General features: G+C 36.6%; 4 protein-coding genes across 6 annotated transcripts; 2 read left to right on the top strand and 2 right to left on the bottom strand.

The window, feature by feature from the left end:
* Positions 1 to 21111: 21111 nt before the first annotated feature.
* On the top strand, positions 21112 to 29296 carry LOC149069197 (uncharacterized). The gene is made up of 4 exons (XM_089250693.1): positions 21112 to 21484; positions 25987 to 26217; positions 26332 to 27133; positions 28381 to 29296. Exons 1-4 carry the CDS (start codon positions 21434 to 21436, stop codon positions 28683 to 28685), a joined length of 1389 nt encoding a protein of 462 aa, XP_089106819.1. The 5' UTR covers positions 21112 to 21433; the 3' UTR covers positions 28686 to 29296.
* A 938-nt stretch (positions 29297 to 30234) lies between these two features.
* LOC149069196 (STING ER exit protein) lies at positions 30235 to 40565 on the bottom strand. Its single transcript, XM_089250694.1, has 7 exons — positions 40362 to 40565; positions 38304 to 38418; positions 37758 to 37799; positions 34807 to 34942; positions 33465 to 33554; positions 30832 to 30924; positions 30235 to 30418 (listed from the first exon to the last, which is right to left on the bottom strand). The coding sequence occupies exons 1-7, from the start codon at positions 40480 to 40482 to the stop codon at positions 30359 to 30361; spliced, it is 657 nt and encodes a 218-aa protein (XP_089106820.1). The 5' UTR covers positions 40483 to 40565; the 3' UTR covers positions 30235 to 30358.
* Positions 40566 to 40757: 192 nt separating this feature from the next.
* LOC149069195 (centrosomal protein of 41 kDa B-like) lies at positions 40758 to 60730 on the top strand. Of its 2 annotated transcripts, XM_089250500.1 has the most exons (12): positions 40761 to 40912; positions 42397 to 42460; positions 43157 to 43204; positions 44768 to 44829; positions 45642 to 45684; positions 47767 to 47836; positions 48342 to 48505; positions 49344 to 49411; positions 49835 to 49949; positions 51787 to 51952; positions 57035 to 57081; positions 60346 to 60730. In XM_089250500.1, the coding sequence occupies exons 1-12, from the start codon at positions 40859 to 40861 to the stop codon at positions 60453 to 60455; spliced, it is 1011 nt and encodes a 336-aa protein (XP_089106626.1). In that variant the 5' UTR covers positions 40761 to 40858; the 3' UTR covers positions 60456 to 60730. The 2 variants fall into 2 exon arrangements, with proteins under 2 accessions (XP_089106627.1, XP_089106626.1); XM_089250501.1 differs by lacking the exons at positions 57035 to 57081; positions 60346 to 60730 and having other exon boundaries at positions 40758 to 40912; positions 49835 to 49920; positions 51787 to 51946.
* Positions 60731 to 60863: 133 nt separating this feature from the next.
* On the bottom strand, positions 60864 to 69713 carry Pngl (N-glycanase Pngl). 2 transcript variants are annotated; one of them, XM_089250499.1, is made up of 4 exons: positions 69645 to 69713; positions 66713 to 66863; positions 63136 to 64426; positions 60864 to 61247 (listed from the first exon to the last, which is right to left on the bottom strand). In XM_089250499.1, exons 2-4 carry the CDS (start codon positions 66725 to 66727, stop codon positions 61051 to 61053), a joined length of 1503 nt encoding a protein of 500 aa, XP_089106625.1. In that variant the 5' UTR covers positions 66728 to 66863; positions 69645 to 69713; the 3' UTR covers positions 60864 to 61050. The 2 variants fall into 2 exon arrangements, with proteins under 2 accessions (XP_089106625.1, XP_089106624.1); XM_089250498.1 differs by having other exon boundaries at positions 69457 to 69686.
* Positions 69714 to 72089: the final 2376 nt, after the last annotated feature.

The following is a 72089-nucleotide window of genomic DNA, read 5'->3' as shown; positions in this document are numbered from 1 at the left end:
AAACATCTCCGTTGGTTGAGGGCCTGGGGATTAGCGGCCGTCAAAAGTGGAAAATATACAACTGTCGGGAATATTATTACATGGGCAAATATTGCCACAAACAAATATTTGCTTGGAAATTCCATCACAGTAAAAAAAAAAACAAGGCTATTTAGCTTCCATCTTGGAAAAAAGAAAAGGAGATAAGGCCGAGAGTTTTTTTATTCAACATCCATCTTCTCGACTAAAAGAGAAATCTTTATCGTTTCTCTTTCAGACCAATTTCCATTCCGCCATTTTGGAAATTTTCGTGGTTATTTATTATATTTTTCATTTCCCATGGTAAATATTGCAGTGTGGTTCCGGACCTTTTTTTCCCATCCCGCAACCCCCAGTTGATCGTTTTGATCATTGATTCAGTTTTGTCGCATCACGGTCATTTTCTGCACGCGAGCGTTAGTTAGACTGGGAACTGCAATTTATTGCCGATTCCGTGCGGCAGCCTTTTTTTTTTATGCTCATCGAGAGGTTTTGGTGCGCTTGACCCCATCTCCCCCCCCCCCCCTTCCTGATGTGGGATTCCCAGCGGTAGTTATCTTTTTCTGTGGTCATTCATGTGGTCTTACCACTTAAGCCGGGATTTCCTAGGAATAGGTTTCTTGCGCCGCGTCAACCGAATTAGACCATTTCGCGCTGGCAGAAACGTGTTACATAATCACGCTAAGCGTTTGTGTTTTCCTAGCGTGGCGCATCAGATCAGGACAGCTATATTATAGCATACGGCCTTGGCATCGGCTACTCTGTCGTAGTGCTCCGGTTTGAAGGGAAGGGAAAGAAAACACACAGGAGAGTGAAGAGAACATCGGCACAAAACGCGCGGCGCACGACGCATTTGACTCCTCCAGAAGCAGTTGTCTAATCACGCCCGACGTAAAGCGCCGTCGTGAGGCGTATTGCGCTCTGTAGAAAAACAGTCATGATGTTTTTCTTATTGGGGAGTGGACGACGTGTCGCGATGTGCGATTCACGTTGCACAAGTCACAGGAAACCTGCTTCCTAGGAAAAACCCGGCTTTAAGCCGTGTTTTCCAAGGAGCAGGTTCTTGTGTGGCAATGTGAACCGAATAGGGACATTTCGCGTCGGCAAGAACGCGTTGCACGATAAAGCTACGTAGCTATTTACGTAGCTTTATCATGTCACGCGTTTGTGTTTTCCTAGCTTGGCCCTGGCGTATCATCTGTATCATCGTCTGCATGTTTCGACATCCACGTATTTTTAACATTCAAAAATACGTGAAAAGTCCAAAAATTCATTTGTCATTGATCAATAAATAAAAAAAGCGGGGCTAGTCCAAAAAGAAATGGGAAAGCAAACACAACAAAAGTGAACAGAAGATCGGCAAAACGCGCGCATTTGACTCTCCTGGAAGCATCAATCCAGTCACGCCCGACGTAAAGCTCTGGCGTGAGGAGTGTTGCGCTCTGCAGGAAAGATTCTGAAAAATTGTTTTTTTACGCTTGATACTTTCTTCAATTCTGAAAGCATTTTTTACATGATTTTTTCATCAATTCTCAATCGTTATAAATTATGAAACATTATTCTATGAATTTTATATAATTTTTCTTTAAATAATTTCCATTAATAATTGTTCATTCTCCATATTTTTGATTTTTTTGTACTTTTCAGCATTTCCGTAAATTCTGTAACTATTCCAGGTCTTATTAAATGCCGACCCCCCCATTCCATTCCTTCGGGGTCATTCAAGTATTACGTCAGCATCGGGGGGGGGGGGAGTTCCGGATTTGCTGACTTATGATGACAAGGGGGGAGGGGGGTTTGAAGGTTGCTTACGTCATCAACCCCCCCTTTTTGAAGATATGAAATATTCTAAGCTGCTGACGAAATTTTGCTGACGGGGGGGTCAAAAATTGCTGAAAATCAGCTTACGTAATACTTGAATGGCCCCTTCCACAAATATTCAAGGAAGACACCCCCCCCCCCCCTCGAAAAATGTTCGGGCCTTGTGGGCTTCCGGATTCATTAAAAGACGGCCCTTGCACCGGAGTTATACAGTCGAATCCCGTTTTAACGAATACCGTTATAGCGAAAATGTCGTTTTAGCGAACACTTTTCTAGTCCCCCAAATACGTTTACATAGGAACAGTGCTAGGTAACCTGGAATTCCTTTATAACGAAATTTCGTTTTAATGAAGTGATTCCTCCGGTCTCTTGGTGTTCGTTATAACGGGATTCGACTGTATTGGTTTCTCTGGTAACTCCTTGAACGTTCTTTTTTCATTCATAATCCTTGGCTCACAGACAAGAACGAAAACAACAATTTTTTTTTTCCTTGTCACAGCTCTCGTCATAATCAATGACGATTATTTTTCTTTTCCTGTTCATAATATGGGATCTGATGAAGGTTGTCGGCCTTCGGCTTGAACATTCATTACAGCGAATTCCGCGATGTTTGTAAACACCATTAAATGTGACATCATGCATAATTGAATCAATCCATTTATGGAATCGGGAAAACGATCAATGACACAATCTTATAAAAATAATCCGTAAACAGAGCTGTGTACGACGATCAAATCAAATGGCATTTTAATTGAGCTTGCTGCGAGACCATCTTGGGAAATGTATACAGTACATTACATTCGAGTGAATGCAACCAATTGGCTCATTTTGATTATTTTATTTCTAATTTTATAACAGATATTTTATCAAAGTTTTACAAGTGTAATCTCGGCATTACACTATGAAATTTTGATAAAAGTTCTTTTATAAAACTCGAAAAATTCAACCAATAAGCGCATCGGTTACATTATAGCAAACGCAACTAATAATCTTATTGGCTGCATTTTTCGAGTTTTATAAAAGAACTTTTATCAAAATTTTATAGTGTAATACAGGCCTTAGATAGGAATTTCAAGGGGAGTTCGTAAAAGTTCGAATTATTGAAAATTCTACTTGACGAAGTTCTACTGTATGAATTATGAATTTTCAGTGATTCTGAAATTTTCGGTCATATTAATATTAAATTTGTTCTCACGTTAAAATTGTCAACTTTCGTTAACTCTGAAATTTTTTTCTCTAGTTAATTGGGAAATAGCATCCATTCTGAAAACTTTTTATACATTAATTGTATGTGATTTTTCATCAATACTAAACTTTTGTTCGGACGGGCGTCAAGTTGTGGATTCTCATCAATATTCTGAACGTTTTCTTTCTGTTTGATACTTCTTCATATACAGTGAAACACCGATATAACGATACTCGGTGGACCAAGAAAAAAAATCCTTAGATTATCGTTATATCGAAAGTTCAACATCAGGGTATGGAAATTTTCAAACAAGACCTGACAAAATATCGTTCTAGAGAGATTTATCATTATATCGAGTACCATTGTCGCGAGGTTTCGCTGTATACAGGGTGGCCTGTAAGTGCTAATTCTGCCTCTATCTCATCAACCAGCCGTCGTAGAGGTATGATTTCAATTTAAAAATGTTCAAAAGGAGTTCAAAAATTACCCTGTACCAGTTTTGAGGGTGAGCATAAATTTTCGTACAGTCCCCCTGTCCTTGTTGTTGTTGCCTTGTCTCTCAGGAGGCCAACAGAAAAAATTCCAATTTTCTTAAATGCAACATTCGCTGAGATGTTCGAATTCAAAAAAAATCGCAGGAAAGTTATGGTAGAACTGCAAAAATTAACGGAAGACACTCCTTTCCCAACATTCCTGCGTCTTTTGAATACGAACATCTCAGCGAATAGTGCACTTAGAAACATGGAATTTTTTTTCTGTTGGCCCCGGGAGAGATACAGGGCAACAACATTCTAACTGGAAGATAGTGTTCAGGGGGCACCGTATAAAAAAATTTAGATTTTTTTTTTAATTTGCTGCACCCCGTATTTTCACTCTAAAAACTGCTGCAGGGTAATTTTTGAGCATTTTTTTTTAATTGAAGCCATACCTCTACGACGACCGGTTGATGAGATAAACGCCGCATTTTACCACTTAAGGGGACACCCTGTATAAACGAGGCAGTTGAGAAAAAAGAAATCTCGGAATGTGTCGCAATGACACAACACGCACACATACCGACCGAGACTCATCTCTCTTTTTGGAGAAGAGAAGAAATAGGCAACGGTGATGACCCAATTAAGCAGCTCGTTTGCTATCACGATAAAAGAATTTAGGCTACCATGAGTTAATGCGTCGGTCGTTGCGTTCGAGCGTATCCCAGACCTCGCCGACAACGAGAACAAAAGGCTTTCCTATCACCAGCGACAACTACAACTAGTGTCATTCATTCCCGAGGGGCGAAATGGGAGCGACTTTAAGATTAGGCACACACACACACCTTACAGTAACGAGTAACCAACTTACTTTTGAGTAATCGTTATTTCCAATCGGAAATCGAAACTAGACAGTTTTATATTCTATTCTGTCTTTTCTTGCTTGAAAAATGCCGGTTATCATGACACATTGGACACATAACGTCAGTAGTAAAGCGCTAATCCTAGCCGATTCCCATACAAGCATGGGTGCTCAACCTTTAGGAGAGTGCGGGCCACATCACTAGTTTGAAAACGTGTCGCGGGCCACTTAAGTAATCCGGAACATCGCTGCAGATCTATTAAATGATCTTTAAATGTGCCGCGGGCCATTCAAGTGATCGGGGAACGTGCTACGGCCGTTAAAGTGCTCTAGGACTGTGCCACGAGTCACTCAGATGATCCGTAAATATGGGTCACTTAAGTCATGTGGAGCAGTGCCGAAGGTCACTTGAGTGACCAAGAAATGTGTCGCGGGTCACTTAAGTAAACTGGAAATGCATCGTGGACCCCCCCCCCTTTATTGCTTTGGAACTGTGCCGCACATTACTCAAGTGATATGCAAATGTGCCACGGGCCATTTCTAAGATTTGGGAATGAGCCGCGGGCTACTCAAGTGATGTGGAACTGCACAGCGAGGCATTTTTTGTGATTTCTTTATATGCGACTTGATTCATTCTTACAAAATTAAGTTTGAGGTCGCGAGGCACATCAGATGGCTCCTAGAACCAAATTTACCCCGCGGGCTATCGGCTGAGCATATATGACATAGACAAACCGTAGAATTCCAACCGATGTTCCGCTGAACCCCAATTTGCCGGAATGAACTTTCAGGGGTTCCACGGTATCAACCATCAAGTGGCACCGTCTCTCAACACTCTATGGTGCGGTTCATATTTGAATATACATGGTAAAAAATACGGTTATATAAGTACCATACTTTTCCATCTGGAAACAGTTGATTCCTTGTCGGTGTCTTTTTTGAGAGCTGCTGAAATTTTACGCCTTCAGATATCTCTAAAATCACAAAAATTTTGGCAATTGGAAACGAAATTCAAGGTAAAAATTCAACTTTACTAAATCTGGCATTACACTATAAAAGTTTTCGAAAAATTCTTTTTTAAAACTTGAAAAATGCATCCAATAAACGTATCGGTTACATTCGAGCGAATGTAACCAATATCCTTATTGGTTGATTTTTTTTTTCAAGTTTTGTAAAACATCTTTTATTAAACTTTTATAGCATAATCGTGGCCCAAGCAAGATTTCATCTGCTTACGAATAACGGTAAAATAAAGAACAACTTTATATTCCACTCCAAATTAGTTGAATTGCTGTGTTCATGCATTCTTCCAATTAAAAGCATTCTAACAGCACCTATTTACATCCATATGTATAAAAAAAATACAAAATTTTCAACATATTTTTATGTCGGTGAACTAATCAAGGGTTCCGCATGTACCAAAGCGTTTGAAATCTCTGCCATAGAGCAAGGCTGGACAAATCCCAGGTCACCATGGCGACTAAAAAAATTGGTATTGGCACCTAAATTTTCTTTGTGTAGTTACTAAATGCCCAGAAAAAACCAAAAGAGACATTATTTTGGACTTTTTTCAGGTAAAGAAAAACTTTTGGAGCCTAAAAAATTGTCAAGGAAGTCTTTATTGCCAAGATTTTGTCCAGCCCTGCCATACAGAGAACAATTTTATTGAACGTCGAGGGACTCTGATTACGTCAACGGAATGCCATATCTCGGATATAATGGCACTTCCCGAGACTTTTACAAGTTTTTAAGAAAGCCATAGAACTTGAGCTCAACATTTCGATGGCATACTTGCATATTTATTTTATATTGATAAGTACGGCAATAAAAACGCGATTGTCGATCATTATTCTGTTTCCTATCAATAATAAAATTCGGATTCCCAGAAATCCACGGATTTTTATATTGATATATTTTTGCCCGAAATATCTCTCCAGAGATCTGGATCCGCAATTCTGTTTAAATCCGCTTATTTTTTGTCTTTTAGCAGAACAAACTTTCACGTTCGCGGAAATCTGGGAGTGGGGCTAGAATGTGTGTGTGTGTGTGACTCTATATCATAGTACCATTTATAAAATTTTGGACTTACAAAAATTACCGGACTAACAAATATCTATGAAGCTCAAAGTTTGATAATAAAATAAAACTAAACAAAAGAAATAATTCGGCCTGATTTTCTAAGCATGAGGCTGCTATGAATTATCTGTATGAATGATATATAATTATATGAAAACAAGAAACAAGAAGTTATGGGCATCTTTTCTCAGCCAACTCGTTGGGCATTTTACCTATTGTGTCCTTGTATTTGTATTTATAAATTACAATGAAAACACATGCGCCTAAAAATACACAATCACTCATTCTCAAGATAGTGGTGAATTCTGTTGCCAAGAAATAGTAAATGTATTTGAGTATAATTATATCTGGGTATATATAAAAAAAAACCACAATATGACCTTAAATGGAACTCGCACTGCGATATTTTAATACAAAAGATAGGAAAATATGCAATAATTATTAATAAAATGAAAAACTTGATTGATGGAAAATTTTTAGAAAGATTTATTTTAAGCATGGATTTATTCAATTAATAATTACGAAATTAGTGTCCGGATAGGAGCATATATTATGAAAATATATATATATGAAATCATAAATTCACATGAACAAATGTACAATAAGGTGTTTCTAGTCTTTATATAAGCTGTTGCTTGAAACATATTAGAAATTCCAACCCTATAGACCTGCGGGAAGGACTTTCAAGTCCTTTGAAGTCACAAAGTGTATGTTTTTTTACGTTTATAGGTTTGTATCTATGCACAGAGTGATTATAATTGAAGTTCCCGTTCACTCTTGAGTAGTCATTTGAATACAGCCAAATTTTCAGGATATCTCAATGAGACCGTGAGAAAGATTTATGCAATAAAAAAATACTTCAATTTTTGACCACCTGATGAAAAATTGGTGCTTTATCCCCAATGGTCCATATATGTTTATATGTTATATATGCCAAGTTTCAATGGAATACGTCCACCAAAACGGACACTATATAGGTCAGTGTAGTTTGAATATTCTGACATTGCGCAGACCCGTCAGTATACTGACACGGATCAGACCCATGTAGCGCCCGTTCTGGTGGACGTATTCCATTCAAACTTGGTATATGTATAAGATATATAGACCATGGGAAAAAAAGCGCCAACTTTTTTATTTAACCGCCATTTTTCATCCGGCCTGTTTTTCCACCACTGTATGTAACAACAGATTAATCTCCATTAAAATATAAATTTTAAAAAAAAAATTAAATTTCAAATTACAAACTGGAAAAGAAAATTATGCGATACACGGTAAATATGAATTATTTTAATTTTAGTCATTCCATGATTAATCACGTGTACGTCAAGCCTTCCCACTATTTCTCCATTATTTCAATATCCTGGGTGTGTGAGTGGGTATATTTAAAAAACCGACCTACGTCACGGCCCACGCCCGGATGAAGTCCTCCAAGAGCGCACAAAAAAAAAAAAAAAAAAATGGCGGGACTGAGAATGACGTTTTCTATACACGGAATAACATCCGTTTCAGTCATTACTTTGAGTGATTTCATATTTATTTTATTTTATTATTCTCCACCTTCTTATTTTTGAAACGTCGATGGCTTGCTTTCCTTTATGCGTATGTGTGTGTGTGTGAATATAATATTATATGCCAGTCATTGGCCTCGGTTTACAGTCATTTCAGCTCTTTTTCTCCAACAAATCCATGGCTTATTATAGTTACAACGGCGACGTTATAACTGTTATTGAAAAAAATATCTTTGTAAGGAGAAGAAAAAATATATAATATAATCCACTCGGATCGACCTTGAGAGGTTCTGACGTCACTGAAATGACGTAAAAGACTGTCATTGTAACACCACCACACACCTCGTATAATACATAATTTTTTTTTATACTTCCCGTATCATGATAATAATAATAAAAAAACCCCAAGGAAGAGAAATATGGTTGTTTTATATTGAAGAAAGGTTTAAACTGACACAAGATGGAAGATTTAAGTCTATTAAAAAATACTTGTGAAAGCACTTCATGAAGAATCTACGACAAATGCAAATGTCTTTTCGAAACTGAACTTTGAATACGGAATCTTCTTTGGAAGTGTTAATGTTTGTTGATTTAATTGTGAGTTTGAATTGGAATGAATTCAGTAGGTGTCAGGGATTGCGTGAGAATTCACCGAAGAATTTATGTATTTTTCCTTTTTTAAATATTGTAAAATTTTCTGTGTCTAAACCGTGTTCGAGTTTTTGTTCCACCTGCTGTGGCGTATTCATGGTTCTGCCGCCTGTGGGCAGCACCTCCTATGGATAGATACACCTCTATCCCTAGGAGGTGTTGCTGTGGGCTTGGCTGCATGGATTTTGCTGTCCATCTCCCATTCTAGTCTAATTTCCTTGATTACTCTTTACTCGAATTCGCCACCGTGTGCTATAATAATCACTTGATCTTCTTCTCGCCCGCTCCCCACTCCTGCAACTGTGTCGCTAAAAGTCACACTTTTAGTGATTCACATGCTTGCGCACTGCTCTGGTCCCTCCCGCACTCGCATGCCGGCACATTGTTTTGATCACTAAACTGCTTCCAAAATGTCACTCACATATTTGCACATGCTCTAAGGTAGTGATTCCCAACGTGGGGCCGTTAAAGCACCCTGGGGGGGGGGGGCGATGGAATGATCCAGTAGAGCGGTGGAAGCTACGTATATAACATAGGATTCTATGGGTTAGATTGCGTTGGGGGCGATGAGAGAAAAAAGGTTGGGAAAGTATGCTCTAAGGTCTCCTTGACTTGATCCCTCTCACTACAGGTCACTCGTTTGGTCATTCACATGCTTGCTTAAGTTTCGAGTCACTCTTTTGCTCACTCACGTGCTTGCACACCATGGGCGGAGATACGGGGGAAGGGGGTATAGGAGGAAATGCCCCCCCCCCCCTGCTTCAAAGTTTAAGCCGACTGATCTAATGTATTTGCGTATATATAAATTGATCATGCTCCCCCCCCCCAGCAATCATCGTGGCACCCCCAGACTTTCATGTCTATCTCCGCCTATGTTGCACACTGTTTTGGTCATTCACATGCTTGCGCACTTTCTGGGTCGCTCACTGACCTGGACTGAATTTTTTTTTTTGAATTTTCCTTACAGGCAGGGCACTTTTCTTATAGGAAAACATGGGAAGCCAAGATCGTGTTGAGTGAAAATTGCCCTATAAAAATAAACATTTCCAAGATATTTTCTCCATCGAAAGAAATCTCGATTAAAATTCAATGATTCCTGTCATTGTAATACGAACAACTCAAATAACATATACAATTTTTTTTTCAGATTTCTCTTGCATCATGATAAAACAAAGGAAGAAAAATATGGTTGCTTTATTAAAGAAAGATTTTTAAGCTGATACAAGCGAGAAGATAAAAGTTAATTCTCAAGTACTTGTGAAAGAGCTCTTAATTGACCAATTTCTTGTATGAAGAGTCTACGACAAATGTCGGAAGTCTTTTCGCGAAACTGAACTTTCAATACTTCTCTGAAAGTACGAATATTGTTAATTTAATTGTGAATTAGCATTTTGAATTAATATTTTAATGTGTTTATGTGATGAGTGAAAATTTCCTCGCAAAAACAAATACAAGATGAGCGAGAAGTCCTGGACACATTTTAAAAATTAGTAACAAATCAACCAATTGATATAAAAAGATGCGGTTCCGCAATAAAATACTTCATGGAATAGTTTTTTTTTTTTTAAATAAATTAAAAAAATAAAAGAAGTTCGAATTTTACTCACAGGTGGCGCTGCGAAATGAAAAACTCGACACAACACAGAAAATGCAACACAAACAGTGAATAATTAATGTTCATGACACAATTTGCGTTACATAAAACTACATGAGCACCCTTCCACCCGTTCAGACGGAAACTGAAAAAGACGCTCTTATTGAAGTGTGATATAGTTTTATGAAAAGCAAGTTTTCTCTCATAAATACAAATACAAATACAAATACAACGCCACAACAGGCAAATTGCCCAACGAGGTGACTGACTTAAGAACATCATGGATCCCCGAGCCCCTACCTACTACTGCTACACCACACATGCACCCCCCACCCCGCGGAACCCCCCAACGAATCGGTACATGCGGGAATGTGCGTGTACGTGTAGTGAAACCTGACGTGAAGCTTGTTTCTGTGTGATGCTTGTTATGTGTAGTGCTGCCATCTGTCCCCAGTTTTTTACTAACTATGAGTGAAGTGTTATGGTTGAATGATTTACCGTTGTAGGACTGTTGCTCTCTGTGGCGAGACTTTTTAACGGGGAGATCGGCTCGCATTTGCGCCTTGAAGTTGGGAACCACAGAAAACCAACTTCAGCCGACCACCACTGTGGGGTTCGAACCCGGATCCTCGCATCACGAGTCCGGCACTATAACCACTAGACCACCACAACATAATTTATACACGGTTTGTTTTGAATTTTGTGTGTTATGTCAAATTTTCCGTTTTATAGTGCCACCTGCGAGTGAAATTTGAACTTTTTTTTTTTAATTCATCAAAAAAAATAAAATTCTAGGCCATGATAAGTATTTTAGTGCAAAAAAACCGCACTCTTTTCAAGTCATTTGATTGATTTGTTATTAATTTTTAAAATGTGTCCAGGAGTTACTTACCCTGGAATTTGAATGCACTCTCTTATTTGGATTTAAAACTACATTTTTCATTTCGAAAAAATAACGTGAATTTGAACTTAAATAAAGTGAGTTATATAAATTTATCGATAATGATAGCAAATAAATTAGATCCGTGAAATGGCAACAACCTTTTCTTGTAGGTGTGTTAATTTCCAGCACGAGCGCACAGAGTCATTAACCTCAAATCTGATTTTAGAACTAAGGAAAAAGTTCATTGAGGGATTATACGTGTATAAAAAGCGAAGAACAACACTATTAATCTAATCCGCTCTTTCCTTACTTTGATTTAGATCTTGACAGATGGAAGGTTCGTGTCTCGACATTGATGCCAACGTTGCTCTTTTATCATTATAAAGACAGTAATTTTTTCAACCAGTGTTCCGTGGTACACTAGTGTGTGTGTGCCACCGCCGCAAAAAAAAATAGCACAAAAATAATGACAAAACGACTAATGCAGCAGTCTCGTATGAATGTCTTACCATGCCATTCATGAATGCAGGACAGGAGTCATATATATATAAATGAATGGCCCGCGCGCCACATTTGGCCCTCAGAGTTTTTGTCGTGTCCCGGTTATCATTATCAGAGAATGGTTGAAAAAATTGAAAAATTATTAATTCTAGAACTGAATAGAGAGATAATTCTAGAATAAATGAAAGAAATAATTTCGGAATTAATGAAAGAAATAATTTCGGAATTAATGAAAGAAATAATTTCGGAATTAATGAAAGAAATAATTTCGGAATTAATGAAAGACGTAATTCTGGAATAAATGAAAGAAGTAATTCTGGAATAAATGAAGGAATTATAGAATAAATGAAAGAAGTAATTCTGGAATAAATGAAGGAATTATAGAATAAATGAAAGAAGTAATTCTGGAATAAATGAAGGAATTATAGAATAAATGAAAGAAGTAATTCTGGAATAAATGAAGGAATTATAGAATAAATGAAGGAATTATAGAATAAATGAAGGAATTATAGAATAAATGAATGAATTATAGAATAAATGAATGAATTATAGAATAAATGAAGGAATTATAGAATAAATGAAAGAAGTAATTCTGGAATAAATGAAAGAAGTAATTCTGGAATAAATGAAGGAAGTAATTGTGGAATAAATGAAGGAAATAGTTTTAGAATAAATGAAGGAAATAGTTTTAGAATAAATGAAAGAGAAATAATTGCGGAACAAATTGATGAAAACTCAGAATTAATGAAAGAAACAATTCCCATAATTGCTGAAAGAAATAATTCCAGAATTTGTGAAAAAAATAATTTATAAATCAATTTCGTAATTTCTGATAGAAACAATTTCACAATCAATAAAATAATAATTGCATGGTTATTGAAACAAATGATTTCAAGATATATCGAGAAGGAAAATAATTTCAGAACTACCGCAATAAATAATTACAGAATCATTTAAATTTATTTCAGATTGAAATTAATCTTAGCATTAATTAATCTAATCAGTAATTAATCAGAAACTTTTTCAGAATTAGTGGAAATTTTTTTTTTCAGAACTTATCAAAATTAATAATTAATAAAAAGAAATAATTTCATAACAAAATTAAAAGTCTCCAACTATTTTTGTCCGATTCCATTTGCCCCTTCTATCAAGTTGTAACTAGATTACGTGTGTTGGTGGCCCGTGGGTTTCGTAGAAAATTTGGCCCGCCGTGTCTGAGAGGTTGAAGACCCCTGATGTAGGAGGACGGAATAGCTCGACAACTGGCACTCATGGGACCGAACATTTTGTCCGCTAACAGGAAATGTCTGTAAATACGTAAAGTAGTAAAATACTTCGTCCCTTCCCCCTCACGCCAGAAGCATGAATGTGCATATTTCCAAACTTTGGAAATGACGTTTGAATGTTTACTCTGCCAAAATGTTACTCTAAGAGTGTCATTTTCCTAAAATGCTTAGTAACATGCGTTTCAATAGCGGTTAAGCATTCACGTTTCTGTCAAAACTTAGATGGCAAAGAGAGTAAAGGATGCAACCATCTGATAAACAAAAAAAAGTGAAATTTTGCACGTTCATGCGTCTGACATGAGGTGTCTGTCCCCTACGAGAAATTCCAATGTAATTGGTAATTTCTGTAAAAGGGATTAGAGCCGTGTTTTTCAACCTTTTTTCTACTTGCGGACAGGCATGACCCACATAAGGGTGCGGCTGACAGGGCCCGGGACGATTTTCATCATTTGTTTTTGTTTTTTTACGCTATAAATTCAACATAAAGGTCCGTATAAAAACAAGGGGCCCGTAAAAAATCTCAGCCTAGGGGCCCCTGTTCTAGGATGGGGGGCATGAGGACAGGTGAAATAAACTGGAAATTTTCTCGAACGGACCGGCATAATTGGAAAAATAATTTGAGAAATTATTTTAATTATTATTTTATAATTGAGAACCGGTGAAAAAATTATAATAATAAGGGAAAATTTCCTAACCATCTACTATATATATACAGGGTGATTATAAAAAAACTATCCCGACATATGGGCCCCTAACTATCATACCATTCACAGAAACTGAATGAAATTTTGGCATAAGGTATTTTGATGTATGCGCTCAAGAATGATATGGAGAACAACAGTGTCACTCTAACAGTTACGGTTACAGTGAGAAAATTTCGAAAATATCAAATGGCAACACCAAGTTTTTTGTATTGGAATGTGATCTCCATTGTGAAAACCCCTAAATAGCGTTCGAACGGCAACTGTAGCGTGAAAATCACCGGCGGTAGATAGGCTAAAAGTGAGGACAACCAATAAGGACAGAGAAGCAGCATAAAATAAAGCATTTTATTGTGTTTTCCACATGACCTTGTGGAGGACTAATCAGGCTGGGATCTCAGCCGAAGAAACGGTGTGACGAATGAAACGAACATTAATGCTCTGGTGCACGGCAAAGTCCTTTTTCCTTGCCTAGCTCCGGGGATTTTCGTGCTACAGGTGCCATTCTAACGCTATTTAGTGTTTTTCAGTATAGAGATCGCATTCCAATACAAAAAACTTGGTGTTGCCATTTGGTATTTTCGAAATTTTCTCACTGTAACCGTAACTGTTAGAGTGACACTGTTGTTTTCCATATCATTCTTGAGCGCATACCTCAAAATACCTTATACCAAAATTTCATTCAGTTTCTGTGAATGGTATGATAGTTAGGGGCCCATATGTCGGGATAGTTTTTTTTATAATCACCCCGTATAGTGCAAAATCTACTATTATACATTCGAGAAATATCATTGAGCCAGTGCTCTTGCTGTCACCTATCGAGTGAAATCAGAATTGTCTGTTAAAATTCTTCGAATGAAATTAGCTGTTCATTTTTAACTGGTTTGCAAAAAACAGAACAAATTTGCAGAACAAATTTTTAGCAAACCGCATCCCCAATACGTTCAATTTTCATGAATTTTTAAATTATTCAAGTATTTATCAGACATAATCCTGCATATCGACCATTTCTGAAAGTTTTAGTGGTTTGTTGTATCTGATTTAATGAGAGAGCATTGTATGTGACTGAACCCAAAATTGTATTTGTTATATCCGGAAGATATATTGGAGCGTCGGACGTGTTTGAGTCACGTGGATGTTCGTCTTGAGCGTTATATAGGAGATTTAGATTGCTGAATATAAATTCTGGAGTGTTCCACCCCAGGACCGTCCTAAGAGCATCATGGACCCCCGGGCCAATTGGTTTTCCTGAGGCTCTACCTCGTAAATTCTAGAAAATTTCAACCGGATCTCATTTTTGCGTCCCCCCCCCCTCTTCTTCTGAGACCCCCGGGCCGTGCCCGGGTGGGCCCATGCGTTAAGACGGCACTGCTCTGCTCCCGCTACAAAATACTACTAAGTAAAATTCCGGCTCTGAAGCCACCGCGAAGGTTCATAATACCAAGTGCGACTGCTAAACCACACACGCACCTCGTCCATATTCCTCTGCAGAACTGCTAACGAATTGGTACATGTTGGAATGTGCGTGTTGTGAATCCAACCGTAAAGGCAGAGAGAGAGAGAGAGAGAGGAGAGGAGAGAGAGAGAGAGAGAGAGAGAGAGAGAGAGAGAGAGAGAGAGAGAGAGAGAGAGAGAGAGAGAGAGAGAGAGAGTGATGTCACCTGCCATAAACTTTTCTAACTATGAGTGAAGTGTAATGATCGAAGATTTTACCGTTCTGTTGCTCTCTCTGGAGGGACTTTTTAAACGATGGGCTCGCATTCACACCTGGATGTTGGAAACCACAGAAAACAAACTTCAGCCGACCACCACTGTGGCGACGGTGGGGTTGGAATACCGAGTTCGACTGCATTATACTGGTATATTGAATATTTATCTGTTAACATTTGGGGATGAAAAATCCCATGAAACAAAAACCGCTATTTATTGCTACGCCGAATGTTTTATTGAGGGAAATTTCAATCCGCGGACAAACGCGGGGGGCCCTCATGTCCATAAGGGGCCATTCAAGTATCACGCAAGCAGATTTTCAGCCATTTTTTACCCCCTTCCTCCCTCCCCCTTGTCAGCAAAAGTCAGCAAAACACTGCCCCCCCCCCCCGTCAGCAGCTTAGAATATCTCATATCTTCAAAAAAAGGTGGTTGATGACGTAAGCAACCTTCAAACCCCCCCCCCCTTGTCATCAAAAGTCAGCAAATCCGAAACGAGCCCCGCCCCCCCCCCCCCGATGCTGACATAATACTTGAATGACCCTAAGGGGCCTCCGTGACGGCGAGATCTTTTTTTTTATTAAATCTTAGAGGACGAGCAGCACAAGACCGATCTGAGCCGCCTGGCATTCGAGTTGTTAGGGAACCAGCCTCTGAGTGTGGGACAGAGCCTGGGTCGCGTCTGGTCTGACGGAGTATCTAATTGTGTTTAAACCCCACCGTCACGCCATATAGTGGTAGTTGGCTGAAGTTTGTTTTTCTGTGGTTCTCAAATTCGAGACGCTAATGCGCGAACCCATTTAAAAAGTATCGCCGCAGAGAGCAACAGACCTACAACGGTAAAACCTCCGATCATTACACTTTACTCATAGTTACGAAAATTTGTAGCAGATGGCATCGCTAATACATGGCAAGCATTAACACAGAAACGAACTTTACGATAGGTTCACAACACGGACACGCACATTCCAACATGTACCAGTTCGTTAGAAGTTCCGCAGAGGAATATGGACGAGGTGTGTGTCTGGTTTAGTAGTAGTAGTAGCCTCTGACTGTGCAGGTCTGGGTTCGAATCCCGGTTCGGGCCTGGCTGACTAACACTAACAGATTTCCTGGACAGATCATACATCATAACTTGGGAATACGTAAGAATCACGTCATTATTTGAAAAAAAAAATCCGTTTTCAAGTTCATTTCAAATATCGAAATACAGGGTTGGCAAAAAGTTCGTAGAAACTTTAAAAATTTATAAAACTGGAAAAATAACCGAAATAAAAAACGGTTTGCACTGTTAGTATCGCTAGGTCACGGGAACTTTTTTAAGCAAGGAAAAAATAAATCAAAGAACAGTGGATAGGTGGCGCTGGTACGAGTGACTTCGGTGGAAATATGCAAATGAGACGGTTATAAGAACCTCGCTCCTAATCCACAAGCAGTTCACCGATGTAAACCGTGTATGTGGACCTGCTGCACTCTACCGTCGCTAGATTTGTGACTCGCCTGCAATGTTATCTCCTGTGGTGGTGGTGGTCATGTGGAGCGCATACTGCTGTAATAAACGATTTGGAGGCATTCTGTCCGTTATTTGCGTATCTTTTCTCTTTTCTTTGACTTGTGTACGTCAGCGTCATCTATCGGCTGTTTTTTTTATTCCCGTCTTAAAAAATTTCCGTGACCTAGCAATGTTAACCTTGCAAACCGTTTTTTATTTCGGTTATTTTTCCGGTTTTTATGAATTTTTAAAGTTTCTACGGACTTTTTGCCCACCCTGTATATACCTCAACACTGTGTTGATCACTTCTTGTATCTTTTGTTTTGAGAGAATCAATCACGAAGATTTTCTTGCATTCAATTTGCAATTTGTAAACTCCTGTTTAAAAAAATAGACTTTTTTAAAGCCTCATATAGGTCTCGTGACGTCTCTTAAGAGACCACAAACACCTTTTTTTGCCATGATAATGCCAACTTATCTTGGTTAATAACGCAATTATTATAATAGTTAATCTATAATTGAAACAATAGACGGAGTAAAGACTGGTTTTCCTAGGCGCAGGTTTATTAGTCGAAAAACTTGAATTTCAGGTAACCAATCAGCATTTTCACGCTGCACAGAAATTCTGCAGAAATTCTACTCCTAGGAAAACCCGACTTAAATGGGGGGGGGGGGCATTGTCCCCCCCCCCCCCGTGTCAAAGATGGAGTCGTCTGATCTAATGTATATATGCGTATATGAATTGACATAATCATCATCGTGCCCCCCCCCAGCAATAATGACCTTGCCCCCCCCCCAGACTTCTAAGTCTATCTCCGCCTATGGCGGACGTATACTTTTAATATATATATATTAGTTTTTATATTTATATTTAGTTATATATGTTAATTATAAATCTTTAAGTGTTTTTTTGACTGCCTATTTTTTGCACTTTTCCACAATGCCTAACCTTCCTTCCTCCATTTATGAATACATGGAGAAATTAATACAGTCGATCCCGCTTATAACGTTTTCTAAAAACACTGTCAGGAAAAACGTTGTAAGCGGGACATCTTAACGAGAATTTGTTAGAGTTGAGACCACGAAAATAAGTCGTACCAAGCAGGGAGAAAACGTTATAAGTGGGGGAACGTTATAAGCGGGATCGACTGTATATGAGACAAATTTATTCTCCAGTTAGCATGGATTTATCAAGAGCGGACAGTGACTGTCATCACGAACTTTCGCAAAAATAGGTCAACGTCCACGTCTCGTGAAAACAGTAGTAGGAACAAAATTCCAGCGATCGCAAAATCGCGTTGGTTTTGCATCGTAGGCTTTGAAGTAGTCCATTTGCCCGGGTTTTCTTCGATTACTGGGAAGATTGAAAAAGTGACAAACCACTAAAGTAATTTAGAACTGTACCATGAGTCACATAAGTGATTTGTAAATATGCCGTTGGTCTTTTGAGTTATTTGTGAATGTGCAGCTTAGTTCATCTTTAGAAAATTAGTTTAAGGTCACGGGCCATGGGTGGAGTATGTATGACATAAACCCGTGGCCTCCACATCTTGCAGCAGGGTTCTAGGGCTAGGAACGTTGGCAGCCCCCCTCCCCCCGTGGGATTTCCACGGGCTTCTTTCTCATAATGAATTTGTACTGTGAACAGAGGCGGCTCGAGCTCACCTGCCACCCCTAAAGACGACCCGTGGGAAGCTTCTTTTTTTTTCAAACCGAGCACAACACAGGTCTATCGCCATGGACAATTTACTACCTAGTGAGTTTTGAAATGTAAGTGTGTGTACCTAGCATAGGGTTGCCAACCGTCCTCCTTTTTGATGTCATTTCAAGAGTCATAATCATCCTTCGTTTAAGAAAATCCGTCTTTTTGTCTTCCTTTTCAGGTTTCCTGAATCATTTTCCATTTTTTTCTGGAGAAAATTTTTTTTCCCTCCACTTTGATACATATATTTCTTCATTGATATGAAGTTTTGTGTTTCCCCCCCCCCCCTCACACGCATCCACCAATAGTCGTCGAAATTTCCAGAATTTTTTCTGTTTCTGCTTTTTTTTAGCGGTTCTGTTTTAGAGTTAGGAAAAATTATTGTGTGGCTGGTTTTTTATTGGTCGGAATAGTGGTGCCATCTACTGGGAAAATTGGGATAAGTGACGTCACTACATGGGCGGAGATAGACTTGGAAGTCTGGGGGGGGGGGGCACAATGATGATGATGTCAATTCATAGATACACATATACATTAGATCTGTCCATTCCACTTTTGACGCTGGGGGAGGGGGGGGGAGGGTACCTCTGCCCATGCGTCACTAGGGATGCGTCTGCAAGCGTCCTCCTTTCTCGGTTTGTGAATCTGGTAGCCCTAATCTAAGAGTCTGAACGCGCATCTAGCGTTGTCTGATTTTTCAGTGCTGCTACCTATATTTCAAGAAGTGAAGTGAGTGAAGTGTAATGAATGAATACTTGTACTGTTTGTAGGTCTGTTGCTCTCTGTGGCGAGACTTTCCAAACGGGGAGATCGGCTCGTATTTGCGCCTCGAAGTTGGGAACCACAGAAAACCAACTTCAGCCGACCACCACTGTGGCGACGGTGGGGCTCGAACCAGCACTGCTCGAACCCGGGTCCTCCCCCCCCCCCCCCCACCCATGCAAATCCGTCACTATGACCACTCGACCACCACGGCGGCCCTGGTGGAAAGCTGGAAGAGATTTAGTCAATTAATGCAACAAAATACATCTATCTGACCATTACGCCCCACTTTTAAACAAACTGGCTGTTTTTACAAACTGGCCCTTTCACAGTTCACTTGCTCTCAAACATTTTTCCCATCACAGCTCTTGTTGATGAGCCTTTATATTTTCCTCCCCCTCTCCCTTCTGGGGTTGAAGTTTTTAATTAATCTTCAACACGCTCCAACATAAAGTTCAACTTTGTTAACGCCAAAAGACCTACTGCAAGAAGTTCCTTAGGCAGAAACTAGGGGAGTGAGAGAGGCTGGGGATGGGGGTTCCATATACTCCAGGCCCTGGACAAAAGAGAATTCGAATTATTTATTTAAGTTTATTTGGCCGCTCCTGGGGGCGATCAAAAAAAAAATACACACTTGCCCTTTATAGGGCTTGACGAGAGTCGAGGATAAATGCCGTGTTAACACATGGGCCACGGCTCGAGGCTCTAAACGGAGAGTGGCCTCACGATAATGAGATCTGTTTAAGATTTTCGAGATTAAGCATATAAATTTGTGAGCAAGCAGTTCTGGACAGCTGGGGGAGAGGGGCCTTCAGAAAAATCTCTTTCTCAGGGAGCCCATGATGCACTTAAGACGGCCGTGACGAGGATGGGGGTGGGGGGGAGGCTTTTAGAAGAGTGCATTCTTGTTTCTGATATTACCCCCCCCCCCCCCATCTGTTCCCTCAATTTTTCTCAACAAGGTATGGCTCAGAAGAGTGATGACAGCGCTAGTGTCTTTTGAATTTTTATTATTCAAAAATTTATACGTCTGAATGAAAGCCTAGGCTGCCGCCCCTTACAGTGTGCCACCCGGGTGCATCGCACCCCTTGCACTCATGCTTAAGCCGCTCCGCGACCGAAAAACAAAAAATGAAAATTGTCCGGGCCCCCCAGGTTGGAGACCCGTCAGCCTCACCCTTGTTGGAGGGGAGGGGGGGGGGGCATGGCCTAAATTTTCTGTCTCCACTAACGAATACAGAGAGACATTAATACATGATCTTGAGATAAATTGGTTCTAGAATAAGGCAAAGACTGTTAATTGATCAACAGCAGACAGTGACGGTCATCGCAAAAAAATAGGTCAACGTCCACGTATCGTGGAAACAGTAGGAGCGAAATTCCAACGATCGAAAAATTGCGTTGATTTTTTTTTTTTTTTTTTGCAGCGTAATAGGCTGTTTAGATGCGCAGATCATTTCATTACCCAGAGGTAATCTCAGAGGGGAAAATGATGTAATTATACAAAAATTAGTTACATCGCAACAAGAGAGAAAACGTAAACAGCAACAATTCACACTAAAAGTAAGGAAGCTGTAAAAATGATGATGGCCGATGTGGAGGGAGAGAGAGAGAGAGAGAAAATGAGGGAGGAAAGGAGAGAGAGAGAGAGAGAGAGACGCGACCATCGGTGCGTCACGCACCTAGGCATGCCACCATGCATCCCGCTCTCACACAGCTGTCATCCCCGAACCACGTGCACGACTCCAAGGCATCCATGCACCAGGCACGTGAACAACGCGACGCGATTGGCTGGCCGGGTGCCGTGCCCACGGACGCGATTGGTCGGATCGGGCGGCGTGGCCACAGAGACACACTCTGTACACACACCACACAACGCCAGGGCACACAATCGACTCAGCCTCGGATAGAATAAAAGACGCTCCCGAATCGGGAAACAACTTTTTTGGTTTAAAGAGCACGTCACCTTTGTTTTTCTCTTTATGTTTTTTTGCATCTTTTCCTTTGTTTTCAAAATTTTTTTTTTGGAATTTACGTTGTTTTTTTTTTGAGCAAGACGTTGTTTTCCCTCCAAAAAAAGAATTTCATTTCTTTTTTTTTATTGGCTGAAATTTGAGAAAAAAAAAAATAGAGAAAAACAACAACAACAACAGAGAATTTTATCTTAGTATTATATTCTCTCCTATGTTGTTGTTACAGGAACAACAATGGCAACTTTAACGTTATCTCCACCAAATTCACCTTTGCAATTATTCGATGTAAGTACAGGAATTGACTTTAATACGAAAAAAAAAAAGAGAAATTTTCTTTTGCCGTAATAAAAAACTTTCGCCAGCAGAAAAATTCTGCTAAAAATTTATTTTATTTGTTGTTGTTTTTTAGGTTTTTTTTGGAGGAAATTTATTTCCATAAAAATTCCATTAGATTGGTAAATTAATTCTTTTATCTTGATGGCTTTTCATTTTTCTCCTGGTTGAAAGTTTTCTATTTTGGAAGTTTTTTTTTGTGATTGTTTAGTGATTCGATTCAAATTTTCTTTAAGAAAATGGTTATTAACTTTCTTTCAGGATATTCTTTTAGTTATTTGGATGTTTTTTTGTTTACATTGGTGATTTTTTTGTATCAATCTTTTTTAGATATTTTTTGTTTCCGTATAAAATTAATAACTCACAAAGATTTAGATAAATTTGGAAATATATAATGTTCGTTTTATAGAAATTTTTAAGAGATTTTCTTTTGTATCCGTATATATATAAAAAAAAGTTAATAGAATAACCCATAAACTTCTAGATATATTTGTAAATATATAATGTTCGTTTTATAGAAATTTCTAAGAGAGAAATCTCACCATAAATTGCTCCAACCATTTTTTTAAGAATCCATCTCCGGGAATGATATTTTTCTGAAATGTAAAAGAGATGAACAAAAAAATAGTAGATATTTTTAAAAAAATATTTAATATCATATTCAGTGTTTTTTTTCTATAAGTCCTAAATTTAGAAATTTGGTAGAGAGAGAGGAAAATGTTTTTGTGTTGTATAATAGGAATATCCATTGAGAGGGAAAAGTTCTCTGTGGGAAATATCCATTGTATCCACTGTGTTTGAGATAATGCTTGAATTTTCGCGCACACATACGCTGTGGAAACAAAAAAAAAACCAACAAACTCATGTTCTGGTTTGTTCCGAAGGTTTTTATACTCGTACTTGGGACTGTCCTGTGGCCTCTTTTTGTCTCGTTCCAAAGTGCGAAATGGACAGATAACAATTTTTTTTTTTTGTTATTTTGACATGATAAACATTCTCTTATCTTATTAACTTCTCTTAACGCTATAAACTTTTAGACTTACACACACACACACCAAAAGTAGTCATCTCCTCCTATTGCTGATAAGTGATAAATAATATTACTCTGATAGTTTCAGTTCTAACATAAAAATAAATAATTTAATACTATCTGCTATGGAGATGAAAGAAGAAGAAGATGAAAAAATGAATTAAAACTTATTTTTTTTCCGCCTCGATTATAACGTGAAATTGATCTGAAGTTGTTTGCGATTTAAAAGACGTTTGTTTATTTTGTGTGTTGCCACTCTCCAGTTTCCGAAACCGAAACTCGGAGGAAAAATTAATCAATTTCATTCTTGTGAAATTCCCGTTGTTTTTTTTTTTTTCTCAGACTAATTATACAAATAAATTAAATTGATGCATTTGAAACAATTAAAATCTTTTCATCAATCTTAATCGATTTTTTCGTTTTTAGTTTGTTAAGAAAAATTTTCATCGAATAGTAAATGGTTGATTTGGTTGATAATGGTTGATCATATTAATTTATTTGTTTGGTTTATTGAATGACTTGACATGTGGGGTCGTCTAAACCAGTGTTTCACTACCACCGGGCTCTGACATTAGCATGGCCCCCACATCCTAGAGTAGGGCCCCCTAGGCTGGGATCTTCTGCTGGCCCCCCTGACTAGACTTTCATGGGCCTCCTCTATCGTGGATTTATAGTGTAAAAAAACAAAAAAAATGATGAAAATCATCCCGGGCCCCAGGGCTGGAGCCTTGCCAGCCCACCCCTTGTGGGGGCCATGCACATTAGTCAAACTGTGCTGCGAGTGATTCACTCTTTCATTTTTCTTTGTTTGTTGGTCATTTGTCTTGTGCATGACCGGGCCTTCCATAAGTTGTGAGAACCAATGGCCTAAACAACATCACAGAAACCCGGGAAAAAATAATATTGAGACCCCTGCCTGACTTGAAGCGCCAATACCTACCAATTTCCGTACTTTCAAAATCCTGATGTAACCTATAGGCATCAGAGTCCTCCCCCCCCCCTCCCCCGCGCCCCCGGCTAGTGAGAGGCAAACTATGGCCCACCGCAGATTTCAAAATAATAGTACATAAATTTTCGATCTCAGTGTTTTAAAAAAATTGTCATTTAAGGGCGAGTCGCACTTCTTTGCGAATGGAAAATATAGTTGTGAGAACTTAAATCGAAATTGATTTGAAAACTATTGTATATGCAAAAAAATGAAACGCATTTGCAATAAATATGCATAAAGTTATAAAAATATACTTCTTTTCGCATTTCTAAAGGATAAACCATTGTGTCATTTGCAATAAAACCGTGCCAGTCTTCAAAGTATGCAACAACACATCCCACCACTTCCTTTTTAAGCAAAAAAGTTCCATTCATGAATAAGTGTGCGAATATGTCCGGCCAGCCAAAATTTTTTTCTTTTTCGTTTCCGGCCCGCTCCTAAAAAAAGTTTGCCCATCCCTGCCCTAGACCGTGCCCGGGTATGCTCGTATTCAAAGACAGCCTTGTGACATACATGATTAAATGATAATCTTACATTTCAAAACCCTTCCGGCCATTTCCTATCCTCCTCCTCGTTTACTATGCGCGGACGTCTCTCTTCTTCCACTCCCCTATGAATTTTTTCTTCCTGGTCGAATTCTCGTACCGCTTACCTCTTCGCTCCACTATAACCGCATGAATGAATAAATGAATTAATTGGTTCCGGAAATAATCGCGTAAAGTGAGTTGAATTGAACATGGGAAAGATGAAAAAAATGGGGGAGTTTGATCATTTTCTTAAAATTCTGATTGCATTGTCATACACAAAAGATGTTCATCGGCGAGCTCTGATGAGTTGGATTTAAGCGTTTTATACACGTTTGTCTCATCTACAGTAGAGCCACAGATACAACAGATGTTGTCATTACAGCAGAATTCAATCATGTCGAATCTTTAATTTGTAAGCCAAATTTGAGAATTAAAATCAAATTCCTGGCCGAATTCCGTAAGTTGCGATTTTATTCTTACATTGTTTACTACCAGGGCCCCACATTTTGGAACCAATCTCAAAGTCCCGGCACCTTTTGATGTATAAAAAGACAGAAAAATAAAAATTATCCCGGGCTCTTGGGGGCCTATCTTTATGTGAGAGCCACCAACAATCTCCAGAAATAGCGGGTATTTTCAAAGCCGTATTAAGAGCATCATTTGCCTCCAGGCCAAGTGATTTTTCTGAGGCCCTACCTGGCAGGTCTTTGAAAATTTCAACTGGTTCTCATTTTTGTGAGCCTTCCCTACTCTTGAGGCGCCCGGGTGGATCCATGCATAAAGACGGCACTGAGTATTTTGTTCCGTTCAATAGAAAACGAAAAGGGAATGGCCTGGACCCCCCCAACCCGCTACACATGGAAACGGACCTCTATACCAGGCGGAGGGGGGGGGGTCTTAATTGTTTGTGCTTGCCTTTCCCCCCCCCCCCCCCCCGCTCCGTGCCGATGAGATGAAGGCCGCGACTCTTTTAAACAGCAGAAATAATAAAAAACAATAAGTTGATTTTGTTTCTTTATAATCCAAGTTAAAGGTTCTTCGGAAACTTCTTCAAAGACCCTCAATAAGTCCGTGAACTCCCCCCCCCCCCCCCGGTAAAACAACCCCCTGCTCTAAATGGCTAAATGGCCTCATTCCGCTACTTATATTGGATTTCTACAATGTATAGAGCATTTCGGCTCGGGAAGATACTAATAAATCTAGAGGTTGAAAAATTTACCCCCCCCCCCCCGGCGCGATCAATTGTGGGGGGGATCATGGGAAATTTGCAAAAATAAATTTATATGGGAATCACGGAAATTTTTTCACCTTGTTCCATTGGCGTCGAACCAGAGGTGCTGTGTGTGTGCTCAAAAACCTACAGTATTTCGTAGAACGGAACCGATAATCCCTTTAATTATTTCACTAATCAGAATTTCCTCCATAAGCTCAAGTTGAGTAACCACATGTCTTGAAACATTTCCTCCGCCCATGTGGGATTCTTAACCAGTGGTTCTTAGAAAGATTCCAGGGACTCGGGAGTATTACAATGGGTATAATTTAGAGCAGCGGTTCTCAACCGGTGCTCCGCAACTACTCGAGGAAAATAAAATGGATCAGTAAATTTGTTAGATAAGTAAATAAGAGGCCTACAAGGTTCTGCCATAAAAATTATGTACAAAAAAGGGCTCCTCGAGTCAAACAGGGTTCCGCCATAGAAATTATATACTAAAAAGGGCTCCTCGAGTCAAAAAAGGTTGAAAACCGCTGATTTAGAGCATTGAGCAAGATACAAGTTTGAGAGTGAAACCCCACATCCTCGAATGGGAGGGCCCTATACTGGAATCATGGCATGTTATGAAGTGTTGATGATGATGTTCAATGTCATGTAAGTAGGATCACTATATGTATGGATTTTATTACTCCACAGGAAGAATCAAACTCTTCGGATCATGGGATGCGAGGATTGGATCGTCCGGATCTGGATGCTGTAAAGACATTGCTGTACATGCGTGGCCAGCAGCTTCCTTATGAATGGTCAGAGGAGGACAAAGCGTCTTCCCACCTACAGCCACATGATCTCACTCCCGTTCATTCGGACGATGATGAGGTCGAAGACATTAGTTCTAAGACACCAGCGAAAGGGTCGGAACTTGCTAGGGTAAATATCATTTCAAGACTATCGTTAATCAACATTCGTGAACGTGCTTTCGTGTCATGCTCTGCTTCAAAAACATGCGCTGACAATCGAATAATTAAAATTTCTTTTATATAGCTTCTTCTAACGAATACGCCACCTTCCACACCAGTGCCACCACTGACGGGTATGCCGGTCTCTGTCATTGTCAAAGCACCAGCTTCCCAAGACAAAACTACGAACGGCGGAGCGGCAGTCAAGAACGTTCAGAACGCCACTGTGTTCAAGAGGCCTCACGAAGCGTCGGATGTCTTGCCTACCAAAGTTGCCCGAGCGATAACTTCCGACACTCACCCAATCACTACCACAACGATCACCAAGGCGGATTTCCTAACTTCAGCTAGTTCTCCGAATGTCACCTCTGCCTCAACATCGTCTTGGAACGGTTCCACACCTTCCACCGGAACTGCTTCCCAATCGGCCAACAACAACAAACCCATAATGATAGCTCCGAGGATAGCAGCCGCGTCAGCCGTTCTCATACCAGCTGTCTCACCTACTGCTTCGCATCACGCCACCAGCAGCATGGCGTCACCCTCGACGCTCATATTGACTCAAGTTCCATACTCTTCGTCGAACACTTTCCTGACTGCCAGTGGAGGAGCTGGAAATTCCGTTGTTCAACTCGTGGTTTCAGCCACTTCACCCAGTACTGTTTCTCCGGTCTGCGGCGGCGTTAACGTGGCATCTGCCATAAACGACAAGCAGCAACAGAGGCTTCTGGCCCCGGCTTCATTCTTGATCACTACGCCCACAGCAGTCAAGCCGCGTGATGCTTCAAACGAGAGCCGGAAAAGAGCCTACAGATGCAACTACACGAACTGTGAGAAGACTTACTTCAAGAGCTCACATTTGAAAGCTCATATAAGAACTCACACTGGTACGACGTTTTCCTCGATCTTAACATTAGCATGACACAATATGGAGCAAACAGTGCACAAGCACTTTCATGAATCGCCCTCATTCGTAAAATTCAATTTTAAGTATTATAATCCCCGGCTCAAAACACTGAACCAATCTACCGAAATTGCAGCTTAAGATGCCAACTGGTGTAACAAGGATAGGGTATTTCTTTTTTGCTTCTACGACTGTATTTATATATGTGCATGCAGGGCCGGAACTAGAGGGGGTAGCAGTTTTAAGTGGGAACAAATAAATAACACTGTTATGGAATTATCAAATTTCAAAGCTGTGGGGAGCAGCAAAAATCCTAGTGCAGCTGCAGCTGCACGGGGCAGCAAAATCTGTGAGGAAGGTGGCAAATTCATTCGAAGTCTGTTAAAACTTCAACCTCCTCATATTTGGTTGGGCTCTTAGCTCTAAACACAGTCCTGACTACGAAAAAAAAAATTGCAACTGTGAGTAAAAAACCAAGCACATTAACATTTAAAATCACACTCATTAGAATATTCATTCATTGCCAGCTTTGTCTTTAAAGAGTAGATGGCAGCACTTGAACACGCACATGCATGAAACTTACACTAAATTCACAGTGAAATTCCACAATATTAGACATTCTGACACAACCACCTCTTCAGAAATAATGTAGTAGTAGATTGCCTCTATATGGGTGATAGACCATGGCTGCATATAGTTGCTGAAGGAAAGAAGAGTCCTGGCTAAGATTATTTACTCTGTTAAGCATTTCCACTGTCGAAGGGATTACAAATCAGGAAATCAACTATAAAAAAAATTAGGGAAAATTTGCAAGAATGCTAGCAGGTGTGCTCAGTACTGTCCAGGCTTTTTTTTTATACTTGGAGCTAAGGAAACAAAAAATAAACATTCTGAAAGTTCTTGTTGCAGCCAAGAAACTATTGCTGCCTTGGCAGTTTTTAGATCATTATGGACATCTGCCAAGCTGTGGCTAAATTTTGAAGTAGCCTGCCATAACAGTCTGTCCAGTGTATAAGCCATATTCTGTGTTGATCGATCAAACATGCATTGAAAACATTCTAACAGACAGAAAATAAATAAATAGATATAGTACATATAATTGTAGGTGAAATTTTCTTTTCATTTTAGTTTCCAATTTACCACAACTAGCTGCCATTGTGATACTTGATTTATCAATTATGTTGTCAGAAATATTATAAAATTCAATAATAACCAATTTTTATTCTGCAGGAGAGAAGCCTTTCATCTGTACTTGGGAAAGTTGTAACAGGAAGTTTTCCAGATCTGACGAACTATCCAGGCATAAGAGGACCCACACCGGAGAAAAGAAATTCACCTGCCCTATATGCGACAGGAAATTCATGAGGAGCGATCATTTGGCAAAACATGTTAAAAGACATTCCACGAACAAAAAAGGACAGCAACAGCAGCATACATGGAAGCCACAAGACGGACTGAGCAGTGTGGTACCAGAAAACTGTGCCTTGTCCATAGGAACGTCATTGTTCCAAGTCATTTTGCCCGCTACAAACTAAGCTCAATTAAATTTTTTAAAAAAGAAAGGAAGAAACTTTCATCTTATTTCATTTCATTAGAGCCCATTAAGTGATGGAAACACTAAGAACTCAGGAATCTTCAAATAACGATATGATTTTCATTCACATACAAAGGTTTTGGAAACAATCTTCTTGGTCATAATTATAATCGGGGATAAAAAATTTGTTTTAGAAGAATTAAGAAAATATGTGTACCAGTATTATTCTTTTGTCTTGTAAATTGTTAATTTTTTTTAGACTTGAAAACAGAAATTTTGAATCTCATTATGAACGATTTATTTACAGATTAATTTCACTTCCCATAGGGGAGAAAAATATGTAAAGTGTTTCCATGTCTGTATGTTGCTCACAATCATTACTTCATGTCAGTCTACCATTAATTCCATTCTGGAAACTCATGCTATATGTATTCATGTTTACCAAGACGACATTTAAAGATTTCACTTCATGGTAATGTTCGTTTCTCTCTCATGGTATGAACAAAGTAAAGGAATAGAATTGAACTATTTATTTATTATAATTTTTATATATTTGTGTATGAAATAACAGTGTGATTTAGTTCATAAGAAAGAAAAAAAAACATTCTACTCAAATCGTTTGCTGCGTCATTTATTTTGAGTATGTTTACTTATATTCAAACCCTATATTTACCAACAGTTCACAAACACACAATTTATTTCAAATACCAATACATTTCTTATATGTAGAGGAATCAGACTTTTGTAGCCATTTAGTCCTGCAACATTGCATATCTAGCCAACAGATTGAAAAGGTTGTGCACCACTATCAAAACAATCTTGAGAAATGATAACTGTCTCAAATAGTTTTGGTAATGTTCAGGGCCATTTCAACAGCACCATGGGCACTTGGACAAAGGGATATTTTGGGGCCCCTCATTAGCTGAAAAATCATTGTACCAAATCTCATTATTACGAGGACCCTGTGAACCCATAGGTTAAGGTGGCACTGGTAATGTTCAATGGAAATTTACAGTATAATGTAGCGATTCCCAATCTTTCATGTTTCAAGTACCTACTAGAGATGTGTAGAAGACATACACAACTTTGAAATGCATAGAAAACTTGCTTACCCTCTATGCATGTGTATGAGATATGAATGATATCCATGGGAAAACATGTAGAAAGCATGTTTCTAGGTTCTAGGGATGTTATGCAATGCAAGTCTCATGTTTCTAGACATATGTAGAAAGCATGCATGTCATCCTTCCCCTTCTGCAATGCATATAAAGGGTTGTATATCTTCTAGAAATACATACGTGGCTAAAATGTGTAGGAAACTTGCATGGTACCCCTGTATGAGTAAGGGAAAGACTGGTGGAGATCTATTCTGAGAGGTTCTAGAAAAACAGCTTCATTTTTTTTAAAAACATCACACACTTAAGGAAGCTTCATCGGTGTGATTTCAAGAAAAGAGTCAAATTTGAATTTAAACTTCATTACAGATCATAAATGTAAGTCGTTCACTGCCTTAAAAAATTCAAATATTCGTGGAGAACAAATCGACATGGTAAATTTTAGATACAAGAATTTATTTCGATGGATAAATGACATGATTCTGTTATTTACAAATGCAAAGCTTAGCGTTGGATCTAATAAAACAAACTTTGTACGGAGTTTAGCCTGAAAGCAGGTTCACTTATCGATTAATGTACCTCTGGGTTTTTTATTCGGATCTAGTTCCACATGGCCAGCCTGAAAAGTTTAAAGAAAAAATAAATTTTTTTCCAACATAAAATTATTTAAAAAATAATACTTATGCATGATACTTATTACATGATATGATCACTGTTTAAAGCATAATTATATTCAACTGCTCATCTCATATATTTCAGTCAATGTCATTAATTAATAAAATATTATACATTTAAAACCCTATCAAATGATTAGATATGTTTTTCTCTCTAAAATAAAAAAAAAATCAAATCAATAAGATTTTTAAAAAGGAAAAAAAATACACCTGCAGGAATATGAATTTCCAAATTGCAGTTAAAGTGTTAAAAATAATTGAAAAAATTACATTAATTGCATTTGGAATAAATATTGTCAAGTGGAATGAGTAAAAAAAATCTAATACAAGCATTCTTATACGAAATCGATCTGTTCACCTGTTCTAAAAGTTTTCGCTTGTTCATGCCTTTTCTCTCCAGCTGCTTCTCAATAATCCTTGCATTGTTTGCATAGGAGTCTGCCACCTCTCTCTATGAGTGAAAACAAAAAACAAAAATATGGCATCAGTCCAATATACCACATACATGGCCAGAGTAAATATTTGTGATTACTGTAGCTCTCCGCCTATCCTGTTGGGTTGCTTACATTTAGAAAACAATTTCAAATGTGTCTGGACTTGGACATTGATTTTTGTTTTTAAAAAAATATTATCCCCCAAGAAAGTTACTGTGAATATTATATTGTGTAACATTGCAATTAATAAAAAAAAAATTCAACTATTCAGAATTGGCATCAAAAATCAGTAAACATTATTGAAATTAAATTTCATAATTGAATACTGTCGTGAATATCACCAATGTGTGAAGCTTATTTTAAGTTTACAAATACATTTTAATTTTTTTTGTTCATTGTGGGGCATACATATATATATATGCTCTTTGAATAAGTTTTGCATGGGCACACTATTACTCAATTATAATATTATGTTACAGATAGATTGAATATCACTGAGGTATTAAATACACCACACACACATTAGACATGTACAGTAGCATTCAAAAGTCTTTTGACAATCATAAATGTGTCTGCAAAATTTGTATATTTGAATTTTTTAATGAAATCTATCTTATGAAACAAAAACACTGAATCTCATTACAAACTAATGTGAGCAAAATACTGCGTATCTAAACATTTTAAATTCAGAAAAGAAAAATTTACTTTTATGTTGGCTCAAAAGTCTTTTGACACAAACAAACAAGAGAGCAAATACCTACTAAATAATCAAATCAGTCATGCATTGGCACTATAACAAAGTAGAATAAGTCAACACTTTGTTGGAAGCAGTTTAGGTTGTAAAACTAATTGCCATGTTTTGGTATGGACTCAATGAGTTTGTCCCATAAGATCAAAGGATATTTTTTATTCATTCTTTTTTTGAATAATTAAAAAAAACCCATCAAATTCAAATTATTTCTGGTTCCAACTCGTCTATCAAGTTCAATCCATAAATGCTTGATGATAATTCAAATGATGTCTCTAACTTCACCACCCATAAAACTTTCATTTTCATGCCTTTCAAGTGATTTTTAACATCTTTTGAACTATATTTACTGTCGTGGTCATGCTGGAACATCAGTAAGAGCAGCATATGTCACGTTGTAAAGGACAACACATGGTTATGAAATACATTTTTAAAATGAAACCTGTCTCTTGTGTTTTTTTTTTTCAGAAAGTACAGAGTACCTACACTGTTATAAGAGAAGCATCCCCACTTTCACCTTCATGTTTCCTTAATAATTAACTTATAACTACCTATGGGAGCCTGTAATACCTCATATGTGTATTATAGTGTTTTGCATTAAATTCACCAGGTTTTTTGCCTAATGGATAATTCAAGGATCTCTTTGCTTGCATTTTGATTGTTCTATCTATCCTGTCTGTCTGTTGTCTTCTTTAGTCATATTGAAAGAAACTTACTTTCTTACAGGTTCCAGAGATTACTAAACATGATTCTAAAAATTATGAATTGTCTTGAAATACCAAAACTACTTCCCACTTGAGCTTGAGTTCATCCCTTACTTAAAGCTTAATTATGGTTTTTCAAAAAAAACCCCACAGAATATTTTTAATGGTTTAGAATTTCCATTATGTGTTCTGCATAATCATACTATAAATTTATATTATAAGAATTATTTACTTCCATATTTGATTAAGCTATCTTTGGCAAAACACTTTCGATTCGTCCAAAAACAAAAATTTGACAATAAAAGCTCACTAGCCCCAAACAAACAAATTTCGACACATATCTATAAATATCTTCTTTCTACTTTACATATGCCAAGGTCAGTACAGTGTATGCAAATGAGCTGGCACTACAAACATGCATTTTTCGAAAGACTTTTGAGCGCTATTGTGCATTGTAAGTTAAAATAAATTTAAATGCAATGAAGAAAAAACTTTTATCATTGAATTTTTCCTCTAATAGCGTTAACTTTGTTTGAGTATATGTGATAAATAAAAGAATAAAACAAAAAAAATCAATGGAATTTATAACTAATAGCATGAATGAATGCCACAATTCTGCCACCAGATTTACCCCCATTCTCGAAACATAACTAATAGCAATGGACTTGAAGCTAGGGACAACTAAGTCAGAGCTCTAAGCATGAGAGTCCCACAAAAACGAGTTTTATCACTCAATCTCTCAGAAATAATTCCCAAATTTTTTAGGCTTATATGCATAGCATTCTTGGAAATGAGATTAAAATTTTAAATACCTTGCAGCAACCCCAAATCACAGCCCTTTTATTGTCCTGAAAGCAGAATACAATCTGTGCTGCTGCAGAACAATCTTAGGAAAACATTCTTCTCAAAACATTTTCAGTCGGCTGAGGGCTTGTTGCAGAATGAAGCAAAACATTCTGCTTTTGGGATTAATACTGTCAATGTTGTTTCAGCCCTGAGATATCGCTTGGAACCCCTGACAAATCTTACAGTATTCTGGAGTGTGGTGATATACAGTTTGAAAATCATGGAATTATACAATGGCATTAATATATATAGTACATACAGCTTCTATCTCTTCCTCCTCCTCATCTATCGTTGATACAGTGACGGAACTGAATTTACCCATGTTCTTTGTGTGCTTTGTGACCATGATCTGTAAAATTGAAAAATTAATAAACATATGTAAAGCAACACATAATAAATTTGTGAGATGAAAATTAAATTTTTGGTTGAGAATCAAAATGGTCCAAGTCACTAGAATGCAACTTTTCATAAAAAAAAACATTCTTTCCTGAAAGCTCTCAAAAAAATCAGTTTTCTTTGAAATGGTTTTTTCCTTGTAAGACACTTTAGACTCCAAATTATCTTATAAGCAAAAAGAAAAACATTTCAAGAAAAATCAAATTTCTGGGAGCTTTCAGGAAAGAACGCTTTGGTATGAAAAATTGCACTCCATATACTTAGACCACTTTGATTCTCAACCCTCCATATATAAAACAACCCTCCAAAAAAAAAAAAAAAAGAATCACACAAAACAATGGTTTAAAGCAGCGTTTCTCAACCTGTGGTTTGCAGACCAGAGTTAGTCTGTGAAGATAAGATAGGTGGTCCACAGGCAGACTTGAGAATTTAATTCTGTTGAAATGAAAATGATTAGTTGTACGCAATGGATATTAATGATATTCCCATAGACTCGAACAATAAAAACAGCCCACATACTGTAAATTAGTGGTCCATCAAATTATTTTAGAAATTTTAGTGGTCCTTGGATTCAGAAAGGTTGAGAAACACGTTTAAAGTATTCTACTTTGTTACCAATTTGGTTACGAAGGACAAAGTTATTGAATTTTCTTCTAGTTTTACATTTAGATCAATAAAACTGATCAATCATTTTATTGTGAATAAAAACCTTGTTTAAAAATATGAATTTTTAAACAAGGTTCAACTTTAAAGCTCTGAGTTATGTTGATGAGATGACAAATTGTGAGAAAAGCAATGAGTAGGAGTATTTCTGACGTCCATACATCAAAGATAATTGCGTACAATGGAGAGCTGTGGTACTATGGTTGAAATTGGTTTGTATGCTAATGTAAAATGTAAAAGCAAAAGCCACATGTGTTCACTGATGAGTGTTGAATGGAGAGCAAGGATCCTGAGCACAGAATATGCTACATCCTATGTATATAATAAGCATAAACAAACTTTTATCAAAACTCTATCACATTTTCTGATTTACTCGAGGTGGGAAATAATTATTATATGACGAATTATTTGAATGGAATGAAACAAGTTTGTTAAATTTGGACTCGACTGCATTTGCTGTGAGGTCAGCTATACATAAAAAATGTGTGAAATTTATACATCAGAAACCTTTTATAGTGCATTAAAAAAAACTTAATTCATACTTTTTTAGGTTCAACTGAAACTTGTGTCAGGATGCCAGTTTTCAAAGGACCTTCAGTAGCCTTACATACAGCACCTTTGAATATGAATGTGATGTTACTGGAGTTTTTATGCTGATAGTACAAAAGTAGGCCACACCTAGAAGAAAGAATGAGTCAATTGTTCTCTCATAATATTCTTTTCAGAATTTTATCTATACAAAACGTAGATGAAGAATAACCAGTAGCAAAATTTGCATCAGCATATTATAAGATGTAGTGGTTTATATGCAGGAAATTAGGGTAGTAGAAAGGGTGAATACAAATTTTCCTTTAGTCCCTGTATGTGTATAATTTTTATGTACTTCATTCACTGTTCTACAGGTCAAAAAGTTCATATATATAATGTTTCCAATAGTTTTGTATACAGGGTGTCTTGTAAGTGCTAATGCTGCTTTATCTCATAAAATGCTTGTTGTAGAGGTACATAGTTCCAATTTTAAAAATTCTCATAACAGCGTTCAAAACCCATCCTGTACCAGTTTTGAGAGTGAAAATGCAGTGTATAACAAAATAAAAAAAATCTAAAATTTTTTTTACAGGCCCCTATCTTCTAACTTCCAACTAAAAAGTTGTTGCCCTGTCTCTCCTGAGGCCAACAAAATAAATCCAAGTTTCTAAATGCAATATTTTCTGAGATATTCTAATTCAAAAATCTGAGAAAGTTGGGAAAGGACAGCATAAATGAAGGAAAGGAGCACTGTCCATTGGTTTATGCTGTTCTTTCATAACTTTTCTCCGATTTTTGAATTCAAATATCTTAGAAATATTTCACTTATCAACATAATTTTTTTATGTTGACCTCAGGAGATAAAGGGCAACAAATTTCTAATTGGAAGTTAGAGAACAAGGGGACCATTTAAAAATTTCATTTTTTTTTTATTTGGTGACAAGCTGTATTTTCACTCTCAAAACTGGTACAGGAAAAGAACTGAAGGGATTTTGAATGCCTCTATGAGAATCTTTTAAATTAAAATCATACCACTATGACAGACGGTTGATGAGATAAAGGCTGCATTAGCACTAACACAGTATAGTGTGTGATACATAGTCATTTTATTGCATATATTTTTTTCTTTTGATTGTGGGATATTATAACTGCATCTAAACATTTATACACTATCAACATAATTTAGCTATATACACCATAAACTAGGATGACTTTGTGCCAAGGTTCCGACTATGTGCCATTCACGGATTTATGGCACAAGCACTTCCTGGGAGCTTATGAATGAAGTAACAGTTTCAAGATTTTTCATGCCAATTCAAGAGCTTTAGGTGACTCACCAACCACATTTATTGGATCATCGCCGGTCAACTGTTGTGTAGAGAATTTTTAATGTTATATTGTGATTTACACAAAATTTTTCAAGTGCGTGTTCTCCTGGTGCAGGCAGTGTGTTTCGTGGAAATTAGATAAATTAATATTTCTATGTACAAGTTACTTACCATTAGAAATATCTATTTCAATTATAAAAATACTGCATTCTGGCAGAAATATGACATATAAACAAAATATAATGATTCAGGTGGTGACTTCATGCCACCTGTTTTTTCATTAGATTGTGATTTTTTTTATTGTTCCAGCAATGGTTTACAAGTAGATATGGAAGCTGGGTGGTCAACCCTACCGCAATTACACAAATGAAACACTTGAAGAGGCTCTTCGTGCGATAACAAACAAGCAGATGCTCACAAATTTTGATCATAGTGTGGAGACGTATGTGTAAGAGCCATGAAGAAAGTTGGCAAATTTTACTCATGGCCTGACCCAGCCGATGAAATTTAGTATCCGAGGAGACAAATCATAATGAAAATCAAGGAACCTCGACCAATTGGCAGTGACAAAGAGTTTGTAGTGGATTTGAAAAAATTAATGTTACATTTATATAGTATTATTTTTTAAGAAGAGCCTTATGTTTTCAAGTTTTGAGTCTTCTTTATTCTTGTTTATGCTTCAGCAAGTTAAAATGTTTCAAAAAAGTAAATATAAGTGTTTTCTTTACTTAAAAATGTCTATAAAATGGTTTTTTTTAGGTTTCAGAGACCACTTATTTTTAAAAATTCAAAAATTACAAAATTTTGGGCAGAAATAATTTTTCAAAGGGTTTCTAGTAAAGTTAAAATCAGAAATTCAATAAAACGGGGTACGACAATGTGCCATGACTTGTTTCTGGGGAGTTATAGGCGAGAAAAAGTGAGGCCACATATAATTGCCACCCCTCCCCCATGGGGCGACTACACGCCACACAAAAAATTTCCCTGTTACTTCCTTGTCATCATAAAAAAAATTTTAAACCAGAAATCGAAAGCTGAGATGTGAAGCTACCTTTAGTAAAATCCCTAGCTGCCTAGGCAAAGTATAAGGAATTTTTTTAAGACAGGAAAAAAAACTAACTCAAAAAACATCCGATAGGTGGCACTGAAGTACACAAGTCAAAGAAAAGATACAGAAATACTGAACAGAATGCCTCCAAATGGTTTATTACAGCAGTATGTGTTCCATATGACCACCACCACCACAGAGAATAACACATCGCAGGAGAGTCACAAATCAGGCAACGGCAGAGTGCAGCAGGTCCACATACACGGCTTACAATGGTGAACTGATTGTGAATTAGGAGAGCAAGTTCTTATAACCATCTCATTTGCATACTTCCAACGAATTTGCTCATACTTGTGCCACCTATCGGGTGTTCTTTAAGGCTTTTTCTCCCTATCTTAAAAAAATTCCTATGGCCTAATGATGCTAACCCAGCAAGCAGTTTTTTATTTCAGTTATTTTTCTGGTTTTATTCATTTTTAAAATTTCTACAGACTTTTCACCCCCCCCCCTGTATTATTATTACATTTCATTACAAAAAAAGATTGTTTCCCCTGAAACTAAACGTAGAAAAAATATATATATATCATACTTTTTACATTTTTTCCTGTACTGCTTTTCAATACCTTCAGGCCTGAAAATAAATAAATAATAAGATATTAAACATAAAAATAATTTTGTAAATATATATATTATTATACATACAATTATTAGGCTATGTGTTCAATAAAGCTATCAATGGAGTTTTTTGGGCGCGGTAGCCCGGTCGATAAGATGCTCGCCTAAAGTACCAAAGGATGTTTAGAGGTGTCGCGAGTTCGATACCCGGTTCATCCTTGTCAGAAAACTTTCCTGACACAGGGGTACAACAAAAAACGGCGACTTGACCGCAGCAAAAAATTGCTACCGCAGGGAGTCCCCCATCGAGGGGTTAGCGCGCCAACCTCTCGATGAGTATAAAAACAAGCCTGCCGTTCGGAATCGGCAATAAATTGTAGGTCCCGGTCTAATTAGCCCTCGTGTGCAGAAAATGACCGTGGTGCGACAAAAATGATCAAAAAAAATGATCAATGATCAATGGAGTTTTTACTGTATAAATAAGACTCCCAATATGAAAAAAAAACTCCTTAATAATTACCATTTCAAATACACAGTTTCATCAGGCTCACAAGTTAACTTGTGCGCATGTTTGCTACCATCAATTACTCTTGCACCATCTCTTGACCGCAATGGTAGTTTCTCAATAGCACAATCTGAAACAAAAATTACATTGTATTGACATGTTATTCAAATGGATTCAAGGGAACGCTGTTAAATTTAGTCTCAACTGCATTTGCTGTGAGGAAAGCTATTTACATAAAAAAGTGTGAAATTTATACATCAACCTTTTATAGTGCATTAAAAACCTTATTTCATACTTTAGGTTCAACTGAAACTTGTGTCAGGATGTTCGTTTTCAAAGGACCTTCAGTAGCCTTGCACACAGCACCTTTGAGTTGTACATAGGTCATACATAAATGTTTACATTGGAGGAACGCAAGTGTCAGGAATTTTATGATAGATGTGTTTAAAAGTTTAACTGTTGATGGGTTGGATAGGATGGACTATTAGTCATTAGTACACTGTCAATCTAGTGCTTTGACAAGGGGACACTCAATTGGTGCCAGTGTGTGGGCATAGCGACAGACTTGCATCGTGAGGACCTAGGTTGAAACCCCACCGGCAGCACATTGATAGGTGGCTAAAGTTGGTTTTCTGTGATTCCCAACTTGGAGGTGTGAATGCAAGCCGATCTACCTCTGAAAAGTCTTGCCACAGAGAGCAACACATGTACAATGATTACAAATTTTTAATCATTACACTTCACTCAGTTTGAAAATATATAGCTTTCTTTTCCAGCCTACTGCCGCTTTTCCTTCCTGGTCGGCAATGGTCAGCCATTTTCTTACAAGGTAAAGTCACTCCTAGAGGTTGATAGTAATAATAGGCTTTTGTATAGAAGCGTTACAATCAATTGAGTTCATAAGCATATTAGAGCTTCTTTATTTGTTCGTTTATACATTGTATCGTACATACCGTTTTCCCAGTATGTTACATTCTGTTGTTTTTATTGGAATGTCCCATTTTGGATTTATTTTCTATCAGGTTGTACATTTCATGTTTCTATTTTCATTCATTTTTTTCACACACAAGCCATTGTACACTTAATTTTAATCTTGCAATACTCTTTTTATTGAATGCAGAGACCATTTTTGACCGAACCCAGACAGACATTTTTGTTCTGACCCTTGTATTATTTAAAAGAGTTCTGGTTTTCATTCTGGAATCATATTTTTTATTAATAACCCACTCTTCATTTTATAATATGTTACTTCATTTTCAATCTGGATCCCATATCTAGTCTAGGATGCTACATTTTTAATCTTGATGCCTTATTTAGTTTAAGAGTGTTGTTTTACATGAAATTGTTTTTGTCATTCTTTTTTTTCCCATTTTAACAGCCATAGTACTATCTCCCTTTTGCAGCGATGTGAAAACAATTCCTTTCTTTTGGTAAGATTTGGCAAAAGCATGATTCCGCTTCACTCTTGGCGAGTTCTTTCCGTGCTTTTCAACGTTTTTCTCCCTTTTTTCAGGTCACCAAAGGGTGCAAAATCTTGTCAAAATCGTAAGTCGTGCAGTTAGTGTTAACTTCGCTTATGAATAAACATTCAAGAAAGATAATATACTTCCCAATATTAGCGCAATGTTCCCACAAAGGCAATAATAAACGTTCAACGATTTATGTCCATTACACTATTCTTAATCTTTTGTGTCTGAACAAACTATGCTTCTCGTGACAACTTTAGGCATAGTTCTTATTTAGGCACTCGTACAAATATCAGAAAATATTAAGTGCACGCAGAAGCTGCTACCACAACTGAAGCAATATTGTCGGCCTTGACCAAACTGGAATATAATCCATGATGAATTTCCGAAAATGATAACTAATAACTAAATTCCTCACGAATAACTAAATATATATAATAGATAGCCTATAGTAGGCTACCTATTGTTAAAACAAGTCCCATGATTTTAACGATGTTGTTTATTTTTCAAGTCACCAAAGGGGTGCGAATCTTGCCATTATGGCAAGTCGCCAAGTAAGCGCTCACCTCAATTATGAAATAATAATCAAGAGAGATAATATACTTGCCCAATATTAGCGCAATGTTCCCACACAGGCAATAATAAACGTTCAACGGTTTATCTTCATTGTACTCTTCTTGATCTTTGGTGTCAGAACAAACTATGCTTCTTGAGACAACTTTAGGCATAGCTGTTACTTACGCACTCGTACAAAATACCACAAAAAATATTATTGTAACAGGATTAACATAACGTCCCAAAACGAAGTAAATACAGTCGGCTTTGACCAAACCGGAAACAAAATCCATGGTGAATTTCCGGAAGGGATCATCAAAAAAACAAATTTCTCATCAATAAATGAAAAAACATAAGTATATTTATGTCGAATAATTTAAAAAAAATGATTATTTTTCATTTTATTTTGGTATGTCATTTTATATTATTTTTTTTCTCGCCAGCTGATCGGACATTTGTAACCTTGGCAACCCACCATTTCGAAAATTGTTGTTCAATTGTACTTTTTCAATGACATAATTTTTTTTTTTCAAAGAAATTGAGCATGACATGTTACCGAAGAAGCAGTCATGTATTTTTGGATCACATGCCATGAAAAACAAGGTATTTGGCATTCATGTCGCTCCGTTGCATTCAGAGTTCCTTTTAAAAATTCGTTGCGACCGTGAATTCAAATGTTAAATATCTTGCACCTCAAAAAGCATAGCCATAGTGCGAGATGGATTAAATAGCTATGAATTCAATTGTGCATATCATTGAGCGTAATTTTGTGGAGTAAAATTTTAAAGTGAAATTAGGCGTTTCCTATATTCTAATAATATGGTATTTTAAAACAATAGCGCGCATTTCGTTTTCAAAAATTTACTTGGCAGTGTCAGTCTTCCATTAGTCGATTTTAATTTCCGGAGGAAAAGCAATACTTACTTTTAATTATTCCAGGCAGAGGCGGATTTATGTTGTGCTGCCTGTGGCCTATACAAATTTTACTGCCCTTTACCCATTCTACTCTGATTTTCTTTGCCGCTCATTCCTCAAATTTGCTGCTTAGTGATATAGCCTGCTTAAATATTTCCCTGTGTAAATGTGCTTCAGTCCATAAGTCACTCCTTTTATTACTCACGTGCTTTCGCACTCTCTAAGTCACTCTTTTGGTTGCTCACTGATGTGGTTCTGTGCATTGAGGAGTGGTCATGAAAATTAATAGAATGTAAGAAGGGTGGCGAAATTCGTAAAGCCCACAGGTAGTAAAACAATAAATCCGCCTCTGCCTGATCAGTGAGGAGACTAGGTCAGAGAGTTCGCAAACTCTCAAACTCGCACCAAACACTGCGAAAACTTGTGAACGATAAAGAGTGACCTAGAGAGCATGCTACCGGTCAGGGCATGACCAAAAGAATAATCTAAAGAGTTTGTAAGCATGTGAATCAAGGCCGTAACTAAAATTTTTGGCGCCCTGGGCAAACATTATTTTGCTGCCCCCCACAACTTTGAAATTTGATAATTTTGCAATTGTGTTCTTTGTTCCCACAAAAAATTGCCACCCCCTTAAATTTTGCCACTCAGGGCAGTTGCCCCTCTCTAGTTCTGACCCTGATGTGACTGAGCAAAACAGTGTGCGGACACGTGAGTGACCAAAACTGCGAGAAACCACATGAGCAACTAGAAGAAAGGCTTAGAGAGTGTGTAGGCATGGGAGTGACCAAAAGAGTGTGTGAGCCAGACACCAAGTAAATAGGTTGTGAGTGACCAAAAGAGTTACTTAAAGAGTTTCAAAGGATGTGAGACCAAAACTGTGCAGGCATGTGAATGACGAAAATAGTGACTTCCCTGAAGAGTGAGGTAGCAGGTCAGTGAACAACCAAAAGAGTGGCCTAGAGAATGTGTAAGCATTGGAGTGGCCTAAAGAGTGTGCAAGATGTGAGAGTCCAAAAGAGTGGCCAAGAAAGTGTGTTGGCACATGTGGGGTGCTGAGCAGGCTGTAGCCTGTTTTATGCTGAAGTCTTTTTTATGCTGAACTTTTTCCCGATATTTGAATACATAGCCTAAGCACTAGATGTATTGATATTAAATTTTTGCTAACATTATAGATTTTGGAGAAGAGGGTACCAGAAAATCCAAAGTACAAACATGTAAAGCCTGTAGTGGACACTGGTAAGAAAAATAGACATTTATATTGCATTTTTATGCTGATTTTATTTATGCCATTGAAAAACACTTTTTATGATGATATGTTGATTCTTTTCAAAAAAAGCTACATAGATACTTAATTTATAATTCACCTACTCATCTCTATAACCTAAAAATATATTTCAGTTTGATTGTACAGTGGAACTTCAGCTAACGAGCTTAATTCATACCGCCAACGTGCTTGTTATCCGATATATCTCATATAACGAATCCCCATAGCAAATAATGGAAGCTCAGATAATTTGCTCCACAATTATTCATTCGCATAAAAATGAGTAATTCAAAATCGTAAAGCAAAACCGTAATCAATCGATAATACAATACAATATAATAAATAATAATACAATATAATATAATAAATAAAATAATGCAATATTATAAATAATAATACAATATAATAATAATAATACAATAAAATATATGTATATATTAATGCAATATGTAAACATAACAATACTATAATGTTTACAGATTAATTTACTATAAGTGACGAGAAAGGGGAGGATCATCGTCTAAGACGATTTACAGATGGTGCATTTTATTGGTATCAAAAATTAAAGTCACTGACTCTATCTTGAAAGTTACGTAAATTGATCTTTTTTTTTTTGTAATATGACGCATGCTTGATTTTTGAACACAAGTTTTCTTTTTTCTATTCAGGAACCAACATCAAGAGGTACATTGATTCCTTGAGAGAATCTCACAGAAGTGAGTAGCTCAATATATCTATGCATTGCTATAAAATGTATTTTATTGGGAAAATATGGTGTTCAAGGGTTTGACAAATCGTGCAAAAATCTGGGAGCCAACCAGGTATTTTAAGAACCAGTCGTACTTATTTTACCCGAGCTGTAATCACACATATAAAATTTTAAGCCTCAATACCTATTTTTTAGTTCCCATGTTGACATGGCTCATAGGATTTGTCAAGCCTTGTGGTATGCAATGAGGAATGAGCATGATTATATTGCGATGAAAACATGAGAGAAAATTATCAAATTATATATATTTTTTTTTCATAATGGTGAAATCTGTGTTTATAACTTTATGTAGATTTATTCCAACATCTCGATTTTACACTCAGTTCATGAAAACATCCCAAATGGTTTCCTATGACAAATGTTAAGGCAGCTACAAGTGTTCAGGTTTACCTGTGCAGAGGCAAACTAAAACGTGTGAAGGGGTCATCCGGTATACAGCTCGTCATGAACCTGAATGTGGGTAGCAGATTTTACAAATGAAGTGATTCACCAAAATCTTGCAAATGATAGTTAGGGAAAATATTTCCTATAGTGTCACTTATATAAAAATGTCAGTCATTACAAGTTGATTTTTCTGGTTAGTTTGGGAAAATTGGAGATTTTGCAGAAATTTTCAAGGAGTCAAAAATTTTATGTTGCTAATACAGTAGCTACCATTTCAAAGTGTCTTGTTATAATGCACGATCCAGATATTTGACATCTTATATTAGAAGTGCTGTTAACAATTTGGCAGTAGAACTAGGATAAAGTCATTAGTTATGTCATACTTTTTTCTTCTGACATAAGCAATATAACAAGGAGTTACTGTGATTTATGGAAAATTCACCAACTATTCATCGCTATGCAATTCATCACAAGGAAAATTCATACACAATTGTTCAACATGAGTGAGTGAGCTATGACATAATGTGTCAGAGTGGTGGGCGAGTGAATGAGTGACCTTGTAATCTAGTGAGTAAATGAGTGAGCTACCTAATGAGTGATAGAATGGGTGACCTAGTGACAATGAGATACGTAGTCAGAGTGAATGAGTGAGTGACAGAGTGAACAGCCTAATGTGTGAGTGGGTAAGTGAGAAGGTGACAGAGCAAATGATCTAGTGAGTGAATTGGGTGAGTTAGCAAATGGTTTGAACAGGTGAGCGAGTCATTCATATGGTCACTTACCTACTCAATTGCTCCTTCAATAGCATTTGCTCACTCGTGTCGAACTGTTGTCTATGGATTTTCCCAGTGATGAATTTTCCTTTCATTGAATTGTTTGTTGTGGCAGTGAATTTTCCGGACACGGTTACTGTAACTTGGTTTTCAAATTGTCTCTGAGAAAATTTTGAGCGATGTAAAAAAACATGGGAAATAAGAAAATAACCATTACAATTTTTTTCCGAATTAAAATTGTTTCTACCAATGTACATATTTTAATTTAATTTTTTTTTTACATTTATGTATTCATAACCTGTATAATTTTTGGTAACTTAATTGTATAATTAATACATTGATTTGAATTTCAGCTAATGTGTATCGTATGGATGAAGTATTTCGCAGAATGAAACTATCAGCATTTGTTAAACTGGTGAGTAAGATTACAATATGCCCAATCCTTTTCCTTTGTTAAATGTAAAAATTCTGAGAAATGTATTCAATCAATACTTGTGCCTACAAATATTGAGTGAAATGAAAGGTCTTGGCCAATTCAAAGAATGTGATAAATAGATTGATATATGAAGCGTTTGTGAATGCGCTAGGCTCTTTTTTTTTTTTTTTCTTGTAGCTGCTGTAACTTTTTTGTTGTTAACTCTTTTTCCAATGTGGGGAACAGAGTTTTTGTTATTGTATGCCATATTTTACCAAATTTAAATCGTTCCATTGCCTCTTTTCAATTTTTTTTTCTTCTCACCGCCCCCAACTTAAGGGATCCTATATTAAACCCTAAGCTTCTACCACCACCACCACCCCCCTCCCGACTTTACAGCACACCAACTCCTGTGATATATCGCCATACAGCAATTTCCAATCAGTGGAGTTGTGTGGGAAATGAAGGTGCCATCTATCAGCGATCGCCCCAGGCTTGATAGGTAAAGAACTTGTTTCTGATGTTCTTTGTCCGTATTCAAATCTTTGTTCCTTGACAGTAGCCTACCTAGTGGAAGACAAGCGTCTTACCACTGTGCCACCTAGACCCTTCCAATGTCTCACAGGGGACGATATTGACCACTTTGGGAAACACTGTTGTATATTTTGTATTCTTTCATAACACAGCACCACTGCTCCCCACCCGTGGCAATTATTATTATTTTTTTTTATTCTGCAGTATGTAGAATCTTTCGGTATGCTTATGACTGTTATGATAGTTGGATTTATTTCATATACTGCATTTTTCTCTAGGCCATAGATGTTGCAACTGATGTTTCAAGAGAACAAAGCTTAGGTAAAGTTGTAGGTTTTTTCCTCTCCAATGTCTTTTTCAAATGTATAATTTGTGACTTTAATGAGAATCAAATTTTAAAATGTTAACGTATACAGTGAAACTGATATACCAATGAATCCCTCTACAACACAATATCTTTTCAAATCTTGTTTGGAATTGTCTATATTTTTTACTATGATAAATCCTTCTATAACAATATTTTTGAGGGGTTTTTGAAACTGCTAAAACAATATTTTATATATTTGGCTCAAAATCCCTTTCAATATCTTTGAATTCCTCACCAGTTTTTTTTTCTGTGGAGGCTGTTTTCATACCATCAGTATTTTACTTCATCTAACATCCAAAAATATTAATGAAGTTGCAGAGAAGCTACTTTGTGTAGTGCTCAAAAATATTGGGCAGTAAACCACTTCACAGTGTGGAAGAACTAACTGAATTTTATTAATCAACTGATCAGTTATAATTTTATGTTGTAAATAAACATTTACAAATGCATTTTATGGTGGTACTAACATCAACAATTCGGAAGAGATGCCAATAACAGTGTAAATTTGGCGGCAACTGATAATAATGCCACCTCTCGATATAACAATAACCTCTCGCAACAGTATTTTTTCTTGGTCTGCAGAGTATCGTTTGATTGAGGTTTCATTGTAAAGCTGCCTTGCAACCAAGATGTGGAAAATTCATAAGTTCACAAGTGTACGTGTTGTTTAGTATAATATTAATAAAATACTTACAATAAAAATACACTCCCACTTGGTTCATATAAACAAAAGCAATTACAATAGAGCCTCCCTTATGCGAACAACGGCGGGACAAAAAAAAAAAGAGATGTGACTTGATCAGCGGTTTGAAATATATACTTTTATTCCACAAGGGGAAAATATTTTTTGGCGATAAAAGAGGTGCTTTACTGTACCTATTATTAAAGCCAAATAAAAAAAAATTGGCCCAAAAAATCACTAACTTGGATGGGACGAAACATGCTTTGCATAAAAGGTATTTTGCATAAGCGAAATTCAACTACAGTTGATCCTACTTTATAACGTTCCCACTTAGAATGTTTTCCAGTTTAATACAACTTATTTTTGTAGCCCCAACTCTTACTAATACAATAAAACGTCTCTTAACAAACACCCCCTCAGATGCTGCCAGCCCCCCCCCCCCCTTTTACAGCCAAATAATAATTTTCCTTTGTACTGAGAAATTTATTTTTCTAGATGTTAATGCTAAAACTCATATTTGGAAAGAAAAGTGATTTGCCCCCCTGCATACCGGGCAAGTGCACTAAACAATACACCAAAGATGCTGTAGTTAAGGGAGGCTACTATGACTCCACTCAGTGCTTCACGCTACTAATGCATGTTAAAAGGAATTGAAAAATGTGTCTCTGGTGTATTGGTTAGCGTACTTGCCCGGTATGCAAGGGGACCCGGGTTCGATTCCCAGAGGGGGCAAATCACTTTTCTTTCCAAATATGTTTTGGCATTAACATCCAGAAAATTCAATTTCTCAGTATATTTCAGGCCGCAAAAATACCATCTCCTTTGTGTTAGAAAAGTATGCATTTCAAACCCCTGATTAACGGTCACCCTCTTTTATGGATGATTTTTTTGTCGTCGTCCCCCCCCCCCCCCCCCAGTGTCCACAAAAGAGGTGTTTTACTATATTGACAAAGATTTCCCATTTAAAGTGTTTCCCACTTACAACATTTTTTCATGGGGGGTTTTTAAAAGCATTATAAGCGAGGTCCGCTGTATATTTCTGATTGATAATAACTTGAAAAACTGTGAACAATAAATTCTTAGTACTGAAGGGGGCTAAATATATTTGTGTTGAATACAAATCTATCATATTCACATTTGAATGTTATTTGGGCTTGTTTCAAACAAAAAATCAGGCTATTTAGAATTGACAAAACTTGTGATAATTCTGGTCGAAGATCAGGATTACATGCAATTATTGAAATTTTTTCCAGTTGTGCTTGTTTGCATTGTATGATTTTTTATTTCATTTTTTGGTTATTTATTGTCTAAAAATAATTACAATTTATTTCATTGTTTTTTTTTATTCGCACAGTTGATGTAAGTCCTACTTCTACAGAAGGCAGCAAAAAAACAGAAGCAGACATATCAACGCCATTTCAAAAGTAAGAATCAGATTTCACTATTATATTGTGCCGGTGTTTGTCTATGCAAGCAGTATCATAGGCTTCATTAGGTGGATTCGTGAATTGGAGAAAACAATCCTTGTCTGATATAATCTAAAGAAACTAATGCTAAAAGCAAATAACAAGGAAAAATTTACAAATTCTTTGAGGAATTCATGGCTTTTGCTTTTTGTTCCCCTTTGTCATTGGTTCCCTCTTTGATAGTAAGATTTCTATATCTTAGAGTGCTTCCAAAGATTGATATTATTTCAGAATTTATCAAACTTTTAATTTTTTAAATATATAAATATTAATTACACTGAAGGTACTAAAAAGTACCTCGAGATGGAGAAAATTTTAATTTTTGATGTTTGACATTGCCTGATTTGATACATTTCTTCTGGCAATCCAGTCACTTTTTTTTCGTATCCCTCTTGTGTCATTGAAATATCAATTGCATAATAAATAAAAATTCCATGGCGTTTAAAATTATATTTAATTACAGTGTGCTTGTAGGTATTGGTGAATTAGATCTTCAAAACGAGCAGAAGAATGCCAAGAGTTGTTTGTCAGACCAGGAATTGTTTGAACAATCACCCGCATATTCACCTTATGTACTTCTTGACGTGAGATCTAGAGATGAATACCTGCAATGGCACATTATCACCGGTAATTTATAGTCCAGTCATACCAAAACAGGTTTTGTATGTACATAAATATTTATAGCATTTGAGATGTTTAAAGAATGTCGTTTTAAAGATGAAATGAAAACAAAAAGTCTAAAAGTTGAAATCGTAGATATAAGTATTAGCACTATTAATTATATTCATTGTTCTTTCTAATCTGTGCATGCCAGTGGTCAGTCACATGCAGGTGTTTATCAGACTTTCTGTAACCATTACAAATATTATACTGAATTCTCCAGTGTCAGACACAATAAGACAAATTTCATTTCTCTACAAAAAAGGCGGGGCAGAGTCAAGTTCTGGCATGATATAGGAAATGCTGCTTTTTAAAAAACTGCCACAAAAAAATATTTTAAGCGGTTATAGACATTGTTCCTGCAAAATGCTTTAAACAGCAAATCTCTGAGTATTAGTAAAAATTGGAACCAAGTCGCAAGTTGTACTAAGCAGGGAAATGTTCTAAGCTGGAACATTATAAGCGGGATCCACTGTGCTGCATTGAATGGTCTTGTCTTTTCAGGTCGTTATGGTAGATGAAAAATAATGTGGGGGGGGGGGGTGAATAGCGAGAAACACTTTGGGCCCTATCATACCATACACTATAACACACTACCTATATAACGAACTCAACTGTAGACTGTTGCAAGAATGTTTTCAAAACTTCATTCCTACATTTTGTATTACTGTAATAGCAGTCACGAATATGAGTATTTATCCTTTTAAAATTATCAAAAATATTCTGGGAAAAATTCTTATTTGAAATATTATCTAGAATTAGATGTTTTCTTATTTGCTGCTGATAATTTTTTTCAATGTTTCAGCCAGAAATTATCCCTATACGATGCTTTCAAGATCACCTCGCTATGAGACGAAGGATCTGCTTTCATATGTATCCTTTCATTTTATCTAGTTATTTTTGTATTAAATCATAAAAATTTTAGAAATTAATTTCCTGCATATGAGCCACAGGTGCAAATTTTGTTACTCAAGGGAAAAAAAATCCTGTAATCTGCAGCGGCAAATTTTGCTGATTTGTGGGATCAAATTCTTGCAATAATCTGCAGTGGCAGTTAATCAGAGAATGAAATATCACAAGCAAGAATGTTTGTTTTTCATTCACATTTGAAAAAAAAATTATGTTTGTCTGATTGCAAATTGTTCGGCTAAAAGACAGGTTAGTGATACATTCAAATTTTCTTTTATTGACTGTTTTATGGGTTTATAAAAAATTGTCAATTACTTTGGATGCAATGTAATACATGAAATTTGCCGTGGTTCCCCCATAATTGGTTTTTCTTACATTTTGAAACAGAAAAATGTTCCAGATAAACTTATCATTTTATATGATGAAGATGAAAGCATTGTTCCCCGTGTTGCTACTACTTTAGTTCAGCGTGGGTATGATAACATTTATGTTCTCACTGGAGGTTTGTGATTATATAATACTTATTTTTTTCTTCTCTTGAGACATACTTTTAGTCAAAGCAGTAACGAGTTCATTTCATCACCTACACCATAAAAGTTTTTTTAATTAAATGCATTAGTGTTTTTTTTTTTCAAATGAAGCCAATTAATTTTTTTAAGAAACTAGCAAGTGATGACGTTCAATTATAGTAACTACAATGGTGTGCAGCTTTAAAATAGCTATAAGTATTTTTCAGGAATGACCTGTAAAGTTTTGACTTAATAAATTTTTCCTTTGATTTTTGAGGTGTCACGTCAAAACATCGCCAGCAAAAAAGTAACACACACATCTATCACTGCCAAAACATTGCCAGATGTTTTCTCATATATTTTAATCATTTGCAGGGCTCCCACTTGTCCTATTTTTTGGCAGAATGTCCTACTTTTTATCAAATCTTGTCAAAATTTGTGTAACTTAAGATAGAACCATCAAAATATTGCCAAATAATACAAATGTAGTAGATTGCCATTAATGATTCTAACAAAGTAGAAGTTGCATCATTTTCTCAGGTAATTTAAGGTGTGGATGTTTGAGGAGTACATCCAGTTTGACAATTTGGTTTATTAATTTTTCTTTTGCTTAGTTTGAGGATTCAAAAACTCATTTTGTGTCAATGTTTTGAGTAGTCATTAAAAACTTCTGTCTGAATTGGAAAAAATAATTTTGTATTTACTACTTTCTGGTCTTGAACTATTCATTATATAATAGTTAACATTCATCATTCAAAATTGTGGTGTACATTTTGTATATAGGTGAAACATGTTTGCATAACAAAACAGTTGGATACATAGGCCTATTCTAGATTTTGTGACGCTGATGCTACCCAATAGCATTCAATGTCTTCTGTATTTTCAGGCTGAAGAGGCATAAGCAATGTTTATGAAGCTCAAAGTGCTTCATTTATCAAACAGGGATGAAGAATGTGCTGGGATTGATCAATAAAATGTAAACAAATCCCTTTAAAAAAGTTTGGACAGCGCAGTAAAACTATCTGGTTCACCTTAACTTATTTACGTTCGACCTTGTAATTTATAAATTTTGCACTGTGCTTTTGGAAGTGGTTTCAAAAGAGCATCATTTAAAAAAAAAAACTTACATGTCTTCATAACTTTCTGTGCATTGAGGAAAAGAGCTGAGAGACTGGACTTATGAAAGACTCCTCAAAATAAATAATGTAATTTGTTGTGAGGAGAGACAGAAAGAATTATCTGTGGTCGCCAGTACTCTGTTTTGGCTCAAAATTGTTTTTGTTATGAAGTCATTTCTGTCATTTCATTTTGGCTTGAATCAATCTCGTAGGATAATAATGGTGCTATGAAAAAAAAAAAATTTTAAAAATGGAAAAAATATTTTCTTTTCATAAGGCTAGGATTATGCTGTCTTAGGGGTATTGTCCTACTTTTTTATAATTTTTTGAGTGGAAGCCCTGCACTTGTTATATATTTTATTATTTGATAGTTTTCATTTGGTGATGTTTTGACAGAGACTAATTTTTGAGACTGCTGTTAAAAAAACTGATTTAAAAAGAAATGCTCCAAGTATAGAATTTCTGTATTTTTTTCCTATATCTTTCACAAATAACAGTTTATACAAAAATTGCCACGTTTTCAAGACAAATAAATTCAATTGGTCGAATTCAACCAATTGAATTTATTTGTCTTGAAAACGTGGCAATTTTTGTATAAATTAAAACCAGGCAAAGTTTCTCATTTTTGTGATAAAATAACAGTTTATTAAATTTTATTATTTTTTTATAATTAGTAACTCATAATAATTGCTGGTTCTTTTAATTTCTTCAGGTTTGAAATTAGCTAGCGAGAAGTTTCCCGAAGGACTTATCGATGGCACTATTCCTTTACCTCTATCAAATAGGAAATCACGTTCTAGTCAATCATTTAGTTCGAGTGTATCTTTGCAGAGTCTTCAAAATCATAGGCCCAACAACAAGTTTACCGATGATGATATCCTTTCATTTTTTATTTATTTTAGTTGAATATGGTTTTGTAAAGTGTCTTTTGTTATTTGTAATAAGTATGATTTTAGGGCAGTGATTCCAAACATTTGTATGTCCAGGGGTACATTATAATATTTTGTGAGCACTGTAGGCTCTAACGCCTAAATTTACCATCTAAAAGGAATGCCTCATTCATTGTAGCATAGGTATTCATTACTTTTAGCTCAAGCTACGCAGCCACATGGAATGACTAAGTCCATACCAACTATGTAACACCACGTCCAAACAAAAGCCAGTTTGGAGAACTAGCACAGCACACATAAACAAGTCAATTTCTGTGATGTGCCTATATCCAGTGAGTCTTGTTGGATCTAAGTCTGAAGTTTTCCATGAGTGCAATTTGCTGTAGGAAACCACCTACGTTGCGGCACTTCTCTAAACAGATTTTTGCTTGGTTCTGCGTGGCATGGCGCACTTGCTGTAAACCTTAGCTTTAGAACAGGAGTCTTCAACCCATGGCCGTGGGCCAAATGTGGCCCTCTTATTTTTTTAGCTGTGGCTCGCCGACCATTTTAAGAAAATAGTTACTTTACATAGAAAAGTTATTAAATTATTTTTAAAAAAATTGTTAGAGTGCAGAACACTGAAATCTGTACTGCTTTATTTAGAACTGTGGGGTACTTTCCAGATTTGATAATAATGCTGTGCATTAGATACTTTAAAAGGGCTGTCATAATGAATTCGGAGGACCCAGAGCCAAAACAGTTTGTGAGGCTTATGATTTCATATATTTCGAGAGGCAAAATTCAACATCCAAACAGAAAACATGATTAAAGAATTTTCAGAAATGCTGGAAAACACCTTAATGAAAGAAATAATTTCAGAATTATTCTGAAAAACAATTTCATAATTGATGAAAATTTATAATTAATGAAAAAAATAGTTACATAATTGCAAAAAAAATAATTGCAGAATCAATAATTGAAATAATTTTGGAATTGTTACAGGTAATAATTCAAGAAAAAATTACTAGGGTGATTATATTACTATGTAATTATTATATATTGAGGAAGAAATAATTTCATAATTAATGAAAATTTGAAATTAATGAAAACATAATTTCAGAATTATCTAGACAAAATTCAGAATTTCTAAAAGGCTTAATGAAAAAAAATCAATCGGTGAAAGAAGTTATTTCGAAATATAATTTTTCAAATTTAATGAAAAATAATTTCAAGGTAAATGCAAGTATTCAATAATTTGGGGAAACCCTGATTATAATAATGGGGGATACCACTGCATAGGTGCCAATTCCCAGACCTGAAAAACCTGTAGTTTGTCACATGACGAAACACTTTCAGTACCGAAGAAAATATGCTGACTTGCCAACATTTGAACGGAGGCTGTCTGTAGCAATACATGTTGCCCAGCAGGAAGGGGTGGGGTTTATTGGACATGCCACACACACACAATAACTTTTTTGCGAAATTCAATATTTTTTTGTTTTTGGTTCCCATGAATGATGAAAATATTGTTGGATCATTCAAAAATAAGTATTTGTCATTCTGTGTTGCTTTTTCGTTATTTAAATTCAATGGAACATCATACAGAAAAGCAACATTACTTATACGGCTTTTTCACCATAACACTTTAATCTGGTTTCAATTTAAGTTTTGTTAGTGTTCAAGTTCATTCATCTGCTAAATTCATGAAATCTCGGGAAAACAAAGTAGGAACACGTAGAACTCAAAGATTCACTTTTGGAACTTACCTAAAAAAATAGTTGATAGAGATCCAGTTGATTTGCAGTTTTATGTTATTGAATTCGTGTGAAGTAAATAAAATAAGTGAGAAATATGTACAAATTTTTAGTTGAATGGAAAAGTCCAAGTTTATCAGCACTGGCGAATCTCTTTATAGCAAGCACTTTTATAAGTCTGCAATTCACTGAAAGTGTTCTGATAACATGTTCCCATATGTTCAGTTTATCTATTAATACACTTTCTAAACCGTTTGATAGAAATTTTGCACGTGAACTTTTTTTTTTTCTTCAAATCATGCTGAATATTCTTCTAGTTAGTGCATTGCTGTGAGGCACAGTTAAAATATTCAGCATTTGTTCAAAAAGAATTTTATACTTATAGGATCCATCAGGATATTTTAAGTTGCCAATCTTGATCCAGCATTCATCCATTTTAACACAAGAATGTCAGGAGAGCTTCTGGTACCCTTTACTTCCTTGGCCTCCTCAACACTACACTATTGATGCCGATGCCCCATAGCGTGGCGTCCTCCTATACCCTCTTCCCCTCAGTGCCCTACCAGTTGCTCTTGAGGGATTTGCTGAGCTCCCTTTTAATGTGAAGGGAATGATAAGTTATGATGATGTACGAAAAAAGCCATAAAATGACCTACAGAGCATCCCACGGCATCAGTAAATCAGGACTTGCATTCCCCCCCCCCCCAGGGACCTTGTACAGTCCCTGTGACAGCAACTTGCTGTTGTGTGGGTGGAGGATAAAAAGAGCAAAAGTGGGACCTATCTATTTATTACACCCAACCCCTCCTCTCAGCACATCAGAGGGATTACCCCCCACCCCATGAATAAATCCATTGCAGTATTCATGTGGATCATTAAGTGGGCAAATCCTTCCAGGAAAAACACCCTTCCCATAGAAAAGTTGAATGTTTCAAATACTGTAGCTGTTTTTTGGCAATAAATTAAGACATTTGCACCTATCCCACTAGAAGACTTTCAGGAGCAACCAGGGATATAGTTCTATTTTCCCTTACAACTTTTCTCTTCAAGCCAACACCCAACTATAGTAGTCTACTTTAGCCAGTGCTGGAGTTGTTCAAGAACATCCTGCAAGGAAGGAAAAACAGTTGTATAAAGTACACAGGGATCAAGGTCAAATGGTGAACTCAAAACAGTTATCACCTGACACCATTTCTTTTTCACCTTTTTTTTAATTCTTACGTCCTTCTCACACGGGGAAACTAAAATCGAGCTCGAGTTGCTTCAATGAGTCGAGTTGCCCGTTCTCCCTCACACGGCGCTACTAAAAAAATATTCAAAGCCCGGGAAACTGAGTAAAAACAGCACAGTCTATAGTTTTCCTTCTTATCTTCCGGTAATATCTTGTTAACTGGGTTAGGAAAAATCGAAACAAAGAAAAATAATTTCTATTAGACGTGAAATTGCTACAGAATTTCAGCTCACAGGTAAATACAAAATTTCATTATTTAAATTGGTATCATTTTGAAATGATAATAAAATGGTAAAAATTAGATAATTTTTTTGTATAATTTCATGTTTCATTTGGAAAAAAAATTTGTAATAAAATGTCTGTTTTTCCTCTATAAATGTGCCTTTCAGTACCTATATATTTTGGATTTAATATATTTTTATTGTTTATTAGATAAAATATTGTCTCGCAAAATTTTAAGTAGTTTCATGAGATGAAATAACGAAAGCTGGTTCCGAGAGGCAAAAAATAAACTATAGGCAAAACTAGAGACAAACAACACATGAATTGTTTATGTTTCAGGGAATGATTTTCCCCGAATACTCCCACACACAGATGTGCGTGTAAGTGACCTAAATTACAGACATTCCAAGCGAGGGGAAAATCAGGGACCATCCCTATGGAACACGTGCTTGTTTAGGTACATGTAAAAGTAGACAGTATTTTGAAATTTTCTGGAGGTTCTTATCTAGGGCCATCTTAAGAGCATCATGGGGGCCCCCCAGCCATGTATTTTTTTTCTGAGACCTTACCTGGCAAATTCATTTGGTTATTCCTGAAATTTCTTTACCAGATCTAATTTTCGTGATGCCCCATCTTCTTTTGAAATCGCCCCCAGGGAGTGGGCCCCATGTGTTTACCACAGACCCGTCATCTGGGGGGATCAGGGGCTATTGCGCCCCCCCCCCCCCCGGCTTTCAAAAATACACTAGAAATAGTATATATATGTACATAAAGTGAGTATATGTTCTTTGCCCCCCCCCCCCCCCCCGCCCCAAAAAAAGTTGGAATGACAGTCCTGGTTTATCATTTCATTCAGTGGCATCAGAGCCAGGGGTGCAAGCTCAAGCACCCACGGTAATTTGTGGCATGGATCCGAGCACTCCAGAACTGATTAAGAAATTAAACTTTCCGATATAAAACTAAAGACGAGCACCCACAGTTTCGAAAAAATCCCGACTCCCCTGATTTCATTATAATTTCAAAATAGAAATCTAGAAATCGTGTATTTACCTGTGAACTGAAATTCTGTAGAAATTTCATTATATCCTTTAAACTGATAATTTATTATATATATACTCTGGATTACTTTTCAATTTGGGTCCAAACTCGCATGAAGAAAATATGAAGGAATGCTAAAGGCAGTTTCTTCAACAAAAGTTGGCGGCGACTAGCATGCCAGTCGCCAAGTGACTGAGTCGGGTTCGATATTTCGTCCCCAATTTCCTCGTGTGAGGCCGTCTAGAGCGATATATGTGCTGGTCTTCAGGAAACGGTTTCTCTTATCAGTTGCCGAACTTTAGTTTCCCCATGTGAGGAGGGCCTTAGGGTAAAAAAAAACTGGAACTTTTATCACTTTTATAGTTTTATCTCTGGTAAGAAAAAGTTTTTCAAACAGATTTATGATTCTCCTTGTGTAAAGAGATAAATGTTCTTTAACTAAAAGTCGGCTGTCTTTTTTTATAGAACGGCTAAAAATGTTTTGTAAACATAAAAATTTGATGTTGCCTATTTTTTACTATTATAATTGTCATTTATATATATGTTTGCCGGAGGTAAAGGGCACTATGTCCATTTTAACCAATATTGGGATAATGCTATTAACTACCACTTGAAAAGAAAAAAAATTGCAGAACTTTCATTATGCTACACATAGGATAAGTTCTATTTCAATAGATAGCAGAGATATTCACTTTATAAAACAAGTATGCTCCATAGAAAGACATCCAAAAAAATCTTTAAACGGCTCTCCTGTAAAATTTGCCTTTTGTGACATGGTGCCTTTTACCTCCGACATACAGATATGTAAAAAATGAAATAATTCCTTAACATCAATTCACATATTCGCAAGTTAAGAAGAGTGCTTGATTTATATGCCTTGTCTTTAGAAGGTGAGATATATCTATGCTTATTTGACTGTCGATTCTCAATGTGACAGAAGAGATATTGAGAATTGACAATTGATTACAAGTGTTAATATTTCATCGATTACCATCTTATGTAATTTTGATGATTTGAATATTTATTGTATAAAATGTGTTCCAGAGGTACCTAACTCCATAAGGGCAATGGCCAATGTTGCAGTAAGGCAATGTGGCTGGGTGCCTTTTGCCTCAAAAATTCTTATCGTCAGTCATAACTGAGTTTTACTTAAATTTTTAATAAATATACATTGCTTTTATAGCCAAATGTATTGAAATCGTTTGAAAGATATTTTTATCAGTTATCACAGCGACCTTTTCTGATGGCAGTCTATCAGAAATTTCTTGTAATATAAACTGGGCCGTGCTTTGTTTGGCCAATCATTGGGGGGGGGGGGGGTCTGGCCAGCTGAAATTTGGGTAGCTTTCTGGACCCTTCACAAAATCTTTGACTTGAAAGAACTCTTCACCAAATACAAATTGAAGAAACCATAATTTTTTTTTTTTTGATAAATTAGATCATTTACTTTCCACAAAATTAATGGCCATTTTCACAAAAACAGGACCCTACAAAAAATTCTGGACAGACCCTTGCATCCTTCCCTAATATATGTGGCATTATATTTGTTTTTACTCCTCCAATGGTAGCAAGAAGAAAAGAAATGAGAAAAATAATGCTTGGGTAGAAGGTAAACCAATTCCTGTTCATAGTGTTGCCAATAAAGTATCTAGTTGGGGGATAGAAGAGAAAGTGAGTTTGCAAATATTCTGTATTTTAATGTGTATAAGGAATTTCATTTTGCCAAAAATTGGGTCTTAAAAATATAGTGAAGGGAGGGTTCTTTTATATATATATATATATGTGTGTGTGTGTGGATAGTATTATAAATATTAAGAAATTACTCAATTTTCCTCGAAACTCAAATCTTCATAACTTTTCCAGAAGCCATCTATGATGCTGAAGTCTGTTTCCGATATCTTGGGTCCAAATGTAAATAAACCCTGTACCAATTTTTGATATCGCTCTGCATTCTTTATCTCTATTGGTTCTGATTTTACCTGCCCCTTCATGTGTTAAGGAACACATTTGTTTTTTTCTTCAAACATGAGACACTAAATTCATTATAAAAAATTTTCTGTTTTCCAAATTTTGTTGAGATTAAAAAAATTTTAACACTAATTAAAATAGATAGGTATATGCCTCTCAAAAAAAAAAAATTGATAAGGTATTCTTTCGTTATCATGGCACTCCTCTTTAAGAGTTTGGATGACGGCCTGGGACATTTCTTGTCATTTTTTGTTTTTTCACGTTACAAGTTTACTATAGAAGAGCTCTTGATAGGTTGGACTGACGGCCCACCAAAGATCTCTTGGCCTAGAAGGCCTTGCTGCTCGATGTGGGGGCCATGATCATTACAAAAGCTTGTGAGGCCTTATTTTACAGCAGATACTGAGAAATCATTTTTTATTTTCAAAATTCTACAATTTTGTTTCCGAGCTAATTTACACCATATGATTTTCCTGGGCCAGATATGCTACCAATTACAACAAAACAAATTACGAACAACTTACCATTGTGTTGCCATTTTATATTTTTCTTGCGGGTCTGTATATTTAAATATTACATAAATTTTCCACAGACTGTAGGAGTTCCAATTTGACGAGGAAGTCATCCAGTACTTTATTTCTTTACTTCAACCTGTTATTGGTATCCTGTTTTTGTCAAGATGATTTTGGTTTTTTTATCCACACCTACATTGCAAGTCATGACCCCAGCAGCACGAACCCCCGGACTGGGATCTTTAGTGGGCCTCCAGGCCATACTTTCTCACAGGCCACTCCATGGTGGATCTTTAGTGTCTGCCACAATGAGGCTAACTGAATCAAAAATGAGCAGTACATTTTCGAACCAGGTTTTCAAAATTTTACCTTCATGTCTTCGTGATGATCCTCAGACTTTTTGGACTCGCTGCCTTTGACAAAACCAATATTACTGCCTTCCAACAAGCTACTAAAACAGAATTGTAAGTTCTTTGGAAATGTGTATATTCACCATGATAAGTGACCCTGTCCAGTGTATGTCAGAGCGTGTGGGTGAAAAAAAAATCTTATTAACAAATCTGTTTATAGAAGTGGCAAGCAGCTGCAAAGAAATAAATTTTCAAATGGCTCTGCCAAACAACATAGACACGCACATTTCATTTATGTCATCAAACCATAAAAAAGAAAGCTCCTTTTGCAAGAACTCCTGAAGAAGTGTATACTAAATCTGTTTGCAAATAGGAATACTAATAATAAAAAAATCCATGATACTTCCATTAAAAGAAAGACAGTGATGTTTGAGTGAGAAAGGGATATCGTGTCAGCACCCACCCTGAAGACATACCAGAAAAAATGCTTTGACCGATTTAAATTTTTTTTTTTTTTTTCCCCTTTTGGCAGTGTTGTACTGTAAGAGGTGTGAGATGTTTTTCAATCAATCATTTTGAGTATTGCACACGAGCTTTTGTTTACATTCTGACCAAAGTTAGAAGGAACAAAATATAGGTCAGTTCAGGACACACTTAAAAGATGAAACAAATTGGCTAAAAAAAAACCCATTCTGTGATTGGCAGTAATTCTTGGAGGCCATTACAAGCCAACTTCAACTTCTGGAAGTCAATATCAACAATCCCTTCAAGGCACTAATGAGGAAGAAATGGAGAAAATGGATGCAAGATGTTAACACCAACAGGAAAAGGTCAGAAAGTCAACAATTAGTGAAGTTTACAGCTGGGTGAAGAAATGATTGTAAAGGGCCTTTAAAAAGTAAGCACCAACATGGATGGTGTTGTAGGTTATGCAATTTACGATGAGAGTGACTCTGAGAATGACCTAGTGGCTGAGAAGCCACTTTTTTTTCATATCTTAAAATAAAAAATATCTTTGAAAATTTTTTCCCAATTTTTAAGCTAAAAAAATTGAGTGTAGTTCCTTATACGTGTTAAAATATGGTATTTCTTCCAACTCCTCTAAGTCGAGATATCTCACTCTTGTACAATAAAAGAGTAAGCTATTCCCCCCCCCCCCCTGAATAGAAGAACCTATACAATGAGATTAAAGATGATATTTTTTGTGCAATTAAGTATGATTAACTTTATATAAGTGCTTTGATTCATGTCAACTAACATTTATATGTGTGTATACAAGTTAATTACTTGAAGAATCTGAAGTCATTATTTAATGTCATTTTAGGTCAATTAGCACCAAATCGAATCACAGAGAGGAGAGCTCATTCAGTACGTTTAGAAACACGAAAACCTTCACAAAATTATTCAAAAACGATGCACCCACCTTGGAAGTGAAATGACATTTGCATCATCTTCAACGATACATGACAATTTTATTTGTGGCAGAGCTGTGTGTTTTTCTTTTATGTGTGCACCTATTTGTATGTAAATATTGAACATGCACATTTTTATTAAAAAATTTTAAGCAATATAAAAACCGATATGTTGTTTAAATTTTTTTAAGAATCTTTATATTGTGAAATCCCTTGATCTGTGATATTGAAAATCCTTATGATATTTTTGTCTTTCTCTTATGTATCATGACATTAGTAGAATATATGTTTTAATTAAAAAATGTTTATTGTGATTCTTGAAAAAAATTGCCAGAATAGTGTACCATTCAAAACTGATGAACTCTCCAGTTTTAATGGATTTTTCTTTAACATGGACAAAAATATGTGCTTGAAAAAAAGGGAAACTACATGCAACACAACAAAAATTATATTTGAGGACTGAATAATACAGCCTTGAATCAGCCGAGGTCAATTTAGATAAAACTTAGATAAATTAATCTCTTTCAACAAAAAAAGAAAATTCACAACAAAAATAAAATTAACAGTACCATTTTCAACAAATGCCGAACTTGCAGCAAAGATTTTCCATTGCGATATTAGGAACTGGGATCTGATGGTTTATTCATAAGCAGTAGCTCTATTTCAAAAGGATAATCTTGCGAGTCTAAAGGCTGACGAAATAGCTGAGCATGTTGCCAGGCAATATCACCACTTCCTCCCATCAGGTGAGCCGTAAGAGTAAACTCTGATGAACCTTGCAAATCTTTGACTGTTACTGGATCTGAAGCTGTTGCTATAAAAAAAAAGATCAAATCACAAAACTTCAGTGATTAAAATCACTGATGTGTAAAGTATAATATACAAATAACGTACGGTGTCCCAGAACACACTCTAGCACCAAAATTAGAGTAGTGATGGAGTACATGTTACGTCTAATTTTCCCAATGGAGCCCAGGATTGCAACCCACTTATTCAGGAGAATGTGTATTACTTCAATTCAGAAGTCACCAAAATACAGTGAAATCCCGTTATAATAACAAACTCCAAGAGACTGGAGAAATCACTTCGTAATACCAAAATTTTGTTATAAAGGAATTCTAGATTTTTCATATTATTCCTTTGTAAACTTATTTGTGGGATTAAAAAAGTTTTTATTAAAACGAGATTTTCACTATAACGGTATTTGTTAAAACGGGAATTGACTATAATAATTTTGCTTGCATAATGACGATGAAAACATTTATTCCTTCCAGTTACTGGCAGCTGCAGTGGGAAAAAATATTGTTGCCTCCTCCCCCAAACGGTATTATGTGTGTGAAGGGGGAAATATTTTTTCCCTCTCTCTTCCAGTGCTAATTCATGACTTTTTTGCCTCCTTTTTCTATGCCAGTGGCTTAAATTATATTTAATAAAACACATATTGAAAATAAAGTTTTTATTTGCAACCAACTCTAGATTCCATTGCAAAAATTGTCAGCTTTGATGTGTACTATCGCCCCCTCTCATTTTGACGGTACACCTGGACCGTAGATTAGTGTTTTAAAGCTAGCAATACGTGAAGCGGCAGTAAGGCATAATCTATGTTTAAAAATAAACCACAGTGGGGACAAAACCTGTGAAGTAATGAATTTGAAACAATAGGTTATAGCAGAACATACTAGAACAGTGGTTTTCAAACATTTTGGCGCACTTCTTTGTGTTAACAGCCATATATACAAGATGCCAATAACAGTTGTGCAAACAGCCGGACAAAATTGAGTTCTTACTAATCGTTATGTAAGGAGCATAAGTCTTCATTATCATATTAATATTTTTGGCTAAAAGTCCCAATGTTTGCTTTGATAACCGATGTAGCAGAGGTCTATGTCTGGAAGTCTCATTCCACATATAGTCCTCCAAGAATGAGAATGAACTTAAATATGCCACATGAAATCTGAGGATTCTATTCCTTATAGCTGAAAAAATAAAGCTTCTTACACCAGTACTTATCTTTAAGGCTTTGGTAGTTTCAAAAACAAGTTTAGCAATAGTTAGCAAATATTTTTTGTTTGAAGTTTTTAGCTCAACTTTGGAATTTCTTAACAAATAGGGCTGTAGTTGTAAGGCAGAATGAAACTGAGGACTAGTGACGAAAAGAATTTTTGTGCCAAGACAAGATATGCAGAGAGAATTTTCCCCTCAACAGAGACTCTTTCCAAGGGACATGCATTCAGCAGATCGAGTGATCATAATGATGAATGTGCATCTTCAAAGACACAGGGTTCAATCCCCACTAGCGCCGCAGTAATAATAGTTGGCTGAGAGGTGCGAATGAAATTCGACCTCCCTGTTGAAAAGTCTCTAGAGAGCAACAGAACAAATATTCAATCATTATGCTTCACTCACAATTTGATGTATATAGATAGCGGCACTGAAAAATCAGACACAACACTAGATATGCACTCAGACTGTTAGGTACTCACACTTCCAGCACAGCTCACTTGGTAGTATGGCGATAGGCCCAGAGTTGTGCTCGGTTTAAAAGAAAAAAGGGGGCATGCATTCACACAGATGTGGGTAATTCGTCTTTTATGCAAAACTATATTCGAGATGATGCGAGATTGGAAACCACTGCCATGGATTAAATTTATTGCAAAACCCTTAGCATGTAAATACAAATATATGCAAAAAATATTGTTTACCTTCTATGGGAAAATCAGTGCCAGCAGAGCAGATGACCCAAGTCACAGTACCATTTTCGAATGTTTTGCTCTCGATTTTTATTTTCAGACTATCAATTACTAGACCAGAATCACTGAAATCAAACTTCCAACACAACAGACCAATAGATTGTCCTTCCTCTCGGCAGAGATATGACATCTTCCAGTCAAGCTCAGTTTTTCTGAAAATGTTTTCTTCATTAAATATCAGTGAATCCCATTTTTCAAACTCTGGTGTACTACTGGTAGCTCGAACATACTTGTCAGCAGCGCAGCTATACTTGAGATTGAAGCATTTCTTTTTGATTTCTTCTTCATCAAGAAGAAAAATGTAAGACTTCTGGCTCTTCTTCGGGTGATACTCACCCCTGTTTTCCCTCCATGCCTTTGATCCGGAGCTTCTCCCGCCATATTCACTTGTGGACGTTGGTGGAGTGAGAAATGAAATCAGCTCTATCAGTTTCAGCTTTAACAAATAATCCTTTCTCTCAGCAGTATAATTTCTCTGAAGGCTATTCGTTAGGGAAACAAGAGCACTCAGTAGAAATTCCTCCCTGTAGAGTGTTCTTCGTTGCAGAACATCTTTGAAATTAGTGCAGTATCTCCAAGTCACATCCTGTACTTCATCTTTAGAAATGGCAATGACATAAGACATTTCTTTCTGCCAACCCATTTCATACATCAAAGGTTTATCAAAAGCATTCTCACACGAATCACAATGAATCCACCGTTTCTGACTCTGAGAGTATACCTCTGTCCATACATGATCACTCCACTCGATGACTAAGCGAGCATCATAACCCAAAGAGCGGCACAGAAAAGTAAAGCAATTAGCCCACTCGCCACATCGACCTCTCCTTGTTTCTAATAGCTTTCCAGGATGATTATAGCGAGGAAATCTAGTGTGTTTTTGGCATTGAATACAGAAAAAGTTTTCGACCCGATGAGCTTTCCAACGCTGCTCGTCGGGAGTAGGTGATGCCATGCCAATCTTTTGTGTATCATTTCCACATGCTTCACATTTTGGAGCATCTACCCACGAGAAAAATGAAAACTTGAACCACTGTAGGAGCTCCATAATCAGCAGATCATCTTCTCCTATTTTAGTGCTACTACAAGTCTCGGAAGCCGCAGCTGCTTTAGTCGATGCATTAGTGCTCAACATTTCAAGCGGGACCATTTCTAATGCTAAGTTTTGTAAGTCAAAATCTTCGTAAAGTAGAACATCATTTGTTTTTGCAACAAGTTCTCGTAGGAGTTTCTTCTCTGAATTCTAGACAGAAAATAAAGAATTCATATTTTTATAGAAAAAAAATAAATATATCAAGAAATAAAATAATTAAATGAAGCCATTAGTAAATAAATGATGATTATTGCAATAAGATAGAAACAAAACGATAACGTACAGAGAGAAGGTTGGGGAAGAACAGCATAAACAAGGGTAAGAAGCCTTGTCTGTTGGTTTATGTTGTTTTTCCCCAATTTTTTAATTTAAATATCTCGACGAATATTGCACTCAGAAACATGGTGCTTCTTGGTTTCAGAAACAGTGCAACAACAACTTTCTAATCCATACAAAAAGTTAATTTTTTTATTTTAACTCCTTGCAATATGAATGACGTATCTGAAATCTACATGTTATTTGGATAATGTTTCTAACTGGAAGTATGCCTCTAAAATCAACAGTTCACCAGCATGGCGAGAGGAGTTAGCAATGTACCCTGTAGGCCATATATGATTAATCCAGGAGATGTTACCTGGGAGTCTCATATACCAGTGTTCTTCAAATGCTGATCAGCCAAACATTTCTTTCAATCGCAGTCGCTAGATAATTTTAGATGTAATAGATTTTAAAAAAATCCCTATTATTAATGTTTATTCCTGTCTTAGCTGTTAGAAGGTCTACAAATTATTTCTTCTATTTCTGCCAGTCCACAAGTATTTTCAACAATTTGCACTGGTGCAGGTGTGAAAAGGTTAAAGAAACACTGCCATGTAAAGTTCTAAAATCACATTATTCCATATAACAGTGTTTCCCAAAGTGGGTAACATTGCCCCTTTAGGGACAATAGAATCTACAGATAGCCACAGTGGTGGTCGAGTGGTCATATTGGTGGACTCGCATTGCAAGGTCCCGGGTTCGAACCCCACTGGCATGCCACAAGTGGTAGTCAGCTAAATTGGTTTTTTTTTTTCGTGGTTCCCAACTTCAAGGAGCAAATGCAAGCTGATCTCCCCGTTAATTTTAACTAGGTAAAAAGTCTCGCCACAGAGAGCAACAGGCCTACACATGTTACAAATATTCATTCATTACACTCACTTCACTTCTGAAATATAGATGGCAACATTGAAAAATCATACACAATACTAGACACATGCACACTCATACTTCCAGCACAACTCACTCGTTAGTAAATTGCCAATGGTGATGGAACTGAGTTGTGTTTCGTTTGAAAGAAAGAAAAGAATCTGCAGATACAAAACAGGATCCTATGGGTTGGTTCAGCAAAAAGGGTGATGGGAACAATTTTTTTCCTCCTCTTTTCTTTTTGAAGGGAAAAGGAGATGGAAGAGGAGGCAGAAAAGTTTGAAAGTTTCTACAGATTCATAACAAAAAAAATCAGAATAATAAGCCCTCAGGAAAACCAATAAAATTATGCAACATACCCTCAAAATCATGCCATTTCATACACCTAATATAACTAGAGCTCAGATTACATGCAAGTGCCTAGTTTAGCACTTTATATGTATACACACTGTGTATATACATATATAAATGCATAAAATCACCAAAATGTTAGAATAGGTGCATATTTTTAGAATTTTTTCCATAAATCACATTGTACTAATGTTTGCAAGACTATTTTTTCATCTTTTTTATTCTTCAAATTTAATCGTATTTCTTTAATTTCTTCAAGGAAAAATATTTCACAGGTGATTATTGTTCATTTTAGGACATATCTTTATGCACATTTTTAAATGCATATTTTTGCACTCTTATACAAATGCATGTTTTCTTCATTTCTTTTACGCATTCTTTTTTTTAGTTCTACTGCATATTTTTCTTTTCTTTTAGTCCATACTTCAGTTCTTTCAATATGCATATTTTTTGTTTTTTTACTTTTTTGCATGTTTTTCTTTTTTTAGGTCATATTTCTGTACTTCCAAATGAACATCTTTTTGTTCTAAATTTGCACACAGTTTTCCTTTTTAGAGAAACTGAAGCATTTTTAAATGCACACATTTTATTATATGCATATTTTGACATCTTTGAATGCACATTCAGCATTTTTAGTGTACATGCTTTCACAATTGTTATGAATTTTTCCATTTTTTGGAACTTATTTTTGCATACATTTTTCATCTTTAGTGCCATACTTCCGCATTATTAGTTGGATGTTTCTGCACATATTTTTTATTTCATAGCATATCTAGGCATTTTTATGTGCAGATTTATATTTTTAGCGCATATTTCAGTGCTTTTAGTGAATATAATCCGGGCTCTAAATATAACTATAGTTTGGCATCCTTAAGGAGATATTTCAGTCTTGATACTCACAGTAGCAGGATGCATTTTGAAAATAATCAGGTTTCAGACCTTTATCCTCTTGTTTATGATGGCACTAAATGTTCTTTCACTCAAGAAAAACTTGATGCTTTACAACATGGATATAATTATTTTCAGATCAATCCAAGAATTGGAAATAACCCTTGAAAGAAAGAAAGACTATTTAGTAATAATAATACAATGAGGCAAGAATTGAATGACATTAAATAAGACTCAATGATCCATATAGTAATATCCCTAGTAATAATAAAAGTGGGGTACATACTAGTTTTTTAACAGTGAAAACACTGTTATCGAAATGCCATGCCGCAGAACCCATGCAATATCATTTATAACAAAGATTATTTACAGACAAAAACCAGCCAAGAGATTTGTTTTCGCTGTTAAAAAAAAAGATTGTGGCTTAATTCACAATCAAGAATAAGAACACCAGGTTATCATCAAAAGTGCTCTGAATTGTGCCAATGGTTTCCCGACCCCCATTACCCATCAACAAATTAATTACATACCTATCCTTCCTCACACAGCAAATGGACTTCTCTTTCTTACTACTATGTGCAGATGTGCCATCAACAATGACAATTGAGAGTGAGAGGTCATAATATGGTCACAATGCTTTTAAAACAGAAATTAATTGTACGAGAGATGGCACAGTACTACAGTGGCACTAAAGGGAAGCTTACGGAAATCATCTTACTGAACAAATAGAAGATGAGTAGGGTAGGGCTGACAGGGCTCCGGACCTGGGTCCCTGGACAATTACCATCTTCCCCCCCCCCCCCCCCCCGCTTTGAATTCACTTTAAAAGGTACAGTGAAAGTGTCTGGCTTGAGAGCCAGCTAAAGATCCCAGCCTACGAACACTGCTTCAGGATGAGGGGGTCATGGGTACCGACATGCTTGAACACACCGTAGGCCACTATTTTGTCCCTTTACTCACCTGGTCTCTCGCTCTCCAGGTCACTCTTCCCTCTGACACACCACACTCCAGATCAATCACTGACGTGGCCCCTCATTCTTTAGGTGACGTTTTGGTTACTCACATACTTGCACACTGTTTTGTTGGTCATTCACATACTTACACATGTTCTACGCCACTCTTTCGATCATTCAATCCTTGCGCACATACTCTAGGTCACTCTTTTAGGCACTCACATGCTTCCAACTTTTCTAGATTATATGTTTTGTCACTCACTGACCTCATCCCTCGCTCTCTAGGCAGAGACGGATTTATGTTTTCACTCCCTGTGATTCACAAACATACAAATTTTGCCACCCTTGCTAATTTCCTTGACCATTCATTCCTCAAATTTGCTGTCCTGGGCTATAGCCCACTAAGATCCTCTCGTAAATGCATCATTGGTATTGCCACGTTTTTTGAATGATTTGAACCCGCTGAAGTCTTTTTTTCCCCTTCCATTCTTGTACAATATATACCGTTCAAGTTTTACACGATGGAGTATGTCACCTTCGGTTTTTCATATTGATTATTTTGTTTAAACCATTGTCTCTCAAGTTGCACCTTTAATATTTCCGTCTTTATTACTTTTTTGCATTCCAGCCATTATATCTGCAGTTTTAATCCAGCGTGTTTTTATCGACCGAACTCAGAGAAACTTTTGTCCTGATTGTTTTATTATTTAAAAAAAAAGGGAGTCAAGGTTTTATTCTTTTATATATAATACAGACAATATTTATTTTTACATATAAAGGGGCCCATTGCATCATTTAAAAGATACATCGGTTTTTATTTTTCATTTCAGAATATTCATTCTGAAATCATGCTATTGTTGTTCATTTCCAATCTTGATGCCATATCTAGTCCAAAACAGGGGGGGGGGGGAGCTTTTTGGTGCCAAAAAGCTAAATTTACACTTATTTTGCTTAACAATAGCTTTTTTAAGAAGGGCCCAAGAAAAAGACATACTACTGCCTGGTCTAAAATGTTTTATTTTTAATCTTAATCTTAATACCTTATGTGATGTTTTGTTTACATCGCCATTTTTTTTCATTTAACTGCTATAGTATATTCACCATTTGGTGATGTGCTGGCAAATTTTCTTCTTTGGCAAGAAAGGCGTCCGAAAGCATGACTCCGTTTCACTCTTGGCGACTTCTCGTCCTGCTTTCAGAAGCTTTTCTTGCCGAAGAAAAAAACCACCAATTATGGATTATACTATGGCTGTTCCTTGATTTCTTTAAATACATTAATACTTGCTGGGATCAAAATGACACCCCAATGCCAGTTACACACAAAATCCTTCCAACGCCAGTTTGAGGGTTAAGAACCCATCAACTTTCAAACCTTCGTATTACACAGCTAGAGAATGTCTCGAAGGGTTTGTAATTCTACCCCAATCACACAATCTACCTAAAATACTCAAAATTTCACTTATGCTTGGAACCTTGTAAACATGACAAACACTTATTTGCATACTAAATTTCAGGGTCACTTTAAGGTCAATATTGTGAATTTCGATGAACAGTTATTACACATTTTTTTCTATCACTCGCAATAAAAACCATTACCGAAAGACCATGAAAACATTATAAAAGCATAGCTACATTAACAAGAATAGCAGTATACTTATATATGATCTATAGATCTGTCAGTTTCGATTATTTATTTTCAACTGACTGGGAAGAATTGGAAGCAAATAAAAGAAATTAAAAGGTATTTGAACCCATTAAAACATGAACTTGGAAATAATATAGACAAAAATGATGATTAATTACTAAAAATGAATGATCTTTAGAGAAGCCTCCCCTTTAATGCGTATGTAGATCGAGATGGTTTTGAGATGGCTCAATGGGTAGCATCTCTACAACAAATATCACTAATGATTGCCAGCGACTGCGGATAAGCGATTCACGGATAATGTAATAGCAAAAATTAACACTAAACGAAAGTTTCAAAATTTTACCATCGAAAAAATTACCCCAAGCAATTGCAAATAAATTAGGACGGTCGTGACAGCGTTTTTTTTTCTTTCCTTGGATATTCTTTCAGTACGTGTACTTTCCGCCTTTTGCAGCGGTCTAAAAAAACGATGACGATGTTCAATCTTACTGACCATACATACCGCTTCAAACAGAACCATGTTTTTTGCTCTAATTCTTTTTTAATTTAAGTTCAGAGAAATTTCAATGCAATAGATATCCAAAAAATTGCCAAAATGCTAGTGAATAGCGTTATATTTCAAAGTTAGCGAATTTATTGATATGGATGCTGAAGCTTGTGCTGCCATCTAAGAAATATAAAATAAACTATATATTGCAAAATGTATTTAACTTTATATTTTAATAGATGACAGAACAAATTTTCAAGTGCAACATAAATATATATAGTATTTAGGAGCCATTCAAGTATTACGTAAGCAAATTTTCAGCCATTTTTTACCCCCCCCCCCCTTATCAGCAAAATTTCGTCATCAGCTCTGCCCCCTCTGAATCCAAACACATATTGGTGGGATAAGAGACGTACACAGGAGAAGGGCATAGGGGACTCATACCCCACTCCTTAGGTATATGTTATTATAACCGATTTCTATTAATTTCAATGTTATTTGAAGGCTATGAATGCAAAATTTATCTTTAATAAATTCATTGCGACCTACCCTCTAAGCCAGCGGTTCTCAACCTTTTTAGACTCGCGGAGCCCTTTCATTATGTAATTTCTATGGCGGAGCCCTGTTTGACTCGAGGAGCCCTTTTTTGTACATAATTTCTATGGCAGAACCTTGTAGGCCTCTTTTATTTACTTATGTATCAAATTTACTGATTCATTTTGTTTTCCTCGAGTCGCCGCGGAGCCCCTGGGAGTTGCACACGGACCGGTTGAGAACCTCTGCTCTAAGCCATACAATGGTCTCAGCTTACGGTCCCCCTTGCGAGACGTGTGGGAATGGGTCTCCATGCCGTATGCCCTGGTTGAACCCATGGTTGGAACTCACTAGGTTGTAGCTCCGTAAGCATATATTGGGAGGCATATTCATGAATCAAGAGCTATGATCAGACCGAAAGTGCATCACCAGACGGAAAGTGCACGAACAAGAACTCTGTCGTATGACTTCAACTGAAACAATCATGATGATGATCATTGAATCATAGGGTGGTCTTCTGAGTTGTCGGTAAATATCCCCTGAGTATGAAATCAAGCATGACCCCAACAAGAAGTAGGGATGGCAAGGCTCTAGCATGGGGGGGGGGCGGGCCGGGACATATCTCATTGTCTTCTGGGGGGGGGGTTGCATTATAAATTTACTATAGAGAAGGCCCCACCAAATATCTCAGTTTTAAGTGGGGGGGGGGAGGCTGGCACCAGGATGGAGGGGCATGATGAGCACTGAGGTGCTCGCGGTAAAAAAACAAAAATTTTATTCTTACATGAAATATTTTCTTTAACTTTTTCTTTTCCAAATAGGGGGCACAGAATTTCGATATCTGTGCAGTATAACAAAATAACATGCTGCCTTATACAATATGGGGAATTTTGTCTGCGCAGCAAAAAAAACTCAGGGTACAAGAAAGCATTCTCAGTCATTCTCAGACTCTATATTTTCACTAACCCTCTATATAGCAATTTTGATGATAGAATATGTGGTCGAATCGCAATAGCAAAGAGGTGATGGAGGGTGTTTTTAGAGAGAGGGCGCTTCATCAAAAAAACTTATCATATTTTTCCGACGGATTTGCTGCGATATGTGCAATCAACCATTCGAGGGTGTCCATGTCCCTTCGGATTGGATTAGAGTTTGTTTTTTATTGGTGCAAGGACCGTGAAGGTTACGCTGCACTAAACAAGGCACTATCAAGCGGTACAATGGCTGGTGGTAGATTTTGCGTTACCCAAGTTGCATCATGAGGAGACCTACCATATTACAATACCCTGCACCCTGGTCAAGAGTATTGGTGTACGTAGGATCGACCATTAGAGGGGCACATTGGGTTTGGGTGGAGCACCAAGTAATCTCACCCAGAGAATTTTAGAGCTACTAACTTTCAAAAACATAGGTGGAAATAGACTTGGAAGTCTGGGGGGGGGGCACGATGATGATGTCAGTACATATATACATTAGATCAGTCGACTCCACCTTTGACGCTGGGGAGGGCAATGCCCTCCCCCGTATCTCCGCCCATGTTCAAAAAGCATTTTAAATTAACAGAAATTGTGATAAACAAAATAAAGTATATATAAACCCCCCCCCCCCCCACACACACACACTTGCAAGCTTTGACCAAACGCAGACCCGAGGTTGCCTCCAAACAGTACATCCGCTGTTTTAGCCAGGCCCAAGGGGGGGGGGGCCTTCCCACGTGCTTCATTAAACTACTACTATTAATATTTAACCGAACATGCGCCTCGTACA

This window comes from Pholcus phalangioides, unplaced genomic scaffold, assembly GCF_987345545.1.
Source record: "Pholcus phalangioides strain wild (caught in Gottingen) unplaced genomic scaffold, Ppha-v1.0 ptg000024l_1, whole genome shotgun sequence".
Taxonomy (NCBI): Eukaryota; Metazoa; Arthropoda; class Arachnida; order Araneae; family Pholcidae; genus Pholcus; species Pholcus phalangioides.
The sequence above is the reverse complement of the archived record's forward strand: the minus strand, read 5'-3'. Positions and strand labels throughout refer to the sequence as shown.

Bases quoted from the DNA above. Each gene is read 5' to 3' on its own strand.
- LOC149069197 (XM_089250693.1), top strand. From the start codon at position 21,434: ATGGCAACTTTAACGTTATCTCCACCAAATTCACCTTTGCAATTATTC. The intron at 26,218-26,331 runs GTAAATATCATT...TCTTTTATATAG, and splicing joins AAGGGTCGGAACTTGCTAGG to CTTCTTCTAACGAATACGCC. The intron at 27,134-28,380 runs GTACGACGTTTT...TTTATTCTGCAG, and splicing joins TCATATAAGAACTCACACTG to GAGAGAAGCCTTTCATCTGT.
- LOC149069196 (XM_089250694.1), bottom strand. From the start codon at position 40,482: ATGCCTAAAGTTGTCTCAAGAAGCATAGTTTGTTCTGACACCAAAGAT. The intron at 34,943-37,757 runs GTATGATATATA...TCTTTCTTCTAG, and splicing joins TACAGGAAAAAATGTAAAAA to GTGTGGCCTACTTTTGTACT. The intron at 30,925-33,464 runs GTATGTACTATA...TTTCACTCATAG, and splicing joins AGGAGGAAGAGATAGAAGCT to AGAGAGGTGGCAGACTCCTA.
- LOC149069195 (XM_089250500.1), top strand. From the start codon at position 40,859: ATGTTACCGAAGAAGCAGTCATGTATTTTTGGATCACATGCCATGAAA. The intron at 40,913-42,396 runs GTATTTGGCATT...CTAACATTATAG, and splicing joins CACATGCCATGAAAAACAAG to ATTTTGGAGAAGAGGGTACC. The intron at 44,830-45,641 runs GTGAGTAAGATT...ATTTTTCTCTAG, and splicing joins TATCAGCATTTGTTAAACTG to GCCATAGATGTTGCAACTGA.
- Pngl (XM_089250499.1), bottom strand. The intron at 61,248-63,135 runs GTAAACAATATT...TTTTTTTTATAG, and splicing joins CACTGATTTTCCCATAGAAG to CAACAGCTTCAGATCCAGTA.